General features: G+C 35.9%; 2 protein-coding genes and 1 long non-coding RNA gene across 3 annotated transcripts; 1 reads left to right on the forward strand and 2 right to left on the reverse strand.

Annotated features, from left to right (window-relative positions):
- Nucleotides 1–14951: 14951 nt before the first annotated feature.
- On the reverse strand, nt 14952–15611 carry LOC103931059. Its single transcript, XM_048583732.1, has 2 exons — nt 15438–15611; nt 14952–15332 (listed from the first exon to the last, which is right to left on the reverse strand). The coding sequence occupies exons 1-2, from the start codon at nt 15609–15611 to the stop codon at nt 14952–14954; spliced, it is 555 nt and encodes a 184-aa protein (XP_048439689.1).
- Nucleotides 15612–17505: 1894 nt separating this feature from the next.
- Nucleotides 17506–23029, reverse strand: LOC125477026. The gene is made up of 2 exons (XR_007258265.1): nt 22821–23029; nt 17506–17891 (listed from the first exon to the last, which is right to left on the reverse strand). It is a non-coding gene; the product is annotated as an uncharacterized LOC125477026 (long non-coding RNA).
- A 14929-nt stretch (nt 23030–37958) lies between these two features.
- Nucleotides 37959–44146, forward strand: LOC103938899 (nuclear poly(A) polymerase 4). The gene is given in 12 exon segments (XM_048583804.1): nt 37959–38586; nt 38680–38757; nt 39871–39978; nt 40183–40245; nt 40346–40507; nt 41079–41192; nt 41310–41372; nt 41470–41799; nt 41920–42084; nt 42178–42816; nt 42818–42963; nt 43562–44146. Coding segments are annotated over 12 exon segments (2028 nt in total). The 5' UTR covers nt 37959–38451; the 3' UTR covers nt 43587–44146.
- The last annotated feature ends 27943 nt before the right edge of the window (nt 44147–72089 follow it).

Here is a 72089-nt window from a genome sequence, read left to right on the forward strand (position 1 = left end):
GAAAGTAGTCTAATTAGATGCATTCATCAAACTTGTTGCTATTCTATTTCTTAATGCCTCTATCTCATGTGATCCTTCAACTTGATAATTTTGATATTCATCATCATCATCATCACTACTATCGCTCTCTTCACAAAAGTTTCTGGGGTCATCAAAATGACGATCACGTTCAGAATACCTCCGTATGTAGTTATGAAGAGCCATTATAGTAATGACAATCTTCACTTACTTATTGAACGGGTTATTAGGCATATCCCTTAAAATTGCTCATCTTTTCTTCCATACTCCAAAAGTTTGTTCAATGATGCTCCTAAGAGAAGAATGCCTGTGGTTGAATACCTCTTTATGACCTGTTGGTTCGGCACCCCTACGAAAGTCTGGGAGATGATATCTTTCACCTTTATATGGTCCCAAATAACCTCTCCGATGTGGGTACCCCACATCGACCAAGTAATATTTTCCTGACAATTGAAAATTTTGTTTTGTATTGTAATAATTATACAAAGCAAGTATGTAAAATGTTATAATAAAAGTATGAAGATTTTTAAATTTGGATTCCGTAGCATGGATAGAAAAACCCTTGTATCATGTGCAGTGCCTTCCCATCTGGCACAAGCAAATGTGAATTGCATGTCAAAATTACATGCAGCCATAACATTTTGAGTCGGTATTCCTTTCCTACCAATGTATGAAACTTGATCTGGAGGTGGTATTGAAGCCTCAACATGCACTCCATCCATGGCACCAATACAATCCTAAAAATAATAGCATAGAAGAAAACCATCAACCTACACTTATAGTTTGCAAATAAGTTAGAAGCGAGTCAAACTTTACCTTAAAATAAGGCATGTATCTTGTATCTCTCCTTATTTCTTGGGGAATGCCACGAAACTCTGAATCCATCGGTTTGATAATATCTATTGCCATCTTACATATGATATCCAACATAGCACCAAAATATCTACTAACAGTCTCACCAGAATGTTGAAATCTCTCTTGAGCTAATTTATTTTTCACACCATGTCCCAACATATGCAAGAACATTCCTAATATTTCAGTTGCATTCATTTTCCTTGAACCTTTCAATTCATAAATAGTTTGCAAGTCATTGGATAATCTATAAAAGACATCTTTGTTCATCCTAAACATTGTATAGCATTGCACATCATTTCCTTGTAGTACTTCCATCAACCAAATATTACCTGTATGGGAAGAATTCATACATGGAGTTTTGTGGACATATTTTAAATAATATATTTCAACAGCTCTCGCTACAGTGCATATAATTAGACCATCCTCTAACTCCTCAACATCATCATCAGAGGTGTTCATATTGAATATACTTGTAACCTAACACATAATTCCAAATTCTATAAGTCATAATCCAACAATCACTAAAAAGTCATATTCCGACATTCGAGAACAAGTCAATCCAACGTTTAACAAGAAATCATAATCCAACATTCAATAAACACAAAATACGAACAACATTCAACACATAGTCTTAATGCAAAGTACAAACCACACAAAGTCCTAATTCATAGTTATAACTTCTTATTGTTCTTTGTTGAACATATATTTCAACCAAGTCAGCTGGACTTCAGGATCTTGCATCGTGGTAAACACCTATCGCTTCTTTGCAGAACAAAATAAACATGTAGTAAACAACCATAACTCGCTAGGTGGCTCACAACCAGGCAATTGTGCAACAACCGCTAACACTTCCGGAATACTATTACATATATGCAGCGACCTCATCAATGAGTTTGCAGAACTCCTAGTTTCATAAGCTACAACAAAATGGTCAATTTGACCACAAAGTTTTGTAGCACCTCTAATTTTTTCCCCTTTCTTATTAACCTTCTTCTTTCGCAATTCTCCTTGGTTAGCTGCTCTGTTTTTTCCCTTCCTTCTTGCTTGCCTTAGATCCTGCATAGTCTCAGTTTCTTCCTCATCATATGAATCAATTTGTCCTACAAATTTCTCTCTTGACTTTGGTGATAGTACTCCAGATGAAGGTGCCCATGCATGTTCACCGGTAGCAACTGTACTCGAGAACATCCTATCTAATTTATCCTCCATCCCAGAACTAATGCCTTTTTTTTTTTTTTTTGTTTTTTCGCAATTTTCCATATTCTTTGTTTGTCTTCAAGTAAGAAAGAATATGGTTAATACACATTGCATGATATCATAATACATATTAAAAGATAAATACACAAACCTGAATTTTATTATTCTACCACTCCTCAGAGGCATCAATGGTACCCTTACTTAAATTCCACCCTAGGCTAGTTTATTTACCAACTAGCTCTTTCCACAACTTCCACTCATTTTTAAGTGCATCCGACTTATTTTTTAGTTGATTTCTTTCATAATCATGCCCTGTCTTTGCCTTGAAGTTAGCTCTAATATTTGCATATCCATCTTTGTCAAAGTGAGTGCCCGGACAATGTCTGGCCTCAACCTCCTTGATACAAACATCACAAAATATAGATATATTGTGGGCATTCCATGTAGCTACATGATTTGACGAAGATGCCCTTTTCTTTGCCATCGATACCAACTATTGATTTGTATATATACATATATATATACATATATATTAAAACAAGAACAAATGATATTGTAATATAACCAAGAAATAACCAATAAACGATCCACATACAACTACAAAAGATTACATCACAGTTTGGGTTCAAAAAGTTTGGCCTAGCCAGCCTCAAGACGGAATTCTACTGTCCACAATAGATCAGTTTCCAACCAAAGGTCGTTATTAGTTTAAAACAAGTAGACCTATAGAGCATAAAGAGCAAGATTTTGTAGCATAATTCGTGAGAAATAGCAGGTCTGTATGAGAATGGGCAAGGACATTTTCTCCTTACTAAAAAAAAACTGGATCAAGCTAAAGGAAATACAACACATTTTCTCCTACTAAACAAACAAAGAGATGATGATGATAAATGCTATGGTACATGATGAAATCAAAAATTACTAGTTAATGCTATTGAGAAATGACTTCATTTCATTGAATAATGATAAGTTACAACTACTATTTATATTTATAATTTAAAGAAGTCAAAATACAACTAAGGAAAGGTTCCATAGTATGTGAACGGTTCCATGTTCGAAAATGCATAGTTATTCTACAATCATAGCAAAACCCTGTAAGCAAATGGTACACCACATATGGTTCTGTTTAGGCATACATGCATTGCATTGCATTGTTTGAAAAGAAACCGAATGAAAACCACAAACGAAAACACAACCATGACTCAAAGATTTAAATAAAAATTAATCCCTAAATTCTATTTGTACGTGACATACTAATTTAAGATAAAACCGTTATCTAAGCTTATGTTTACTTCTAAAGTACATATTAGTTTTCCTTGCATCTGCTGCCGAAGACATTTGGCTTGCTAAATAGTACACATCTCATTAACGTGTCAAGGAGAGACAAAAACATAAAAACAACTAAAGCCCAACCCAAAAATATAGAAACAATGTTTTAAAATACTAGCCATACCCTTAAGGCTTTAGGGCTGTTAATAAAACTCAGCCCTCACAACTTATTTCTACAGAATCAGTTTTGAAACTATATGCAGAATCAATTCGTATTCTTTATTACTAGAATCACTTCAACCCATCCTTTACCATTTTTGCAAAATCAGTTCAATTATTTATCGACCATTTTTGCAGAATCAATTCAACTTGTCCTCAACCATTTTTGTAGAATCAGTTCAACCCGTCGTCGACTATTTTTGTAGAATCAATTTAATCAGTCCTCGACCATTTTTGCAGAATTAGTTCAACCTGTCCTTGACTATTTTTGTAGAATCAGTTCAACTTGCCCTCCTGCAATTCAACCTATCCTTGATCATTTTTACAGAATCAGTTCAACCTGTCCTTAACCATTTTTGCAGAATCAGTTCAACCCATCCTCAACTATTTTTGTAGAATTGGTTCAACCCGTCCTCAATCGTTTTTGCAGAATCAGGTCAATGCAGTTCAACCCATCCTTGACCATTTTTGCTAAATTAGTTCAACCCATCCTTGACTATTTTTGCAAAATGAGTTCAACATTTTTGCATAATTAGTTCATCCTGTCATCGACCGTTTTTGCAAAATCAGTTTAACCCGTCATCGACTATTTTTGCTGAAGCAGTTCAACGTTTCTGTAGAATCAATCCAACCTGTCCTCAGTCGTTTTTATAGAATCAATTCAACCTATCATCAATTATTTTTTTAGAATCAGTAGCCATCTTCGACCATTTTTGCAGCAGTTCAACCCGTTCTTGATCATTTTTGCAGAATCAATCAAACCGGTCTTCAATAAATGACAATGTTTACAAAATTTCACTAAATCATCTTTTGGTTTATTAAGTCGTAGGTGTGTTCGATAGATTTCATTTGCAAAATCCAGTTCTTATATTATTTTTTTCATTTTACAAATTCAAATTTTTGATAGAATTTTTTTTCGTTAACAGAGGTTGAAATAAAGCAGTAGAATTTTGGGGGAAAGAAGCAAGGCAAAGGTATTCTAATTCAGAATTTGTTTGATTTGAAACTTATCTTAATTTGGTCAATGGAAGGTTATTTGTGATAAATCGTGTTTGATTTGAATATCATATACTATAAAGCAGCAAGAACATCTTTAAATCCAATTTCAAGGTACATTTAACTTGAAAAGGGAAAAAGAAGGAAATTATACCCGTCTAACAATAATTAAAACTAGATAGGAACTTTAATTGTCCAACTAGGAATGGGAATGGGATGGTAAACTGGGTAGAGGTCGTAGATCCACAAGTTCATTCATTCATTTGAATAGTTAAATGGAGGGTTTTTATCGCAAATGGTCCATGAAATTGACCCTCACCATCAACATGGTCACTAAAATTAAAAATCAATCAATGTGGTCCCTAAAAATAGGTGTTGCAAATCAATGTAATCTTTCCGTCACAATTCTGTTAAGTGCTGATGTGACACATAAATAGACCCCACAAGATTTATGGGTTTTTATCACAAATGGTCCCTGAAATTTATCCACACCATCAAGATGATCCCTGAAATTGACCCACACAATCAATATAGTCCTTGAAATTGAAAATCAATCAATGTAGTCCTTGAAAATAGGTGTCACAAATCAATATGATTCTTCCGCCACGATTTTGTAAAAAAATTTGTTATGTGCTGACGTGGGTTTAATAATTAATTAAAAAAGTTGTCTAAGTACTATTTTGCAGAATGGAATTTTTTTTTTCTCTTATATTAGTGCCTACTCCAAAGAGAGATCCCTTCCATAAATCCTCAAAGGCACAAAGCTTAAGAGGGGGTCTGGAAATAGTTTTGAACCAACAATGGACGCACCTTGGTTATAACCTCATTATCTCAAGGTAGACCTCGTTGTTCTTTGCATCACCAGACCACTAGGGAAACGCCAAACAAGCTCTCCAAGATTAAGGTTGTGAAGATATTGATTGCCTAAATGTTAATGGTGATGTCCTAGTAGTTGTTGCCAATGGGCCAAGCATTCACCAAAGGTGATCTCAATCCAGGTTCAATTCGGTGAAGAGTGTCAAAGTGTGTAAAGAAGGGTGTATTGAGATTTTTTTTTTAGAGAATAGAGAGCGAAAAAGGTAGAGAAATGTGAACACGGATCGGATGTGATTGTGAGACTAGGCTTTTGGGTTTGACAATTTTTTTATTAACTATTAAATTATTATGCCTATTTGTATTTTTTTTTAATTTAATTAGACTTGTGTGACCCATTTATGTGTCACATCAATTTTTGACAGAATTGTGACGGAATGAAGACAATGGTTTGAGACACTTACTTGCGGGACTACATTGATCAATTTTTTATTTCAGGGACCATTTTGATGTCGTGGGTCAATTTCATGGATCATTTTGATGTCGCGGGTCAATTTCATGGACCATTTTGATGTCATGGGTCAATTTCAAGGACCATTTGTGAGAAAAAAGGACTTATGGGGCCCATTTATCTGCCACATTAGAACTTAACAGAAGTTTTAACAGAATTGTCACGAAAGCACCACATTGAGTTGCGACACCTATTTCTAGGGACTACATTGATTAATTTTCAATTTCAGGGACATCTTGATGATGAGGGTCAATTTCAAGGACCATTTGTGTTAAAAACTCTTAAATGGAACCAATATTTCTTGAAGAGAGGAAGAGAGAGAAATGAGCAATGGTTGAAGAGATGTAAATGTGAAAAAGACTTTTCCACTATAAAGGGTAATTTTGTAACTTACACTCTAGAGAAAAAAACAAGGCAATGGTATCATTTTTCACATGTATTAACTTTTGTCTCTCCTTGAAATGTTTAAAAAGTATTGTCTCAATATACAATTAAGTATTAAAAGTTTACTCTATGTGTAATTTTTCCTTTCTTTGGTAATACCAACTGATAGTTATATGATGCTTCCCTTCTTCCCATACTTTTGTTAGGAAAAAAAAAAAACAATTATTCTAGTGATACTTTATTTTCTCTAGCCACAAACATTTTTTGAACAAACGATATTATTTATACTAAGACCAAACCCAACCCTGGGTTATTTGCCAAATTTCCCCACTTATTTGTCATGTACATAATATTATTTTGCAACTAATTGTTTTTATGTATTTTTTTTGCATAGGGTGACAAAGCAATGGAAATTTACAAGACAAAAGTAACACAAAAAAATCAACCTTTTAAGTTGCAGCATGCTTGGGACGTCCCTAAGGATTGTCCGAGGTGGGCAATCGATGTGGACCAACAATGGGAAAGATTATTTCAGCGTGAAGCTGCATTGATAAATGATAGAGATGAATGTGTCAATGAAGGGGTCAATGAAGGTGTTGATGAAATGACCCTAACTCCTTCTTTTGCAAGGCTTTCAGGAAGAGATAAGCAAAAGGAAGCAAAGAGAAAAGGGAAGTCCCAAGATCCGATGAGTGGACACATTGCTACTGGATTTGCAAGATTGAGTGAAACCCATAGCGCTCGCCAAGAAGAAGCATCCCGAATGCACTTGCAAATGAAGGAAGAAGGGGATAGGGAGCAAGATAGGTTCGAAATTAATTTCATGATGGAGGACATCAACAAATACACTCCAGACAAGAATAAGTTCTTACGTGGTAAGCAAAAGGAAATTTTGCGAAAGCATGCCACAAGGAGTATATTTCAAGATGATGAATCATCTCAACCCTATATCCCAAGTCCACCACCAAGTCCATCACCAAGTCAAGATGGTGGATATCATTATTAAGTTTATGAATTATCGATTGTATTAAGTTTAAGTGATTTATGTGGTTTATGAATTAATATTTGTATTAAGTTTATGTACTTTATTAATTATCGTGTGCATTAAATTTATGGCTTATTAATTACTATACTTATTATTGAACTTATTATTGCACACTTTGATGTACAATAGATGCCTTTAATAATTCAAACGACATTCAACATCTTTGACAATGTACTAGACAAAATAAGACACTTCAATAATTTTGCACAAGAAGCCACTTTAATAATTTTGCACATTCAAATGCCTTCAATAATTTTGCACAAGAAGACACTTCAATTTATTACTAGAAAATATCAACATAGTACACTTGAAATTATTACATAACACAAGAGCAAATTAACACACCAACATCATCAACGTTCACCTTCTCGGTGCCATACATGCTCAACCAAATCCTTGTGGAGTGTGTCATGACATTGAGGAGCTTGAATTCTATTTAAACGTCTCATATACTCACTCAATGTGACCCTATCCTATCGGGTCTTATTTGTAGTTGTAGCGAGATATTCAACATCTTTTGTCATACCTTTCGCATGTGTTGGTTGGTCATCATCCACATCTTCGTTTGAATCTTCTTCAATTTTGATATACTCATCTTGTGGAGCCGTTGCCAGGGATTAGCTAATTGCTAATCCCCTTTTGTTTCTATTTGTGTCTTTTAGTTTTGGTTTCTGATTTTTGTTTTGTTTTGTTTTGTTGATTTTAGGTACTAGTTTATGACTCAAATTTCTCAACCTGTTCGTGCGCATGTCTTGGAGTTTGACGACGATTTTGAGCGAACCTGGAGAAGAAAGAGGAAGGGCCCAGAACCTAATCTACCTAGTTCTTGCTCTGAATCTGAGTTTGAAGAAGAAGAAGAAGAAGAAGAGGAAGAACAACTCATGGATGTGGATAATCGAACAATCAAGGAACTTTCAGCCTCGGGATTGGACAATGCCGTACCCCTATGCATTCAATATCCTAGGGCAACTCAAGGCAAAACCGAGGAGTTCGAATTGAAGTCTAGTTTGTTGCATCATATTTCTAAATACCATGGGCTGTCCATGGAAGATCCAAACAAGCACTTAAAGGAATTCGAGGTGGTATGTTCAAGTATGACCCCAATCACCGTAGATGGGAACATTATGAAGATGAAAGCTTTTACATTCTCTCTTTTGAAAAAGGCTAAAGATTGGTTGTACGAATTGGCACCTGGAACCGTCACCTCTTGGGAAAGCATGAAGAGAGCATTCTTAGAGAAATTTTTCCCAACTTCGAGAGTTATTCTTTTGAGGAAGAAGATTAGTGGAATTCAACAAAACCAAAGAGAATCATTTCCAGCACATTATGAGCGTTTCAAGACTCTAGTTGCATCATGCCCTTAACATCAAATGAAAGAAGAGCTTCTAATTCAATATTTTTATGAAGGATTTCTTCCAATTGAGAGACAAATGTTAGATGCTTCGGTAGGAGGTGCTTTGGTTGACAAAACACCAATTGATGCCAAGACCTTAATTGCAAATCGAGCCTTGAATGTGCCACAATATGCGAGAGTTGGACAAAGAGACACCCCACAACAACAACAAGAAATGAATGAGGTAAGTGCAATTTCAAAAATTCAATCTCAATTGGCTAATCTCACTGTTCTTGTGTCACAGGTTGTTGATGGATTCAAAGTGCAAAGAGAGAGTGTTTGTGGCGTGTGCACTATGCAAGGACACTCCAATGATCAATGTCCTCAATTGATAGAGAATGGGGGATGGGAAAGTGCCAATGTCGTGGGCTTTCAAGGCCAAAATCAACCAAGGAATGATCCATACGCCAACACTTACAATTCAGGATGGAAAGATCACCCAAACATCAAGTGGAGGGAGCCTCAACAAACTCAACAACAAGGAGGAGTTCGACAGCCACCCCATGGGATATGTCAAATGCCATTCACACCAATGTAACCTCAACCACTTCCAGTCCAACCAAATTCAGGTATGTCTTTGGATAATGACAGGGTTATTCAATTACTCACCTCTTTGACGCAGGGAGTACAAAATCAAACCAAAGAGATGCAAATTCAAGCTAAAGAGGTGGACGAATTGAAGAAGCAAATGGGGCAAGTAGCGGAGTTCATGGGACAATTTAAAGAACAAGGCAAACTGCCTAGTTCAACCATTGTGAATCCAATAGAAGGGTTTGAAACCGCCAATGCCATCACTTTGAGAAGTGGCAAGGAAGTTGGAACCGACCCACAACCATCCAAATCAAGCCAAAAGGAGGATGAAAAACTGATGGAAAAGGAGGAAAAAGGCAAGGCCACAGCAAAGGTAGAACAACCCTTGCCACATCCCCCTAAGCACCCTAAGTTGTCCAACACATGTAAACTAGGTTCAAATTCCATTGTTTCTAACCTTATTCCACCAAATGTGCCTTTTCTTAGCAGGTTTATGCAATCTAGGAACGAAGAGAATGAAAAAGATATTCTAGAGACATTTAGGAAAGTGCAAGTCAATATCCCGCTCCTAAAGCAAATTCCGAAGTATGCTAAGTTTTTGAAGAAGCTATGTACAACAAAGAAACGAATTCAGGAGAAAGAGGTGGTACATGTAAGTGAAAATGTCTCTGCAATGTTGCAAAGGAAGCTGCCACCTAAATGCAAAGATCCAAGTAGTTTCACTATCCCTTGTGTAATTGGTAATACAAGGTCTGAACATGCTATGCTAGATTTAGCTACTTCCATTAATATCATGCCTTACTCTATTTATGCATCTATGAACTTAGGAAAGCTTAACAATGATGGATTTATTATTCAATTAGCCGATTGTTCTAATGCATATCCAAAATGAGTTTTGGAAGATGTTTTGGTGCAGGTTAATCATTTAATCTTTCTTGTTAATTTCTATGTGCTTGAAATGGAAGATTCGGCCCAGTCTCCACCATTGCCGATTCTACTTGGAAGACCATTCATGAAAACAGCCGAAACCAAGATTGATGTGGCCAAATGAGCGTTAACAATGGAGTTTAGTGGTGATATTATTAAATTCAATGTTTCTGAATCTGTTAAGCATCTTAATGATGTTTGTCCTTGTTTTGCCATTGATGTGAATAAAAATATAGGGCAGGAACGACACCTATCGAAGAGGGAATTAGAGTGGAGCACAAGGAACATGCCACTGCCCTTAAAATACCTAATCTGGCTGAAAGCATCCCTAGTGATTTTGTTGACTGTGCTGCTACTTTGGAGCCTTAGTCACAGTATATTGGTGAGCCACCTATTCTAATTCCAATTCCTATTTCAACTAATAGGTTGTTACCTTCTTTGGTGCAGGTACCCCATCGAACCCAAGGTGGTGAGAACGATTTCCTTGACTTTAGAAAGCTTAATGCCACAATCAAGAAAGATCATTATCCTCTTCCATTCATTGAGCCTTATTATGAGTATTTTGATGAGCATGTTGTGGAGGATGTACCCCTCCATGCCATGGGCACTAATAGAGCTTAAAAGGAGGTATCGTTTGGCTGGAAGACGTTAAAGCAAGCGCTTCTTGGGAGGCAACCCATGCATTCAAATAAAGAAAACCTAGGAATCTCCGACTCCACAACCAGATTTGCTTTTGCTTTGCCATACATGTCATATTTCTTAGTTGTGTTGTTTGATTGTTTTTGTGTGAGTCTATGTTTGAAATATTGAGGACAATGTTTGATTTAAGGTGTGGGGGGGGGGGGGGGGGGTAAACAAATTGTATTTCATGAATTTCGTCAGATTTTATCACCTATCACTTCTAAAGTTGTTACTCACTATTTTTAAGTGTTTTTATTGTGTTTTGAAGTGTTTTAATGTGTTTTGAAAGGCAAATCTAAAAATTTTGAAGAAAAAATCGAAAAAGTTTTGAAAAAAAAAACCCAAAAAGAGTCGTTTTAGAGTTGTTTTTGATGTTTGTTTGTGCCTTAGGGTACCTTCCAACATAATGATGAGGATTTGGTTTTTAATTGCATAACTGTTAAAGAAAGTTGCAAACATGGATGGAAGTTTGATTTGCTCTTTGGTTCATGCTTAATTGTAGTTGTCGTTTACAAACTCACATGTAGTCACAAAGAAAAAAAAAAAAGTTTTTGTAGCATGCTTGAAGGAAGGAACTCAAACTAACGCTACAACCCTGAGAGACTTAAGTCTAAACTTTGTTTGGAAAGTTATTAATCTATGATTTCTTGTTTTGTAAAGTCGTTGCATCGTCTCATTATTTCTTTGCTTGGTTGCTACTTAGAATGTGTTTTCATCATTATAGATCCAAATACTAGAACTCATGCCCGTTTCATTCAAAGCATGATATTGAGTGCATAACATACAATAAGATGAAGTTGTTTAGTTAAACCAGAGCCAAAAAGCCTTACCCTTTGCATATGTATTGTAGGTTTAACCCCTTTGAGCCTTATTTAGCCTATTTTCTTTGTTAGCCTCATTATCCTTACCTAGCCTAGAATAGGACTATCCATACCCTTGTTTTTAAAGAATAGTGGAGCATGACATAGAGGGAATTCCTTTTGATCAACATTATGTAGAAAAACAAGTGTGGGGGAAGGTTTTCGTTGGGAATTTGAAATCTTAATAAAAATAAAAATAAAATAAAATAAAATAAAGGTGAAAAAGAAAGAAAAAGAAAGGAAAAGAGTTGAGAAATAAGTGAGAATGAACTCACAAGTATTGGTTGTTGAAGAAAGGGTCCAATAGTTTGAATCTGGCCCTAAGTGTTGTGTGAATCTCCCATAGGTGTTTAAAGTTGATTTCTGCATTCAAAAGTGAGTTCTAAGTGTTTATTTCATTACTTTGCTAAGTATCGCTTTAAGAACTTTTGTTTATCCCTAACCCTTCTTTGTTAGCCAATACCTTAGCCCCGTTACAACCATTAGACTTCTATCTTGATTGTTATGTGTTTCAATATGTGGAGTTTGAAATTGGTATGAGCATATGGAATCCCTGGTTCTCGCTTCTAAGTAGTGGCATTCCATTCATGAGATCATATACATGTTTATATTAATAATTCCAGAAAGTGCTTTCTTTGTTATAACATATGTGAGTGTTAGTCTACATGTTTACATCAATCTTCTCACATATACTTAGTGTAGGGAGTGTAGTAAAAAAATATGTGTGAAAATAGAGAGTATATTCGGTGAGGAATTGAGGGAATTCTCTAAGGCATGTTACTACATTCAAAATGTTGTTTTAATTGATTAAATGCGAGCTAGTGAGTGGTGACTGCGGTTAAGTGTTTACTCAAGAGTAAAGAGAGCTAAAATCTGTGGGAGTAGTGATTTTTAACATGTCATGTTGCATTGAAAAATCCCTGAGGCAAATGTTGGAAGGACTAGATTGTGTTTTGTTTGTTTTGTTTTGCTCGAGGACTAGCAAAAGCTAAGTGTGGGGGAATTTGATAGGAGCATATTTATGCGACTTTGTTAGCCTATTTCTTTGCATTTACTTAGTGAGTTTCTATTTATTATAGTGATTTAAGCTATTTTTGTGTGTTTGTAGGTTCAATTGGCTAAAGTGGCAAGAAAGTGCATTTTGGAGCAATTTTTGGCTTGGAATGATTAGCACATGCTTGGAGCAAGATGGATGGACGAATTTGAAGTTCAAGAAGGGCTAGGAATGTGCTAAAGAGTTGAGGAAATTAATTCAAGACTTGAAAGACAAGGAATCGGCTACAAAGAAAGAAACATTATCCAAGTTACCTATTTTGTCTTAGCTTTCCTAATCTTTTCCTACTTAAGTTCCAGCTGCTAGGGGGATCCCTAATTAATTTAGGACACCTAAATATATGTTTCTAGAAGGCCTAATCCTATTCCTAAAGGGGTGCCGCACCTTTCCTTCTAGAATACCCAATTCCTTGCCGCAATTCCCTTTCCCTTTCTCTTTAGGATCCTGCCGCATATCCCTTTCCCTTTTTCCTCTTGGATTATGACATTTATTTACCCTTTTTCCTCTTGGATTATGACATTTATTTACCCTTTTTCCTTAAGGATTTGGAGAGCAAATCTTTCCTAAAAGAATTAATTAATGCCATGTTTTCCTCTCCTAAAATATATACAATCTGCCGCAAAAAAAATGATATACCATTCATCCCTCTACCACCAGAATTCACACCACCCCAATTTCATACACAAAGACCCTTGTGCCACAACATTTCAAGGAAGGAGAGGATAGCTTGGAGTCGTACCTGCCATTCAAGACTTTTTGGATTGTTGGAGCGTTTCTAGGTGTATTCAATCTTTTGTTTTCAATGTTTAAATTTAATTGTTCTTGTTTAATTGCGAACATGAGGAGCTAAACTCATTTTGGCTAGAGGAGAATTCAAAGCCATGAATATATATGTGATATGAATTGATTTCATCCAATTATTGTTTTGTAAAACTGAATGTGATTTGCTTTGATAACTTATTCTTGTATGTTGATTAAGGAGGCCTACTTAGTTTGCATGCATGAATTTGATGCTAGAATATAAGGGATTTTCACCTAATCGTTATGAACTTATATTTGCAAGTAGTGGAGGTCACTTGTCACGAACGTGTTAAGTAAATTCCTGGCAAGAGTATCATGTTTTTCATAGTTACGAATGTCATGTCAATGCTTATGATTTCCATAAAACTTAATGATCTTTGATATATATCTCTATCATGCTGTTCATATAGGGAACTTGAGAAGAATAATTTGATTGCGTCGCTGAGTCCAATTCAATGAGATTAGGGAAATCTGATGGTTAATTTGTGCAGTTCACGATTGACTTGGAGCATTGTCATTCATGGTTTATTAGAATAATAATTGGAGATCGATTTGTATGCATATGTGTCATGTGTGGAGAAGAACCCTCTAGCTAGCCATTCACCCATTAAAACACCTAATTTCGTCCAAAGTTGTTTAGAGTCTTTAAATCTGTTTGCTTTTACTTTAAATTCATCAAAACCAATCCCCCCCCCTTTAATATTTTGTGTTTACTTAGTTAGAACCTGTTTTGATTTGTTTCTTTTAGTGTTTTGAGTCAAAGTTAAGTTAGAATTCATCCAAAATCACCCTTAGTTTCTGTTTTGAGTTAATTTGCTTGTTTTGTGTTGTTTTTAGTCATTCTAGTTTGTTTTGAGCGTAGATTAGCAATCCCTCCTAATCCCCGGCCTAGAACGATCCCTACTTATCCATACTACAATTGCCAAAAAGAGGGTTTAATTTGTGTGCTATTATATATCACGTCATCTTCCACAATTATGTTGTGCAAAATTATGCACGTCATCATGATTGAATGGAAGTCTTCGGTATGCCAAAGTCGTGTAGGTCTTCTAACAATTGCCCATCGAGCTTGTGGGATCTCGAACGCTCTCTCTACATCCTTCTTGTAATAATTTCTTCTTTGCACTATCAGAATGAGAAAAAGCTTTGACAAAGGTAGACCAACCAGGATAAATACCATTAGTTAGGTAGTAACCTAGCTCATACTTATTACCATTTACCTTGTACTGAAATTCTGGTGCCCATCCATTGACAACATCATCGAACAGAGGAGAAGACCAAAGAACGTTGATATCGTTGTTTGACCCAGGAGCGCTGAAGAATGCATGCCAAATCCAAGTGTCGTAAGATGCCACAACCTCGAGCACGATGGTTGGCTTGTTAAGACATCCCTTGAATTAGCCAGCCCAAGCAGTAGGACAATTCTTGCACTCCCAATGCATACAATCGAGAATTCCTATCATGCCAGGGAAACCTCTTTTGTATGCCTTATGTAGAAGCCGCTTCAAGTCTTCACGAATTGGCTTGCGGAGGTATGTGACTCTATATATGGCTTCAATTGCCTTACAAAAGCACTTCAGGTTCTCAATAACAGTAGTCTCCGCAAGTTGACAATACTCGTTAGTTGAGTCTGCAGAGCACCCATTAGCTAGCATCCAAAATGCAGATGTGAGCTTCTGATAAGGTGATAGACTTTGTCGACCTACAACATCTATCTTCCTTGCAAAGTAGTGGTCATGATTGACAACTACATTCAAGATGCTTTCAAAAAGCTCTATCTTCATTCGAAACCGCATTTGAAAATCAAGAGCAGGAAATCTCGAACGCTCGATGAAATAATCTTTCATCATTCAATCATGACACTCTTCTTTATCACGCTGTACAAATGAACGCCTCGTGACAGAACCACGATAGCTAGATTCAGCATAGTGCTCATATTGCATAAGTGAGTTTGCAAATTCAGCTTCTACGTTAATAATTTCTGCATCCTCAATCTCAAGACTTGCTTGGTATTGTGCCATTTGCATTGCCCTGCTACGCCTTCTTCTATCACCCATTGATGAGATATTGAGGATTTGTAGGAAACAAAAATACTTTGAAAGTTAAAAGATTAGTGAATATAGAGGATGATTGAAGGTTGAAAGATTGTGTGATCAACTGATATTCAACTTGTGTTTATATAGAGGATGAGTGAAGGTTATGTGATTCATGTGTGTAGGTTTATATTTCATGCATTTCATGTATTTTGTATGTGTTTCATGTGTGTCATGTGTTTCACATGTGTTCTGTGTGTGCTTCATTTCTATCATGTGTTTTGTATGTCCTTCACATATGTATGTGCTTTACATGTGTTTTGTATGTACTTCACATGCGTTATGTGTGTCTTGTGTGTTTTATGTATTTTGTGTTTATACATCTCTATCATGAATTTCATATTCTTCCATAGTATTTCATGAGTTTCATGTATCGATTTAGTGATTTTTCAATATTTATCGGAATTTAAATATTTTTAGATTAAAATGTTCATAAAATTACTTTATGATAGTCTACATAATTTTTTTTTAAAAGTAAATTTAAGAAAAAAAATTAGCCTAAATTCATTATTTAATAATTCCAGGCTAAAAATTTAGGCTAGAAGGGTTGGAGCAAAAAAGTTGTTTTTGGGCTAAAAGCTAAGGGCTTGTTTGGTATCCTATTTGAAATTTTTTATCATTTCTCAAAACATTTCTTGAAAACAATTTTCATTAAGACTCAAAAATTTGATTGGTTTGCGATTTAAAATTTTTAAATCTTATGACTTAAACTAGACAAAGAGATCTATAAAGAGAAGGGTCGCAGGAGAGGGAGAAAGAGGAGAGAGGAGGAAAGAAAATAAGAGATGATTGAATGAAAGAGAAAGAAGAGAGAGGATCAGACGAGGTAAAAAGGAAGAGGTGTGAGAGAAAGAACCGTGAGAATGAAGAGAACGGATTGGAAGAGAGACGAAAAGGTTAAAAAAAAAAACAAAAAAAAAAGAGGAGAGAGAAAGAAGAAAAAAGAGAGAGATAGATTTGGAGTGAGAGAGGGAGGAAGAGAAAATGAGTGAGTTTAAGTTTAAAAACTCTAAAAACTCAATTTTTATGTTTTTAGGGAATAAATTATATTTTTGAGTTAGTCTTGAGTTCAGTTTTTTTTAAAATAGTCCCACCAAATAAGTTTTTAAGACCTAAAACTTAAAAATTGTTTTTGAGTTTTAAAAGTTGGATTCAAGTAGAGTACCAAACAGACCCTAAATTTTCCGGGCTAAAAAATTTGGCTTTTAACCCAAGGGTTGGAGATGGTCTAAGGGGGAGGGGGTAGGCTCAGCCTCACAATGGGCTAGTAATAATATGGTTCAAATTCGCTTTTGGCAAGAATCGAGTCTAAGACCTCTCACTTACAAGTGAAAAGGAGAGAATTTATCATAAACAGCAAAAAATTAACCCTTAATTTCAAATATGTCAATTTTTATAAAAACTTTCAAATATATCCAAAATCTCACTTAAATAGACACAAATGCCTCTCAATTTATATGAATAACTAGTTAACTAAAAGACTTCTTGTGTTATAATCAAGTGCTATTAACCCATGAAATTAAGGACTATGGTGGTGATTGAGTCTCCTGGCAAATACGTCATATAGAAACAGGCCTGATCATGCTCAACTTGCACTAACAAAATTCCTGAACATGACGAAATTGTCATCATCACTATATGTGTTCAACTTGATACTAAATTCTATGTCCTTGTAACAAATTTATGAGAAGAAGATAGACCCACACAATGTTTATTATGTTGACTTGAGCAATAACGTAACAGATTTACGATTCCCAACAAAAAGGAATTTATGTACACTGTAAATATAAAAAAATCCAAGGATTGTCTTTTTGTCAAATTTATATGATTGTACATACAACTTAAATAAATAATAAGATGATCAAAAGAAAATATTTATTCACTACATCTAAATTTAATAAAAGTTCTACAAAGTAGGATGAAGTGGAATGGGATTCCTACAAGTTTGTTTATAATGGCCATTTGAACCACATTTTGAACACTTTCGAGTTGATTTTTCTTCTCCACATCACCGGTTGGCCATATAACTTATGCATACACAATGACCAGAGAATTTGTAGTATAATAATGGGAACACATAGGATAACATGAAATTTGTCGGTGTCTACATACAGCACAAGCATGTGAGCAAGGTAGTTGGTCAAGATCAAATTGCCGACAAGTGCAACTCTTTTCCTCTAAATTCACAACTTCAATACGAGATCCATAGTATACATGAAATGAGTAAGTTGCGATAGGTGATACCTGCATTTTAAATACATACATATATTACTCAAACAAATGAACCACTGATTAACAATAATTCTTTGGCAATCATTGTATCCTGATGATCAACAACTATTTTGTTCTAACAAAAAAATAGAAAATATAAGAGTTGTAAATATGTTTGTTTGCATAGGGTCCACAATTACATTACTATAATGATTAACAATAATTCTTGCTAAAATGATATGTTGATTGAAATTAAAAACCCAAGACAAGTAAGATGAAAGGTAAGATCTAGTATATGCCAGAATTACATAGGCAACTGATAGGAGCATATTTATGCGACTTCATTTGCTTGTTTTCGTACATTTATGTTATTAGTTCTTAGTTATTTTAGTTCTTTAAGCTTCTTTTGTGTGTTTTTAGGTTCATATGTGATACGAGAATTACTTGACACTCAAATTAAACCCTCGTTTGACAATTGTAGTAGAATGGATAAGTGAGGGATCGTTCTAGACCGGGGATTAGGAGGGCTTGCTAAAACCTTCTAAATTGACTTAAAAACATAAAAACACAATATAAAACACTATTTAATGCTCGAAGAAAGCAAAACTAAAAATAAGAAAGATTAAGACTAAGACTTCAACGAAATAGTGGGGAATTGGATTTGGACGAATTTAAACTAAAACGTAAAAACAATATAAAACGTTAAACTAGACTCAAAGAATGTGAAACTAAACGTTAAAACACTAAGACAAACCAAAAGAATCAAAATGCTTTAAAAACACAAACTAAATTGATTTCTAACTATATTGCACATTAAAGTAAAAGGGGGATTGAGGTTTGATGAAAATTGAAATAACGAAACAAGAATGTAATTAATGAAATAAGATGGTTGGTGAATTAGCTAGAGGTTCTTTCTCCACACATGATATTTATGCATATGAATCAATTTCCAGTTATTCCTTCATTGAATTATGAACGACAATGCCCCATATTAACCTTGACATCACTAGTTAACCCTCAGATTTACCTTATATTATTGAATTGGATGGCATCATTCGACAACCCAAAACATTCTCAAAAGTTCCCTACATGTCATCATAATAGAGATACAATCGAAGATCATTAAGAATAATGAAAACCATAAGCATTGACAAAGCACTTGCAACTATGACATCATGTTACTCATGCTAAGAATTAAACTTAACGCGATCGTGACAAGCGACCTTCACTACTTTCAAGTATAAGTTAGTAACGATTATGTGAAACCTTCTTAAACTTTAGCCACATATTCATGCATGTAATTAAGTGTCGACCCTCAATCAACAAACACAAATAAGTTAATCATCAAATAGTTAAGCCAATTGCATTCACGAATCAAGAGTTCATAACCGGAATTCATCAATTCATATTACATAAATAATCATGGTATTGAAATCACCCCTAGCTAAAAAGGGTTTAGTTCCTCATAACTTTGAAATCAAAGAAACACCTAAACATTCCAACAACTCAAACGTGAATTGTATGAACGTTTAGGCCCTCTTATCTTCCATTCCTCATATTACAAAACAAAGAGAATTGAATTTAAACTTTGAAATCAAAGAAACGCGTAAACATTCCAACAACTCAAACGTGAATTGTATGAACGTTTAGGCCCTCTTATCTTCCTCTTTATTGTGGCACAAGAACTAAGAGATGTTGTAGGTGTGTTGAATGGATTGGGGGATTATGGAAATGGAAGAAATGGAGGAAAAATGGAAGAAAAACTCACGGCTAGGGAGAAGATGGAAGTGTTTGTGGTGTGTTGTGTATGAAATGAGATGATGAATGAATGAATGAATGCAAGGGTATTTATAGGAGTAGTGGAGGGAACATATAGGGAGAGAATGGATGGGAGAGCATGTGAATGATAGCTAGGAGAATGATTAAAGGGGTGTGAATGGTTGGAAATGCATGTGGGTGAATTGGTGGTGCAATGATGAAAGAATAAGTGCATGTGTGTGTTTTGTGTTGGAATGAATGTGGATGCATGATGAAAAGTTAATAAATAATGCATGTAGGGTTAGGAAATAAAATCATAACTTAAAGGGGGGATGATTAAAGGATGTGGCTAGGTTGGAAAGGTGTGGAAGATGGATGGAATTAGGGGGAATGCATGGCAATGATGGGGAGTTCTTTGGTGATGAATGCAATGATGAAGAGTGAATAAATAATGCATGTAGGGTTAGCTAGGTTGGCTTTGTTTGGGTGCATGTGAGTTAAAGAGGGAGAATGTGGTGAAATGATGAAGTAGGAAGGTGGAAATGCAAGTGAATGCATGTGAGTGCATGTGTGTGTGAATGGGTGTTTCTTGATGGTTTTGGGGTTGTGATGCATGTGAATGCATGTGGCTAAGGCTTGTTGATTGGGCTAGAGGTTTTGCATGGCTCAAAGGATTGTTTGATTGGGCTAGGCCCTTTGTTTTATGTCCAAAGTGCATACAAGACTTTCAAATTCGTCCAACACTTTGGCTCCAAAAATATGCTATCCATTCCAAGCCCAATTTTGCTCCAAAATGCTCCAAAATGCATCTTTTTGCTTCCTTAGCCATATGAACCTAAAAACACACGAAAATGGCTTAAACTACTAAAACAACTATGAATTAACAACATAGATGCACGAAAACAAGCTAAGTAAGTCGCCTAAATATGCTCCTATCAATATGGCTAAGGAAGCAAAAAGATGCATTTTGGAGCAAAATTGGACTTGGAATGGATAGCTTATGTTTGGAGTAAAAGAAATGGATGAAATTAAAGACTCCAAGTTTCAGCAATATCAAGGGCTCCTACCTATTCTAGGTCACAAAACTTGCAACCTTAAGCAATGCCGTGTGTTTCCTTGTGTCTCCCTGGCAAGGAAGGGCTTTGTTCCCTATTTTAAACACTTAAACACCTTCCTTTCTCATACCTATTTCAGCCATAACCCACATGCACTCTTAATCATTCATCATTGCACCACATTCCAACCATTGTCGTGCACATCAACACATTCCAGCCATTCCACATGCATTCCCCTTGCAATTCCAGCCATCCCACTTCATCATTTCAGCCACCATGACATTATTCTTTCATCATTGCACCACATTCAGCCATTCACCCCTTTCTTCCATCTTAGCCATGCAAAACCCATCATTCCCATCCACACACCTTCCACCATTTCAGCCACACCTTTGTCCTAACACTAGAGCACTAATCATTCACTTTTCATTATATAATTCATGCACCATCATGCATATATTCCCCTCTAGCTGTCTCTCCCATGGATTAATCACTGAAGCCATATTCTATCCTTGAACCCGTGCATTCACCATCAATTCCAGCACCTCCACACACCTTGCCACATGCTTTCCAGCTTTCCCCCTTCATGATTGCAGTCTTTCCAGCTTTCCCCCTTCATCATTAAGCCACATTCATTCCCATTTCTCTCCCATTAATCCTTTAGCCGTGCAAAACCATTCCATTCTAGCCACATCCCTTTGCCGTGCAAAACAGCACCATTTTCCATATTTTCCCCCATCCTGGCAGCAACACATCCACTCCATTTCCAGCACACCCATTCACTCTTCATGATGGCAGCCACATTTTCTCCCTAGCTGTCATATTCCCTCTTTTAATCATCCATCCACCTATAAATAAACATCCATTGCAGCAGTAAAGGAGGATTCATTCATTTTTTACACCAAAACAACATCAAAAACTGCCCTTTGGCCGTGAGTTCCCTACCATTCCAGCATCCACACTTCCCTTGGCCGTGGCTTCCCATCCCTCCAACACACTTCACACCATCACCAATCCATTCCACATACAAACACATCCCAAAACCTATCCTTAGACCTTGTGCCACAACAAAGAGGAGGAGAAGAGTGCCTAAACGTTCATACAATTCAAGTTTGAGTTGTTGGAATTTTTAGGTGTTTCTTTTCCTCGATTTCAATGTTTAATTTCAATTCTCTTTGTCTTGTACATATGAGGAACTAAACCCCCCTTGGCTAGGGGGGATTCAAAATACATGTTTATGCTTGTGATATGATTTGATTACTTCTAATTGCATTTCATAAGTTGTGGATTCAATTTGTTTAACTGTTTGATTGATAACTTATTTATGTATGTTTATTGAGAGTGCACGCTTAATTTTCATGCATGAATATGACGCTAGAATATAAGTGAATTTCACCTAATAGTTATGAACTTATATTCACAAGTAGTGGAGGTTGCTTATAAACAATCGCGTTAAGTAAATTCTTGGCATAAGTTTCATGCAATCATAGTAACAAGCGCTTCGTCAATGCTTATGGTTTTCAAAGAACTTAATGATTCTTGCTTGTATCTCTATTATGCAATCATGTAGGGGACTTGTGGGGAATGTTTTGGGTTGTCGTATGCAATCATCCAATTCAATAACGTTAGGAAAATCTGAGGGTTAATTAGTGCAATTCACGATTAATCTGGGGCGTTGAGAATTCATGGTTTATTGAAAAGCAATTAGAAATCGTTTTGTGTGCAAGTATAACATGTGTGGAGATGAACCCCTTAGCTAGCTTCCCATCCATTCAATTCCATCAAATTCGTATTTACAATTTGTTGTCTTTACAATCTGTCCATTTTAGTTTAATTTCGTCAAAACCTCAATCCCCCCCCCCCCCCATATTTTGTTTAGTCTTAGTCTTAATCTATCTTATTTTGTGTTTTTAAGTATTTGGAGTCCTGTGGACTTATTTTGAGTTTTCGTTAAGTGAATTAAGTGTTTAAAGATTAGTTTTTTTATTTGAGTCAAGTGTTTAGCACCCCTAGTTAATCCCCAGTTAGAACGATCCCTACTTACATCATTACTACAATTGTCACAAATAGGGTTTAATTTATGTGTCACATTCGTATCACATCAGCAACTTAAAAAATAAATTGTATGTAAGTGAATGAAGTAAAATACTTGGAATGATGATCCTTGCTTGTTATTTTCTCGCACCAACTTGTCTGCCTAATCTGTTAAATGTGTATTCATTTTGGCTGCCTCGGTTTGGCACTCATAAAACCACTTCTGAAGAATATTCATTTTTAAAAACTCAAGAAAATGAGTGACAGGTAGTGTTGGGAATTCATACTAATAATATAAAGAATTTGATATAGGACATACCTTAATTGTTTTTGTTGGTGTATTTTCTCTTTCCCAAAGCCCTCTTTATATAATGGCTAGGAGGGAAGAGAGAAAGGGAAATGGTCAATGTGGGACAAATACCACATATCTATAACACATCCTATATTGGATGTATAAATCCTACATCTCCCACTTACCCATATAGGGTGTTGGTATCATCTCAAGTAGCTCATCTATTTCTCATCCATTATAGTTTACCTCCTCATACATAATATGGGACGTGCGACCTTATGAACGTACATATCCAGAAGCGCTGTCATTAAGCTGTCACCAAACTTAACAAGAGTGCATCACTCGGCAGTTCATCACTTTATACCCCAAGTATTATGTATCCATGTCTTACGTTTGACAACTAATATCAAACAGACATTGGCTAGCTAATGAATCACATGACAAAATGTAGTCTTTAAACTATCTTCCCTAAGCTCTAATGTACGTTTAATTTGGTTTAACTGCTTGCCTAGACATGCATCTTGGGACAATTACTAACTTGATCATCTTAGATAAACGTGCTAAAGTAGCGATCATCAAACCTTCTCTTTCTGACATAGACTTTAGTTCAAAGGGTATAATGGTAGGATCACATAGATCTAGTGGCTCACACAGTGAATTGAAGCAGGGATCAATTCGTCACTCCTACTGTCGGCCGCAACTAGCACATACAGTATGAAATGTATGTTATGGTGTATTCTCAATTTAATGAGTGTGTCATATGTCCATTAGATATACATCACACGGATCTTAGTCTAAGCGCTACAGAAATGCCTAACTTAAGTATCTAGCCTAGTCACCCTCTCGGTGCCCACCTAGTTACTCATATCTGGCTTGACAAACTTTAACATGGATTTTAAATGGAAAAATCTCCATGTTCGGCCTTTGCTAGGTCTCATCTTAGACACTTTTAAGGAAACTAATACATATATCTAGTGTATGTTTTGTACGTGAAATTATACACATGTCTAGTCTCGCACTTAAATGCATTTCAAACATATATGTCTCATCCTGTTCACTACCTCAGCGCCAGGGCGAATCGTTTCATGTGAGTGAAACTGATTCTCACTTGGTGATGCTCGAAAAAAAATGGGCATAATACCATTCTCTGAAATAAACGTTAATTCTAATGAGTCTCTTGTAGCCCTTATACCTAGGAGTGTGACATATCACAACTATTGCTAGGGCCACATCTTTAAGACTCCTCATTTTGTGCAATTGCAAGTAATCATGAACAAATTTGGTTTCCCTCCAACTTAGGGAGTTATTTTGCATAGATCAAAGTAGACTCACATAAAATCTCTCTTGTTAATGCAAAACAGCTCCAAAATGATTCCATAAGGAGCACCTATTTTTTCACAAGTAGGTGGATTCTTTCAATTCCATATAAGGGAAATGCAAGTATATTTTCATCACTCTATTGAGAAAATATTTCAACCATGAGTACACATGGAATTACTTGTACCTTGAACAATCATTTTTTCCACAAAGGATCTTATGTTAACCCTATGATGATACAAGAACCAAAATGATGTTTTATGGACATCTAAAATCTTTTTACTGCTCTAAGTTTAGCAATGACTTATGATTACTTCAAAATGGCTTGGTTTGGACAATCATCCACTTCTCGGATAGACTACGCATCAATGCTTTGTGAATAGCGGGTGTACAACATTTTATCACGAGGACAGATGAGTTTATATATAAACACCTCCAAAAATGGTATTTATATTATTTCTTATCCACACATGTGTGTCATACATGCCGCTACTTAATTAGCGCATAGACAAAAAGAGTCATACATGGCATCCCACGATTGAGGCACGTATTAGCTCTTTTACCATCTAGATATAAACATGTGGGTCATACATGCCGCCTTACAATTGGCGTACATATGATTTATCTTATCGTCTAGATGCACATTTTAAGACAATGGTTAACACTATTCCTTATTTCATATTTTAGGAAGCTTTGGTCTAGAATCACACGGCACTCTATCTTTTCTAAGATGTCTTGAGTTTCAGTATAGCCCAGATGGCAACTGTAGAGCTTCTATACGTTAATCTTTAGCAAATCAACCAAGAAACATCTAAGAGTATCACTGAAACTTCTCTAGCACGTCAAAAATGTGTTGTGTCTCACACACAATTATGGAGACAATCTATTTTTCAATAAAGACATCAATTGTCAACACTTATGGAAAGACAAGAACACCTTGGGCTCTAAGTCTTAAAGTACAACAATAACGACTAGAAGGACTTCCAAATGTCAACACAAATAAGGACATTTGTCCAAAAGTCAATAGTGTGTGAATCCAATTCTCTTTTCAGATTGAGAATTTTTCACTTAGGCTAGGTCATGGAAAAATGAGTCACGTCTAACCCCACCTTGGGAAGACATCTCATACTTTCCATCTCCTATTGAAAAAAATAATTTCTTTTATAAAAGAAAAATTTTCAATTTTGCTTGTTAATGAAAGATTTGTCTGTGAAGACCATCTCTTTTAGTCATTTAACAAAGTAGACTAACATTCCTTACCATTTAGGGAGAATGTCTTTAAGACCTAATAGCCTTTTTGGAATGTGCCAAGATTTTAAGTTCAACGATCCACAAATGTCAACCACTTTATTAGTTCAACTACTGAGTGGGATTATGAACCTTCTAAGACCACTCTTATTTTTTAGTAAGTTTCAATTCACATTCTTGTATGACTTCTATCATAAGTCACTCAATTGATTGACTATATCATATTCACAACCTATATTGGTTTGTGAAAACATTGTTCTTCTCACATAACTGCAATGGTACAATTCCATAAGTTGTACTACTGCTGTTTAGTACATTTTCTTTGGTTGTACTTCCCTAAGGTGGAAGATTCCTTGTAGTTTAGTGGTACACTTCCCTTAGTTACACTCCCACTAAATTTACAACCTTTTGTACTTAAGCTAGCATTCTAGCTTAGAGATTGCTTCCAAACTAGTGGTACCCTTCCATTATTAGTATTCCCACTAGGCCTAGCAACCTATTTTCAACTAAGTGAAGAACAAGTTTATAGTCAATTCTATTGCAATTTAAGTGTCACAAGAAATTAATCAACCCTTAAGTCTATATCCTAGACAACCATCTCATCATATGTGAGAACTAGTGTAAGCTAATTGAAAATTCAAAGTCGTTACTTTGCTTATTCAATTGCTTCAGGGTTTTACGGACTAATTGTTGGCAGCAAACTTTCAAGAAACGTCTCCCACTAGGTTGGAAGAGTTAAATTGCGCCTATACCACCTTAAAAAGTGTGTGACATTACCAAAATTTCCGAAAATTCCTTTCCAAGTTATTGGCATCCTACTCACAATTTCATGGTTTTCCAAGACGAGTATAATAGACTCTATTCTTTTGATGTACACATAAAGTTGTTAAACCAAGGCTATACGACAATGTACAATGAAAGAATAATTGCTTTTGAGTAGTAGGAAAAATAATAAGTTTTTTTTCTTTTTTTCAGAAAAACATGGGAAGCATCTACTTATTGCTCTCAAATAAAATTGCAATTGTAGTGAATTAGCTCACTAATTCGAGCTAGATTTGAATAGCACTCCCTTGAAGCTTTTTCAAAACTTACTAAAATGTCAAAGTACTGTTGATCACTAAGCGATTGGGTCAAGTAATGACCTATCTCTAACCATTTTGATCAACTAACTTTAAGCATTCCATATTTAGAGAAAGAAAAAAACACATTTAATGCAAGTTGAGGAATAATGTCGTCTTAAAATTATAAAGTATTTTTAACTTCTCAAATATTGGTGTATCGAAAAGGATATATTCCAAAAAACATTGCTCAATTATGAAATGTTGAAGAAATATTCTAAGCCAAACTAAGGAATGCAAACTTATCACATTCCGACCCGGACTCGACTTTGCTGTAGCATGATATTATGCACTTTGGGCCCGACCATGCCCTTACGGTTTTGTTTCTGGGAACTCACACGAGAACTTCCCAGTAGGTCACCCAACCTGGGATTGCTCTTGCGCGAACTTGCGGAGTTCCGATGGAACCCGAACCCAGTGAGCTCCCAAAATGCCTCCTGCTATATAGAGGTGGGTATGAACATATAAGGCATAGAGGATCATCTCCCCTGAGCAATGTGGGATCTAACAATCCACCCCCTTAGGGGCCCAACGTCCTCGTCGGCACACTTTCGGCCAGGGATTGGCTCTGATACCAAATTGTCACATCATGACCCGGGCTCTACCACATCCCGGGCTCGACTTCGCTGTAGCACGATATTGTTTACTTTGGGCCCCGACCACGCCCTCACGATTTTGTTTCTGGGAACTCACATGAGAACTTCCTAGTGGGTTACCCATCCTGGGAATGCTCTCGCCCGAACTCGCTTAACTTCCGAGTTCCGATAGAACTCGAAGCCAGTGAGCTCCTAAAAGGCCCCATGCTATATGCAGGTGGGTATGTACATATAAGGCATAGAAGATCCTTTCCCCTGGGCGATGTAGGATCTAACAATCCACCCCCCTTAGGGGCCTGACGTCCTCGTCGGCACACTTCTGGCTAGGGATTGGCTCTGATACCAAATTTTCACATCCCGACCCGACTCCACCACATCCTGGGCTCGACTCCGCTATAGCACGATATTGTCCTCTTTGGGCCCCGACCACGCCCTCACAGTTTTGTTTCTGGGAACTCACACAAAAACTTCCTAGTGGTCACCCATCCTGGGATTGCTTTCGCGTGAACTCGCTTAATTTCGGAGTTCCGATGGAGCCGGAAGCCAGTGAGCTCCCAAAATGCCTCGTGCTATATGGAGGTGGGCATGTACATATAAGGCATAGAGGATTCTTTCCCCTGGGCGATGTGGGATCTAACAAAACTCATTAGCAATCTCCTTACATTTCCCAGTGAATCAATCGCTTAGTACTTCAAGTAATAGAATTAGATAATAAAGTTATCTTATCTTCATTTAAGTTTTCATCACATATGCTAAAATTTCTTCGAATACAACTAGAAAAGAAGTACGAGCCAAATTTGCACCATGCGTATACTTTATTAAGTAGAGAATTAAAATTGAAGATCATAGTAATACTCACTCAACCAATCTGAGTGAGATGTCTTCTCTTCAACATTAATAGAACCAACTATGCTTGAGCGATTTTATCCCTTCTTTCTCTCGACTTCTTCAATTGGACTACTTTTAACATGCCACCTAGGGCCCTTCCGTAACTTTCGAGCTAATTCTTGATGAGAATTCTCATCAAGATCTCGGTACTCTGAAGGATCAAAGTGTATCCAATTCCTATAAGCATGAGAGATGTTCGATTATAACCAACACTACACCCTTTGGTGGAGCCTTTTGCTCTAATTACAGGAGAAGCGCTTATCTACTTAAGCATTAAAAAATATCTTTTGCAACTCTCGATAATTTAAGCCATATCATTATGCACAACAAATAATATATAAACATTCATATATATTAACCACACATTTTTCTTATTTGTTTCACAAGTCTTAATTAAGAAATATAAACCTATCCTATAAATTAAGATACAAAAAATCCGCTAAGTTGCTCGTAATTACCACCAAATATTATAGGTTGAGTTCACAGTTTTAATTATGTTGGAAACAAATATTTATTTTTGAAAAAATTTGTCCAGGCATTTTCCCAAACACATTTCCATTTTGTTTTCATGCTACATCCAATTGAGCGTAAGAAAAAAAAAATTATGGCCAAAGGCTTAAACAATCATATAGTACTCATGCATATAATAGGCCTTTCATTGGGATTAAATTTGAGTTTTAGACAATGGGCTCGACAAGTGGGCCTCCATAAGTGTGGCCAGGTCAAATCTAGGAGGGGTGGCAGCTCTAAGCTTTTAAAAACCGACGCTCTTTGACATCCAAAGTGTCTCCTTAAAGATTTTTCCTCAACACCACATCAAGTAAGAGGTGACCATTAGTGAACCCCAGTCAATGTTTAATGAACATCCTAAATATGGATCATTTTCCTATGTGCTCATAATAAGCCCAACAACAATATTCAATTATTTCATAATTAAATAATGAAGAATAAACAATCATATATAAATTAATCAGAAGATAATCATTTTGATAATCAATTTAAAATAATTAATAACGAGATAATCTCTTAGATAATCAATCGGTAGAGAATACCTAGGAGCTAGACAACTCTCTAAGGAACTCGGCAAAATAGCCTCATAACTTCAGGAGAAGGGGTGCCCCCTTTCTTACATTAATTCAAGAGATAGTGCTTAGTAGCCTCTAATCCTAGGGCCAAGGTGATACCCTAGAGGCTAAACTAAGAGAGAATAAGATTACTGAGAGTGGAGAGCATTATATTTCCCCTCTAGAGCTAAGAGAATTGTTTTGTTGGTGTATTTTCTCCTTTCCCAAAGCCCTCTTTATATAGTGGCTAGAAGGGAAGAGAGAAAGGGAAATGGTCAATGTGGGATACTTTTCATATCCATCTGAATGGAGATAATTACCCACCTCAGAATCAACTTTATATATTTCAGCCATAAGACGAATAAATTCAGGAACATGATACACCTTAGCAGTTGTAAAATACAATTTGTGTGCTTTCTCATTCTTAAAATAGTGCCTAAGGTTTTGACTTCTATGGAATATGCATGCACCATGATGGGCATTGGGAAAAATAGTTGAGAGAGCCTTTCGAATGCTTTCATGTCTATCAGAAACGAACACTAAGTCATCAAGTTCCCTAATTGCTCCCCGTAATTTTGTCAAAAACCAATTCCACGGTGCATCATTCTCTGAATCTCCAACTCTGAATGCTAGAGGGTATATTTGTTTATTGTCGCCCATTCATGTGGCAACAAACATAGTTCCAAGATATTTACCCTTTAAAAATGTCTCATCATGTGCAATTACAGGCCTAATAGCACTTTGAAATCCTCTTATGCAAGGTCCAAGTGACATGAAATTGTACAAAAAACGATTATTCTCATCAGTTTCAATATATGTTAGCGTACCTAAATTTTTGGCTTCTAGCACAAGCAAAATAAGATGGAAATAACGCGTAAGATTCTTTCAGTGATCCCCCAACCAAATCCAATGCATGTTCCCTAGATCTTCAAGCCTTCACATAACTTATACTCACACCCATGTCCTTCCGTATATCATAGATGATGTCATGTGGTATATGTACTCGTGATAAACCCTTATACTTATACTTTATGCATTGACCAATAAGAGAGCTACTTGTTTGTCGATGATGGCGATTAATAACGTCCAATGAGCATGAGTGCATAACAACGCATTTTCTAACCTTGAAATATGAAGATTGTTGTAATTTAGAAGCACGTAATTTCCACTTGCATTCGTCACCGATACAACCAACTTCAAACCTTTCTTTGTTTGATCTCTTCACTTTGGACTCATAATTGTTCTTCATAGCATCAATACCCAAACTTTTTTTAAAATCCTCCTTAGTCTTGTACAATTGACCAACAACTAAATCTTCGTTTGAATTGCACAGGTCCACCATGTCTGATTCATGTGCAATATATTTACCCTTGTGACTATCTGATCGGTTAGAGTGGGGTTCGTCAAATTGCATATTATCTTGGAACACATTATCAAACTCCATATGTGGATTATTCTCAAATTCTTGATTTACTAAGTCGTTATCTAAATCATGTTGCACATTATCTTCAAAATCACCTTGAGTAACAAAGTTGAGATCCGTTTGCAATGGGTCTTGTTCGAAGTTAGCCGGAGCTTGTTGATTGATCCCACTTTCAAAAGAAAATACCTTTTGCATTAATGTAACACGTAATGGAATCTTTCAAGACCTCAAAAGGTTTTTAAAAATAAATGCCTTGACATCATCATCATCAACTATATTTGCAGGCCATGTAGTTTCCATTGCGCTTTATATGACTTTCATAATTACCTCATATCTATTTGGGTCCACATTCACAATACCATGTACTTTCTTATGAAGTTTTGCAATTTTTGTATGTTGAATCAACCCACCTCCCACCATAGTTAACTAAAATTGTCAAATTAGACATTTTCCTAAAAAATAAGCAAAATAATTAAAAAAAAAATGACATAAACAGATAGTTGAAATAAACAAAACAATAAGAAAAAGTAAAACTATATGCAAGCAAACATGTAATTGAATAAACAGATAGTTCCAATCACAAAGTCTAACAAAAAATATAAACTAATAAAGTAGTGTTGCACAAATTGTTTTGTATAAAAGGTTCCTAATATGTGATGAACTACTCCAGACAATACTGAAATCAAACTATCATATTAAGCAAACAAAATGCAAGAAAAATATGCTTTGACCATGTAAACAAAATCTAGAATACGATACTACTGCTTTAACCATGTAAAAAAAGGCAGTAGGTCCCTTTTGTAGGTTCTTAATAATACGATTTTGTTAACTATTGTACCAAAAATCTGCTTTAAACATGTTTGCTAGATTATGTTTGCATTCAGAAGGAAGAAACTACAAGATCTAAGATACAGTGCAGACAAGGGAAAATGAAAGAAAATTAACCATCTACACTCACCATTGTTTAGGGTTGCACAAGTCTCCACCGTTTCCTACTAGCAGTCAATGCCTTCACTCTCTTATGCACAGGTCTCCACCATTTCCTATGTCTAGGGTTTTGCCGTCATGTTTTCTAATTCCTTATCTAATAGGGTTTTGGTTTTGTAAGTTCTTTTGGTTTTTAAAATTGAGTAGTATTTGTGTCTATTTAAGTGAGATTTTGGATATATTTGAAAGTTTTTATAAAAATCGACATATTTGAAATTAAGGGCTAATTTTTTGCTATTTAGGATAAATTCTCTGAAGATGAATACCACTAGACCGTAGTACTAAGTGGCATAGCCGAAACATTTTTAAAATCAATTTTCTCGTATCAACATTAAACTTTTGAGGGTAAATATCAGTTTACTACCCTCATGTTTCGTGGTTTTCAACATTTAGTACATCAAGTGTTTTTCGTCCTCCCGACCCCCTCCCTTCTTCTCTCTTCCTTCTTTTCCCTGCACCTATCCTCCCCACACACCCACGCATTCCCTTCATTTGCAATCACCCTCCCGCACACTTCTTCTAAGGAGGTGATGTCAATGGTAGATTCAGCAACTGGATGAGCTCAAAATTGATGAGAAAGAATAATAGAAGCAGATAGAGGGAGAAATTGGAAACAGGGTTTGAGACAAAACCCATTTGCTCTTTTCAATTTTTGGATCAAATCATGTCAATTCTTGGAGTTCCTGAGATGGATTTTTGAAAACTTTGAGAAAAACCTACCTGGGATTGAAGCTTTTTTGCTTGAATCTGATTCTTCTGCAAAAAAAAATAAAAAATTGAGGTTTTATTTTTATGGGGCTTGGTATTTGGGTTTCTAGGTTTTGCTTCTCCGACACAGACAACTCATATCCCCAAAACCTATCCCAAATGCCCATGCCAAATTCCGACCCAACACCTATCATTCTCCCTCCCGCAGCAGCCAAATCATTCTCTTCCTTCACTAGCTCCGAGAGATTTCCCACCGATTCAGGAACATTTCTGGAAAAATAATTGTAACCCAGATCAAGAACCTTCAGCTTCGAGAAGCTCAGGGAGATTTCGTAGAAGAAGTCGCATATGACGCCGTGAAGGGTGGAGAGGCAGAGATCTTCGGGGAAGAGGGAGCGCCAGGGGATGTCGGGGTTGATGGAGCCCATAACTGTGTAGATGGTGTCTTGCTCGGCGGGGGTGAAAAGGGGTTGGGGTTGTGAAATGACGGTTGGGGACATGAGGGTTATGAGGAGGAGGAGGAGGAGGGTTGTGAGTGCAGATGAGAGAAGGAAGGGAGAAGGAGGGGAATGGGTGGGTGTGCAGGGAGGTTGGGTGCAGGGAAGGGTGAAGGTGAATGCCCAGATTTTTTTTTTTTTTTTTAATTTTAAATTAAACTTTTTTTTTAATTTTTTTAATATTCACGTGGACCCTTTAATGACACGTGGCGCCCAATCATTGTCCATATGGGCACCACGTCACTCCTCAGGAGACTTAACGATTTGACTAACAGATGTATGAGACTGTTCCAAATTTACACTTTAGGTATGACTCTAGGACAAAAAAAAATTGATGTACTAAATGTTGAAAAACACGAAACATAAGGGTAGTAAACTGATATTTACCCAACTTTTTAATATGCTTATAATAAAGTGCTACCAAACATTGCGTCAATGAACTCTTCCAAAAAAGGCTATAAAACATTAATTTAGTGTTACTTCTTACATGTTTACTTATAAAGAATAGAAATTGAAATCATGCCAATTCTTCATTTCCATGCGTTTACTAAAACATGAGTTTTGGAATAATTTCATTTTCTAACTTCCATGTTTTTAGTAACAGACATGACATTGAGAGTATTGGTAAACATTTCATAGTTGCATATCACTTATTTTTCCTTTCTCTATTTTGATGTTAGACTCAATCTAATGGAAAAAATTTCTTCATATTTGTAAGGAGTTTCAAATTTGAAATCCCCCTATCAAACTTTTAACATGGAAAGTAAAAAATTAAAATCTGCTTCCAACTTGTTATTAGACCATCTCCAACCCTTGGGTTAAATTTTTTAACCTAGAAAACTTAAGTTTTAACCTAGAAACTGTTTTTTTTATCTAACCCTTCTAGGTTAAATTTTTAGCCCTAGATTATTAGACAAACCTTGAAGAAAGTCTTGGGCCACAAATTTTTAGCCCCAAATTTTTAGTCCTAAAATTTACCTTCTATTCCCCCTCCATTTCCTTCCAACCCTTGGGCCAATTTGCGGTTATGGGTTAGAAGCTAAAATTGGGCCAAATACCAATCAGAAAATTGAGCTGGGTTGGTGATGCGAGAATTATACGCGCACAAATTAAACCCTCTTTTTGACAATTGTAGTATGGATGTAAGTAGGGATCGTTTTGGACCGAGGATTAGGAGGGATTGTTAACCACTTGGATTTGACTTCAAAAACGTAAAAACAAGATAAAACACTAAACTAGACTCAAAGAATGTGAAACTAAACGTTAAAACACTAAGACAAACCAAAAGACTCAAAATGCTTTAAAAACACAAACTAAATTGATTTCTAACTAAATTGAACAATAAAGTAAAGGGGGATTGGATTTGGACGACTTTAAACTAAAAATGGAAACTTGGAAACAAAACAAATTGTAAATATGGATTTGACGGAAATGAATGGATGGGAAGCTAGCTAAGGGGTTCATCTCCACATATGTTATACTTGCATACAAAACGATGTCTAATTGCTTTTCAATAAACCATGAATTCTCAACGCCCCGGGTTAATTAGGTCCGCTTAAATTAACCGTCAAGTTTTCCTTAAGTTAATGAATTGGATGATTGCATACGACAATCCAAAGCATTCCTCACAAGTTCCCTACATGAATTGCATAATAGAGATACAAGCAAGAATCATTAAGCATCATGAAAACTATAAGTGTTGACGAGGCATTCGTTACTATGATTGTATGAAACTTATGCCAAGAATATGTTTAACACGATTGTTTATAAGCAACCTCCACTACTTGTGAATATAAGTTCATAACTATTACGTGAAACTCACTTATATTCTAGCGTCAAATTCATGCATGAAAATTAAGCGTTCATTCTTAATAAACATACATAAATAGGTTATCAATCAAACAGTTAAACAAATTGAATTCACAACTTATGAAACGTAATTAAAAGGAATCAAATCATATTACAAACATAAACATAGTTTCGAATTACCCCCTAGCTAAAGGGGGTTTAGTTCCTCATAACTTTGAAATCAAAGAAACACCTAAACATTCCAACAACTCAAAACTTTGAATTGTATGAACGTTTAAGCACTCTTTTCTTCCATTTCTCATACGTACAAAACAAAGAGAATTAAAATGAAACTTTGAAATCAAAGAAACACCTAAACATTCCAACAACTCAAAACTTGAATTGTATGAACGTTTAGGCACTCTTCTCTTCCTCGTTGTTGTAGCACAAGGTTTAAGGATAGGTTGGTTGGGGGGATGGAAGTGTTGGGGAATTATGGAAATGGATGAGGATTGGTGGAAATGGAAGATGGTTTTTGGATTCTAAGGGAGAAAGGATTGTGTTTGTGGTGTGTTGTTGTGTTGTGAATGAGATGATTTTTGAATGAATGAATGCAAGGGTATTTATAGGAGGAGTGGAGATGTATATGGCTATTTGTTTAAGGTGTTTGTGGTTGCAATGATGAAGAATTGCATGTGGAAATAAAAGGGAAAATGTGGTGAAATGATGAAGTAGGAAGGTGGAAATGCATGTGAGATGTTGGAAAGGAAATGGGAATATGAGTAGGCCATGGCATGGGAGTTGTTTTGTTGGTGTAAATGTGTCATGGTTGCAATGATGAAGAATAAAGGGTGCATGTGGGGTGGAATTGAATGAATGCAAAGTGAATGAATAATGAAATGAGTTAAAGAGGGAGAATGTGGTGAAATGATGAAGTAGGAAGGTGGAAATGCATGTGACTTGTTTGTGGAATAAAGAATGAATGGTGGAAATGTGAGTGAATGATGTGCATGTGTGTGAATGCATGTGTTGATTTAAAGAATAGGTATGCATGTGAATTAGTTTGGAAAGAGGTGGGTGTGCATGTGAGATGAAATGCATATGTTTGAAATGTGTAGATGATTATGAGTATGATAAGTAATAAATGAATGATATGTGGTGAGTGATAAGTGAATGGAAATGATAAGTGATAAGTGAATGGAAGTGATAAGTGAAAGGTTTGATAAGTGATAAATGAATGATATGTGGTGATAAATGAATGATATGTGGTGAGTGATAAGTGAATGGAAGTGATAAGTGATAAATGGACTAGTTTAAAGGGCTAGGGTTTAAGTACATAGAATGGGCCTAAAATAGGTTGGTTTGCATGGCATAATATGTTTGATTGGGCTAGACCCTTTGTTTGATGTCCCCAAAGAGCATACAAGGCTTCAATTTCGTCCATCCTCTTTGCTCCATGATTAAGCTATCCAATCCATGCCCAAAAGTGCCCCAAATAGCCTCAAAATGCACTTTCTTGCTCCCTAAGCCCTTAGAACCTGAAAACACACAAAAAGAAGCATAAAGGACTAAAATAACTATGAATTACCAACATAGATGCACGAAAACAAGCTAAGTAAGTCGCCTAAATATGCTCCTATCAATTAGTGGAGGGACCCCCAAATGCACGTGGAAGAGATAGAGTTGGACGACTATCATCCAAAATCAGTCGCGCCAATTGCTGAACGCGCTGAGCTGATTTCAAGCCATCATCATGTCTGCAAATAGTAGCCCCACTCATGTGGGTCTATTTGCTGCTTGTCGGCTAAAAAATCTAAGCCTAACGGCTCTTTTATTTGATCAATGGCTCACATTTAAATGAGCCGTTGGTTATCCAACGGTCCAAATTTAATCTAACTAATGTTTTGTTTTATATTTTTAAATTTATTGAATCCAATGGTTGAGATAGTGCTATGATAAAATCTAACGATAAAAAAATAGATCTAATGGCCTAAATTTAAATTCAACAGTTAAAATAATTTATTTAAATCAAAATTCATCCAAAAACTCTATATTTTGTTTTATGGGGTCAGTTTAGTGAATTTTTAAATTTCTCGGAATCAAAATATTTTTAAATTAAAATGTTCACAAAATTAATTTAGTATGATCTACATAATTTTTCTTCAAAAAAAAGTATTTAAAAAAATTAGCCTAAATTTACTCTTTAATAATCTGGGGCTAAAAATTTAACCTAGAAGAGTTAGAGCAGAAAAACTGTTTTTGGGTTAAAATTTAAATTTTATGGGCTAAAAATTTTAGGTTTCAACCCAAGGGTTAGAGATAGTCTTAAAGAATTAATTTAGGCTCATTTTTTTCAATGTAACTTTAAAAAAAAATTATGCAAACTATTGTAATTTAATTTTATAAAGAATTTAACCTACAAATATTTAGATTCTGATAAATATTGAAAAATCACTAAACCAACATCATGAAACTCATGAAACACTACGGAACAATATGAAACACGTGATAGAGATATATAAAACTTTGAGATAAATATTTTTTTATTATTATTTTAGCTGTTAGATTTAAATTTAGACTATTAGATTTTTTTTTATATTAGATCTCAGCTATTGAATTTAATGAATTTATAAATATAAAACAAAAAAAAAATGGTGTGGACTGTTAGATCAACCAATGGTCCATTTAATCTAGCCTGTAGATGACAAAAAGAGAAGTTGGGCTCAACCACAAGGTTAATATGGGTGAAATTGTAAATAGATGAGTTTGTTAAAAAGGTTGTTATAACAACCCTTGTGATTAGCTAATGATTAGTTAGTCAATGATGTAATTAGTTGGTAGCACAAGTGTGTGTGTGTGTTATCAGTATTTATCCCCAAGGATGTAATCTTATCTGTTAAGAAATGAAATCATAACATTTCTATCAAAGGCCGACAACACCCACATGGGTGGGAACCTTGCCTCTTTAAACCTTCGCACGTTGGGGCGTAAGGCACATTAAGCGCGGAGCAGCCCTCCTTTTGCTAGTATGTCCACGCACAGACGTGGGCCAGCCCATTAACCCAAACTCAAACCTTAATCATAATTTATCCTAATTTTGAGTTTTAACCCATAATTCCATTTTGGTCCAAGAATTTGAGTGTTTTGGGGTTATAGAAGCTAAATTTTGAGACTTACTCCAAGTTGGAGCGGTTCTTACAAAATGAAAAAGGAAAAAAATCATATGGGTTTGAGCACCCTCCACGTCGCCACGTGTAATGAGTCAGAAGGATCCGTTAAAAGCTACAAAAGTTTCCTTGCAGTTGACGTTACTACTGTGCAGTGTACAAAACCGGAATGCCGATGGAAGAGCGCACCAGGTTCCGTCTTTCGTAATTAACGGCGCGCACCGCGTAACCACCGTAACGCCGTTAAAAAGTAAAAAAATATCAAAACACAAAAAAACCAACCGGCCGCCAGGCACTCACTCTCTATCTTGTCTTATTGACTCCTCCATCTATCTTCTCCGACGCGTTTTAGGGTTTGTTTTCCTTGTTCGGTTTTGTATCTGAATTTTCAGAATTTTCCCAATTCGTTTCGGTTTTGGAATTCTTATCTCTTTAGGAAAGTTCTCTTCTTTTCGATTTCCTTCCGTTATTAGGGTTTCGGCTATGTCTTTACTGTAAAAACCCTTCCTCTTGCCCTCTTTTCGTAGATTCTAGGGTTTGGGTTCAAGATCCTGCGATCTTTCCAGTGGAATTCTAGGGTTTTCTGATTTTGTGCGAAAGGAATTTTTTTTTTTTTTTTTTTTTTTTTTCAATTTCGTGTTGGGGATGCTGAGATGGTGAATTCCGAGGGATTGAGTGTTCCGCTATCGCCTCCTCAGGTGGCGGCGAGGCAGTACGGAGTGACAAAGCCAATATCGACTGCCGGGCCGACGGAAGTCGATATTCAGAGGACATTAGAGTTGGAGAAGGTTTGTGCTATCGAATTTTGATTTGGAAATATTAATTATTTTTTGGTTCTTAATGTTCTGGTTGTGAAAGTTTTTGTTTCTGGGTGTTTGAAGTTTTTGGTTGAAGCTGGGCTTTATGAAACCGAAGAAGGAGTTGCCAAGAGAGAGGAGGTTCTTCGGCGTATCGAGCAGGTCATTATTCTTTGTTTTAAATTTCATAAGAGAGAGTTTTTGGTTGTGAAAATTGTGGGCTAATGAACACTTAATACAGTTTTAGATAGAGTGATTAGGAAGTTATGGTTTAGAGTGATTAGGAAGTTATGGTTAGGACAGTAATTATTTACTATTAATTTGATAATTGTTTTGATGCCTACCCATCTTCCAAAACTTTCAGTCAGAATCTATTATGCAGAATATAAATCTCTCTCGGTTGATTGCCTTCTTTTGTTTGTGCTAATTGTAGGTGTTATTGATTTTGCTATTAACAAACTTGTGTTTGTCTTATTTATTCCATGTTGCCTAATTTTTGGGTTTAATTGCTGGGTAATGCTAGGGAGACCAACTATTTAGACCAAATTTTGTAAATATATGACTTGGTTGTTGATGATTGCATTGTTACTTAAGTGTTGATTAACATGCTTATTTCCTTTGGTGACACATCACATGGTTTTCAAATTTGGTCTAAAAAATTGTTCTTCCTATCATTACTCTTAATTGCCACTTGTAATTACAATTATGCGCTGGTAGGGTGTTTATATCTCATGGGTTTGGATGTGTAATTATACCTTGTGTCATACTGGAACATTGAATAGGTTTTCTGAGGTTTAGAATAAGAACATCTAGAAGACTGAAAAGGGTGAAAATATTCTACACTTCACTAATGGCAATGATCCTGTATTAGTGTATGATGTCAAAGACTCAGAGTAAAAAGTTGCAGACATATGGTTATAGAGGTAAAGTTAGAGTACGTGTCTTGTATAAATTATAGTATCCCCTTAAAACTATATGACTAATAAAGTAGCAAAAGCTAACTTGTGATGCATGACCAGGATGATAGCCTGTACAAGCAACTATTTTTGTTACAGAAAACATTTTGATGCTGTCAGTTGGAATAAAATTCATGGTTTTGGGTTTAATGTGTTTCTGATTAAAAGCCATGCTTTTGATATATCAGCCTTATGAGATCTGTGATTAATGTATATGTTAATCGGCATTGATATTTTGTTTTTGTTCCTTTTATAATAATCTATTTAGTTTCAGTGATTTGTCATTTTCAAGTTTCCCATCCCATCTTCTGATTGTTAGATTGTCAAAGATTGGGTGAAGCAACTTACTCGCTTGAGAGGATACACAGATCAAATGGTTGAGGACGCTAATGCTCGTATTTTTACATTTGGGTCCTATAGGCTCAGGGTAAGTGTGGTCGCTCTTGATTTTGTTTTCAGATTTCGATTTGTGGTCTGAATTGGTTTGTGAGAGAGGGAAACAAGACTTTGAAATACAAAATGTCTTTAGTCGTTGCTCCATCAACTTTTTACTAATTTGTTATTTTTCTTTGCCAATGATATTGGTTTTGCTTGTTCAGATTTTACTTGTATACTGTTACTTTTTATGTAGGTGCATGGTCCTGGGGCTGACATAGACACGTTATGTGTTGGGCCATCCTATGTCAATCGAGAGGTAAGTATTGATGTGAAGCAGTTTTTCCTTGGAGTTCTGAGTCTTGTCATTGTTCACTCTATAATTGTATGTTTATTTAGTACTGTTATGTCATATTCAGGAAGACTTCTTCTTTGTATTGCACAACATTCTTGCTGAGATGGAAGAGGTGACCGAGCTGCAACCAGTTCCAGATGCTCATGTCCCTGTAATGAAATTTAAGTTTGACGGAATATCGATCGACCTCCTTTATGCTAGTATTTCTCTCTTGGTTGTACCAGAAGTAAGTGCTGAACACTTGTTGATGAACTTACTTGAAAAAACCCAAGTATTATGGAAGTGGAAGTGCAACACTTTATTTTTTCTGAAGTTGACGTGCTATTTTGTGTATGACATGGTTTAGGGGTTCTCTCTCCGCTCTCTATGTTGTCTTCCTGTTATTTTTTTGATGTGCTATGCTGGTTGGCCACAGGCTTTGACTGCGTAGCTGTCAAGGATAGATTAATTTGTTTTCGTGCTAACCATCTATATGTTCGCTGTTTCTATTTAAGAGGACTCTGCTGTTTATAGAACAATATAATAAAACATTCTTTACGTGTAATTCAAGAGAAATGTAAGTGTTCATTAGCTATCTGAACAAATAAGCTTAGCATATAAAATTCCCTTACGGTGATCGTAGGAAAACAGGTTTTGTACATTACCAGGTTTTGCTTAGCTAATTTTCAATTTATCGAGATGTATTACATTTTAGAATGTTTTTAATTTATCATGTTAATTGCATTTTTTTGTAGCCTTGGCATTTATCCTCTTCATCATTTTGCGTAATCAATCTAGGGGTCTTTTTTATTAAACAGGACCTGGACATTTCTGATGTATCTTTGTTGTACAATATCGATGAGCCTACTGTTCGAAGTCTTAATGGCTGCAGGGTCGCTGATCAAATTTTAAAGCTTGTTCCAAATGTTGAGGTGAAATGCTTCCTATGATTGGGTTTAACTTGTTTGCCGATTGCCATTTTTTAATTTATGAAAACATATATGTACTGATTTATATTGAACCTCTCATGTCGTATTTTTTGGTTGTAGCATTTTTGCACAACACTCAGATGCTTGAAATTTTGGGCGAAAAGACGCGGTGTTTATTCCAATGTGAGTACCTCCTCACTTTAGAAGTTATTCTGTTTTTTATTTTTTATTTTTTGACATTTAAGCCAACTGCGTGCTGTATGAAAACATTTATTTTCAGGTTACTGGATTTCTTGGCGGAGTAAACTGGGCTCTTCTTGTTGCCCGGGTTTGCCAACTTTATCCCAATGCAGTTCCCAGCATGCTGGTTTCTCGATTCTTTAGGGTATATACGCAGTGGCGGTGGCCAAATCCTGTCATGTTGTGTCCCATTGAAGAGGATGAACTTGGCTTTTCTGTTTGGGACCCTCGCAGAAATCCTCGTGACCGGACTCATCATATGCCAATTATAACTCCTGCGTACCCTTGTATGAATTCTAGCTATAATGTTTCACAAAGTACTCTGCGTGTTATGGTCGAGCAGTTCCGTTATGGAAACAAGACCTGTGAGGTTTGTACTTGTTCTGTTCTCTCGCCTGCCCGTTTCATTTAGTTTTGTGGTATGTGTTATTTAGCTTGCTTTGCCTGGCTGACTATTTTATCCTTTATTCTTTTCATTTTTTAAATCCAGGAAGTGGAATTGAATAGAGCTCAATGGTGTGCATTGTTTGAGCCGTACATGTTCTTTGAAAGCTACAAAAACTATCTCCAGGTTGACATAATTGCTGCTGATGTTGATGACTTGCGTGCTTGGAAAGGCTGGGTGGAATCTCGACTGAGGCAACTAACTCTAATGGTAATAACCATATCTTCATTTTTTTCTTCTCTTAAAAATAGAAATGTTAGTATATTGTTACCTCATGTTTTGGTGTGTTTTTTATATTTGCAGATTGAACGGGATACTTTAGGGATGTTACAGTGCCATCCTTGTCCACATGAGTATGTCGATACGAATAAAGAATGTGCACATTGTGCATTTTTTATGGGTTTGCAGAGGAAACAGGGTGAAAAGGTTCAGGGTCAGCAGTTTGATATACGAGGGACTGTTGATGGGTTCAGGCATTCCATTAATATGTACATGTTTTGGAAACCAGGGATGGAAATTCATGTATCTCATGTTCATAGAAGGCAACTTCCTCCTTATGTGTATCTTGATGGTTGTAAACGACCTCGACAATCCAGAGTTATGGCCCAGCAGCAGGCTGATGATGGTGAAGTTTGTGGGAGTGGTTCTAGTGAGAGACACCTGAAGAGGAAGGATCTTGATGGGGTGGAGGTGAATCAAGATACTCCACCGCAGAAACGGCAATCTACTAGCCCTCTGCCCCATGGTTCAGTTTCTCCTGTAATTATCAATTACAAGGCAAGCAGTGCATCTCCAGAGCCTTCGGATAAAGGTTTTAGCATGGAAGTAGTAGAGTCAAATAAAAGAACACTGTCTGGTGAAATGGAGCCTGGATATGCCTCCAATTCCAGTACTATTACAAATGTTTCAAGCAAGGGCAGTTGTGATGATGCTGGATTTGGATCAGGTGGCTGGTAGCTGTGAGGGGAACACTAGGAGCGTTGAGGGAAGCAGTGTTGGGAGTAACAACCCAGGATATTTGCTGGGTGATGTGTGTGAGGCAGACTCCGAAGCTCTTTCAGATAGTGGATGCGTAAATGGAAACCTACGGTAAAATGAATCCCATGAAGCATTAGAGGTTTTGGATATAAGTTCCTTTACTTTGACTAAGTTTTCTGGTGAATCATTTTCATTATCTGGTTGCTTTCTTCTACAACATATTATTATGCTAGTTGGATGTCGTCTTAATTTTGTTCAGTCTAACTCAGAGATTCTATGACCAAATGCACCAATGGCATAAAAGTAGCAACATCTGAGGTATCTTCAAACACTAGTGCAAGTCCTGCCAGGATCTGCGTTGGTCCTCATTTATGTTGTGCATGTTTAAACATTGGACATTTGGGAATACCCTGCACCATAACTAGCTTGTTTTCATTTTGCTTAAGAGCCTCTTATCTTGGAGCTTTAGTTTGCGCTGACCAATCTATCTAATTTCTTTTCATCTTTTTTTATTTTGTTTATTTTGTTTTGCGTTTAGTAAAAAGGTGAATGCTGCATTTGGGATGGTTGGTAGTCAATTCCAACGAGGGATAACTCAGAACAAATAACAGGGTTGGGGCATGTGTATTGAACTTCTACATATAATTTTCTTGATTATTTTGAAGTATTGTTTATCTTTATGCTTTGCCTTTTGCTGTGGTGATAACAGGTTGAGCCTAACATCGATGGCCTGAGCATGTTGGATCTTTGTGGATTTTTCTGAAATTAAGGGGCTTCAATTAATGAGAGAGGACGGAAGCCAGCAGCTCGGGTAAGTGTTCTTTTTATTGCTGGCTTTCATTTCGTTCTTTTCCAGGCCTGCTCGTCTATACAACCTTGCGGACAAAGCCAAGAGATTCGAACGGGAAGTTTGTCTTTTTGTACAATTTACTTCTTTAGCATTTGTGAATTATGCTTATCTGCTCAACTTTTGAGCTTTGGAAGAGTCTTAAGAGAATTTATTCAGGTGCTCGCTGAACTTATGCAGATAGGCATTAGTTTTTAACTTTTAGTCGTCTGGGCGGGTGTGGCCAAGGGTTTTTACACTTCGTAGGTACTCTGGATCTAGGAAAAAAAAAACCAAAAAAATTGAAAAAGGAAAAAAAGTTCGCAGTGTGTTCTTTTCGCAACCGTGGTGGGGATTGCTTTGGCTATGTAAGGTGTTCAATGTGCAATGGTCGTTGAGGTTTGTCTGATCTTCAATATTTGTACATTCGATACTATGTAATGAATATTGAAAATGTCTCCGTCTCCATGGCTCGTTACTTGTTCTGTAGAGATTATGTCTGGTTTAGGATTGTGTTTATTCGTACGACTGTTTTATTAATCCTTCCAAAATGAGAAAACAGTACAGTTTACGCAGTTGTAATGCGTTGAAGTAAAGACGCCATACATATTTCACTGAGAAAATTGTCTCATTCATAGCAGTCTTACGACCTGATCAATTAAAGCTACGATTTAACCATCGTAGATTCATAACCAACGAGGAGGTCGACTAGATTTGTGGAATTTGAGTTTTTTATTGGGATTGTGCAAATGATTGGTGGAATTTCCCATTTGACATAGAGGTGTTGACAAGAAGGTTGGATTTTGGTTATTTATCTCCCAACAAATGCCGAACTTGAAGGCTGTATTGTTTGGTCATTCATCGCAATAAAATGGGTCCAACTCCGTTCAAGTAGTTCATGAGGATCCTTGAATAAGTTTAAGTTGTCACCAGTAAGTTTGGAGTGATTTTTGAAATGGACTAAAGTTGTAGCTTATCACGAAGTATTGCAATCATATCCATTGAAGTCTGATTGCCGGTTTGATCATTTTATTGATTTGATATGTTGAACGTGAGATCCTGTATAGATCAGCGAGTCATATTAATTGGGTCATTTTGACATAAAAATCTCATCAATTCAATGGGGAGTAGACGTTCAAAGAAGGAAAATATATAAATTGATATAATTTCAAAACCTAAGAGTGCAACCACTTAGTATTACAGTCTAATGATATTTCTTTTCACTTGTAAATGAGAGGTCTTAAATTCGATTCCCGTCAAAGACGAATTTGAATCACATTATTGCTAGTTCATTGTGGCTAAATCCACCTCTTCTCCTTTTAATGTAGTTTCCCTATCAAAGATCGAAGCCAATGAGCGTTTCTGAACCGTGATAACTTTCTGAAATATGTCATCTAGAAGCTTAACTACCGAGGCAACTTGAGCCATCTCGTTGGCTTCTTGGTTCAGACTCCTAGGAGTGTATTCGATGGTGATTGCCGTCGACGCCTCCTCCGTGCCAAGGTTCAGTCGCACCATCTCCGGTTATTGGTAATGCCATCTGTCCTTTTGCGCCTCATACCCCGGCTCCAATAATAGCTTGTCTAAAGACTAGATGCTGGTAATGCCGGGCACGCCTTTAAGTAAAGTGCTCCTCCTCCGTCGTCAACTATGAAAAATTCGATCATGTCCCCAACGTCATCAGAGAAAAAATGTAGTAAAGTATATAGACTTAAGGGATAAATCAACAGTTTACTAAAAAAAATAAAATAATTTAAATACGCCCCAAATTACTTTTAACGTGTATAACCCAAGTTCTATCTTTCTTCTTCACGTCTTAAAACCATACTCACCCTTCTAGAACAAAACTCTAACTAATGAAACTACAAACACGTTAATTGAAAAAAATATTATTCTTACAAATGGAACATGTTTTTATTTTATTTTATTGTTTTAGTGATTTCAATGACACCAACATGCCTATAGCTACAATATGAATGATATCCATTAAAAAAGTATGACTAATGATGAAAATCACACACGTAATAAACCTTAGTCATATCTGATCAAAGGATCCCTAGATCAGATATCATGACTGCTATATTTTTTCTGCATTATAATTTATTTAATTTTAGAAGCCGCGTAATTGCCTAATCTCTTCCTCTAATTCAATGATTTAACAACTCAATACATTCCCTTGATTCGACCATATGAAAACAAGAGGATTCATCATCATCCAATGTCACTGCTGCTACTATATATCAAGCTCTACATTCCTATGGCTGCCATATTTGTTTCCATTTTTTTGTTTTTTTAGCTTCCTCATCTTCCTCATCCACTGCTGCGAAAATCATCTTTCTCATCTACTGACGTTGAATACCCACAACCTTCCACCTATTTCCATGGAACAAATAGGATCACAAAATTGAAAGGATAGAGAAATATGAAGGGATAAACACATGCAAATAGAATCAAATAATTGTTCTCAACACATCGTTCAAATATCGATGGATGTAGGATGATAGTATTTAGAATCATATGAAGGCATAGAGAATAGAAGAGATCCGGATTCACTGCCTTTGGAAACTATCAGACTAAAAGTGTATTCGAATCACTTTAATAGAGAAATTGGAAAATTTCAAAATCACACCAGCTTCAGCATCACACCGAAGGTGTCTAGGATGACCTTATTTATTTGCACCTCAGATTTGAAGAGCATGGGGTTATGTAGAAAATGTAAGGTGTATGGTGTGAGTGTGGGGTATGAGAGCATTATGAGAAAGTATTTGGTGTGTATTAAGATAAACATTAATTAAAAAAGCAAATATGGGGTCTATGTATGTCGGGTGTATTGAATAATATGTGGGTTTTAATATAACAAACCTAGATTTTTCTTTCAATTATTTATAAAATTGGGTTTTTTAGAGTTAGACCCTTGTAACTATTGCTTCTTAAACATAAACATCTAAATAAAACCCATGATTCAAGCTTGTTGACATGTGGGAAAATAAGTAATCCATTATTATAATTATTTACAACTTATGCCACCATACGTTGATTATGTTAATGAATCTTTTATTATCTACAATAATGATGAATTTTGTTGAGTATTAATAGGTATGATTTCAAGTTTTTCTTTCTTCCCGTGAAATCCTTTTTTATTTATTTATTTATTTATTATTATTATTATTATTATTATTATTATTATTATTATTATTATTTATCTATCTAGCTTTTTTATTTGATGGTTACCTACATGTATCTATTCTATAACTACGAAATAAATTCTGTGGATAATAGTTATAGAACTCATACTTCTCTTCTTGATAAGATTCTTCTTCATTATTAATTTGTCTGCTTGGCCTATACGTGCTGAATTTTACCAATTGATTACCATCATATAACGTATAAAAATGAAATTTTGTAGGGTCTCTTATATTAGTATCTCCTAAAATATTTGATACACCTCATTCTAGTTCTTCTAATTTTAACATATCTGCTGAAATACCCTTACTTTCAAATATATCTAGATTCTTATTAAATCTAGTATTGTTTTACTATTGCTATTAACTTGTAATTTTCATACAAAGCCTACGCATAATTGTAAATTATCTTTATTGTCTATCATATCGTATCTTATCGATTTTACAGAAATATGAAGATCTTTGTAAAAGCCTTTACATGGGAGCATAAATGGCAGTTGACAATAGACTCCTTTAGCATTTTCTGACATATCAATTTCCATCATTCCGATTGTAACTGCATCGAGTTGTCGATAACCTTCACTCCTAATCGTGGTCTGGTTGAACTTTTGACTCCTACTACTATCGTTCCAAGATGTATTAAATTATATATATTTTCTATCTATTTCGTCGTAAAATTCTCTAGTTATTAAATTAATTCTACTTACATCCTTTTTGTCTACTGCTCTGATTATCATCAGTAGGTGCAATGAGTATTATATTTTGGTTCTGCACTCATAAATTTGAAGTAAATGCTTGAGTCGTTTAGTTGTAAGTCCGACTCGATGCTTCTCATTTTTTTTTTCTCAAATAAGTAATATCTTAGTAATAAGAAAATATCTTACTTGAGTTTTAATGAAAATTTATCTATAATTATTCTTTAAGTGTTCCTATTACTAATATAACCACATTTCATGAAAATTCCGGCACCTTTCATACATGTTCTATTAGCGCCTAAATAGACCTAGACAAAGCTTATTAGCAACAATGGGCATTTTAAGGCAAAAGACTCGGAGATAACCGATTGATTTTGGTAAGAACAAAAGAGTAATACAAGGTCAAGATTCATAAAGATTAATTAAGCATTCATAGCTCTCAAGTAAAAGTACTTGGTTAAAACAAGAAAACTATATGCGGAGTTTACTATATAAGGATTTTCTCTTTCGGGAAGTCCCTTGAAAAGCTAAGATTTTACAAACTTACGTTAAAAACACTCCTGAAAGGCACACGTTTTGGGTGGAATTCAGAAGGTTTCAACTTTCATATATGAAGTTACCTGCTATGAATTCTAATTATCTGCTAATGCAAAATCATCCTTTATTTATAGCGTTGAGGAGTTCACCGACCACACAGACCAAAGTAATTTTCACGCAAGGTGGGAATCAGAAAATAAAATTTTATCAACAAAGAAAATGATGAGATGCCACAGCCTGGCAAAGCAAAAGGAAAGAACAAAAATATGCCACGAAGACTCACATTTTTAACTTTTTCATTTGTATAGTCAACATTTGGTCTCAATTATCTCTGAAACATCTGTACTAGCTTTTAGTGGTGGAAGCCATGTGTAGATATTCTGAATGGTCATCGTGTTGATAAACTGGTAGTACGGAGTCTCTGTGGAAAGTCTGTAGTAATCTGCTTGACACCTGGAAGTTGTTGCTTCATATGTGAAGGCTTTGTAGAACCTCAAATCAGAATACCGTATCTTAAATGGCTGATTACCCCGAACATGCTGAAAGGAGTCTAGTAATTCTTCTGAGGGCGCCTTGATCTCCAACGTTATTACATCCTTCAATGCTGATAATTTGGAAGGTTGTAATATAACCAGTTCGAGTTCTTCTTTCTGTGACTTTGGAAGGATCTGTTTTGTCTTGTTTAAAGACTTGAATCTCTTTCTTCCCATTCTGGTAAAACTGAGTTGATTCTAACTAAGAGTTCCTCACCTCTTTTGACATGTTGTTTAATACTCATCACCAGCCTTTCTGGAAATACAGATAGGAGAAAGTCCTGATCTATGTAAGGAATGATTAAGGAATCTAAGGAATCTAAGATCCCAAAATCTAAGAGTAACCCAAAAGTGATTGGCAAGGTTATAACCGAAGAAATTCTAAATGGTCTGAATTATGATAAATTAATAGTTGCTTTCGTGATTTTGTTTGATTATATGAACATTTATTTCTGGTATTGATCTATGGTGATGGGCTAAGTAATTCAATGCGGAAGACAATATCCACATTTTCTTTCTTCAGATAAATATATTATGTTCTGAATATCTTTTGGTAAATTCTTAATCTTCTCTCTCATCTGGAAGTTTGTACTAGGAAATCTGTTTATAGGCCTTTTTAAATGTATTTTGAACTTTTTAAAACATTTTTCTGAGAATTCAGAGAAAGAACCTCTTCTTCTAGTACTGAATAATTTATCTTCAAAGTTTTAAAACATTGAGATAAGACACTGCATTCTGAACATTTGATATTATTCTGAGGATTTTGAGTTATAAACTGATTTAAAGCTAAAAAAGCATCATTATACGTATAGAATCCTTTACAAAGAGGATATCCGGAAATCTGCAGAGCAACTTCTGTCCAAGTTATATAAATTCCTTATTTATTTTCTCTGAAAACTACATAACAACTAAAGTTCTATGGGTCAGAAGAAATTTTGGGCCTTAAGAAAATATTATTCTGAAGTTAAAGATTTTGAATATGAAGGTCACCGATGACTAAATTAGTTTCTGAAAATACTACGTTAAGACAATTTAAGATATGATAAAATTGTTGAGCTTTTTGTCTATTTTCTGAAAGAAACTGCTTATGAAACTGTCATCGGTTGTATTATTACCAGTTATACTATTAACAACAATTAACCATCTTTTTTTTTTTTTTTTTTTGGCTTAAGTAGACTGGTTTAATTTGGGATAGAATCTAACTATTGCTTCGTAATCAGTTCTAATTGTAAAAGGTTTGGATAAATAAATTCTGAATTTATTTACTGCATAAATAGCTCTTAGTAAATCTTAGTATTTCATGCCAGGCAAAGTCTTTCATAATTTACTGCTGAATCCGAAGCATTTTTTGCTAATAAAATCGCTCCCCAACCTATTTCTGAGGCATCAATTTGTATTACTAAATAATCATTTTCTAATCGCAGAGATAAGTTTGGAATTCGTTTTATTTTTTCTTTTATTCTTTTAACTAATGTTATATCCTTTTTATTAAATTTGATTTTTGATATAAACTACTAATTTCTTTTGATAAATTTTGAATGAAAGGTCTAGCATAATTTAATTTTCTTAAAAAACTTTGTAGTAATTTTTTATCTTGTAACTTGTCTAGCATTTCTAGTATTCCTTTGCTTACATCGGGTTGTAGATTAATTTTTCCTTTTCCTAATTTTAAACTTAAGAACTCTATATATTCTTGAGCTAATATCGTTTTCTTCTCGCTGATGATTAAACCTTGTTCTAAGAATTTCGAAAATACTTGATGTAAATGATCATAATGTTATTCTAAATCTTTACGCAAAACAAAAGTATCATCTATATATAAACTATAAAAAATTCTGAAAAAGGTTTAAGATTAAAAATATTGTCCATTTTTCTTTGGAAAATGAACGGAGTGTTTTTAAATCCAAATGGTAAGACTATCCTATTCATAATGTCCTTCACTGAAACTGAACGTTGTCCAAGGGATACTTTCTTTGTCTAATTTTATTTGCCAAAATCTAAATTTACTGTCAAATTTACTATGGGGTAATTTTGATTCAAGTCCAAAATATTTAGCTATTTTCAAATCAAGTCCAGTTTTATTTAATTTGTTATTGTATATACCCGTTTTGCCCCTTAGAGTAAAAATAAAATAGATTTAAATTTCTTAAATTTTAGCTTTTAAATGCCTTTATCTACCCACTTTCTAATTGAAACATTTTAAAAATTCATTACAACCAATATGATAAGTTTATTAAAAATTAAAAAATTGGAGAGGTAAGAAACCTGTGATATCAATATAATTAATCTATAATATAGGTATATTATAAAGAAGAAAAACATGTGAGGTAGATTATGAATAGGTCCTACAAAAGTATTGTCTACCTCTATATATACCTATTATATAGGAAGACCTATACGTTATACCTAGAAAGTAGATGCACTCTACAAACTATGAGCAAAAACCTATGGTACAAGTTGATAAACATTTAATTTGAGATAAGTTATAAAAAATAAAAATAAAAACAAAAAAAAAAGTGATATATATAGGTAGATAAAATACTATTAATCTATAATACTATCAATATACGTACGAGATAGATTGATAAAAAAATAAAAATAAAAAAAAATAAAAAATCAAGTAGATAAACACCAACGAAACCAAATGTGGCATCCGGATGACTTTCCCACATCATACCTTGCATATGAGCCACACCGTTTGGTTCACTTTAAACATGATTAAAACGGACACGAGAATTAAATGCAAAAAGTGTTGTGCATCATTCAAAACAGCACCCAAGTAAAAGAATCATCATCCTGTTGTTGTAGAGCAACAAATACTATGATAGTATGTTTGAGTTTCTTTCAGAAAAGTCGTAGCGCAACCATCTGCAACTCATGGTGGAGCAACAATGTAGTCGTCCATGTTGCAATAGCTTTAGCATAAAGGGGGAGGATACTCCACTTGATGCCCAACAGCAGACGCAATAGACATCCTATTCTCATCCCTCATATATAATCACCCAACCTATAATTCTACGCAGAAAGTTTTAAGTTATTAACAGATTAGTTCAAATCGTAATATTAAGAAATCTGTTCAATTACTAATCGTAAAACTAAGGGGTTATGTGCATTTACATATTTATAATAATTTATAATCTTAGGGGTATATTGGTATGAAAATGTAAATAGGCTCATGTGAAATCATAGTCATCGGACCTATTTCACGTAAATGGACTATTTCCAATTGTGGCTCACAAAATTTGATTTATATCAAGTTTCCCCATTTATTAAATATCTTTTAGTCTTCAATTCTATTTATTATGATTTCTTGAGTAGGTATCTTGTATCCATGTATTATCATTTAACCTGTGGTAGTTAATTACCATTCTAGCCTTTTTTCTCAGTATTTCTACTCTAAATCTGACCACAAAAGCTACTGATCTATGTGGGCTACTACTTTTTCTCATAACTCCTAATTTTGTAAGCTCCTCAATTTGTTTTTGAAATTCTTCTTAATCTTTATTGTCATAACCTATATTTTTAGTAATTATTCTCAAATCTTGATTTATTATATCTAATTTAGCTACCTTTTTTTTAATTCCTTTCACAATATCTGATAGGATTTTCTCCTAATATTTGAGTTTCTTCTGTTATTCTAATTAATGCATCAAGTTCTGATTTTGTCCTTCTAAATTTACTTTTACCAGTAAAAACATTTTCTTCATCTTCTTCTTCTAAGGATTCATCATTGTTAAGGTTTCCTGGTCTAATTTCTAACTCTTTTTCTAGAATTTCTCCTATTTGACTAAAATCTTCAATTGTAAATTCTTCTTCATTTAGGCATAAGGTATCCTTCTTATGAATATGATCTAGGTTATTACGCTAATATTCTGATTCTATTAAAGGAATTATAACACCTCGCTTGAAGAAAATAACCTGATTGTTCAGTTAGACAAGTCCTCCTCCTAATGATTTTATAAAATTAAACCCCAATATAAATTTATGTTGATGTTTTATATTACTAATCCAAGTACGAGGTAGATGATATTCTTCTTTCATCTTTTAATTGGTATTCTAATTCTTTATCTTTGTGCTTTTATTTCTTTAATTCTAACTCTAAATGCTTTAGTGATATGTTGATAAAATGTCTATCTTCTATGAATTGTTGTTTAAAGAACTGTTCTTCTTTATAATTCGAACATTTAATGTCTTATAGTATTACAATTTTATGTATTACTTTATTATTCTTGTCTGGGAAATAATTACATTTTCGAACATCTGTCCTTCATGAACCCTGAGTTTCTTATGAAATGATGAATACAAATCATTGTAGTTTAAACTTTTCTAGTTCTTCTAAGAGGTTCATTGTTTCATTTTCCGAAGATGATTCATTTTCTGAAAAGTTTATCATAATGTCTAAATCTTCACTAGAATAAATACTATAAAATGATTGTGTTTGTATCATCTGAGATGTTTATAAACATTTGTTCTGTTTCTTCTATAATTTTACTATATTCCCTAGTTTTCTTATTTTGATTTGATTTCGAACATTTATTTGTCAAATGATCTTTTGAGTCACAAATGTAACATTTTTACATTCTTTTCTTGGTTTGTATTTATTAAATCTCTTAACATGTCTTTTTGGTTGATATTTCTTAGGGTACTTGGTAGATTTTCTATATTTATATCTTTCTTGATAACTAGGTTTTTGAAACTTATCTCTTCTATTTTTAAAATGTTTCTTTTTTGTCTCTATATAATCGATAAATCCTGGTGTGTAGATTTCTCCATATTAACCATATTCCCCTTTGATTTTCTTCATTTCTTTCTTTATTAATTCTTCTATGCAGTAGTTCTTTTGTTTATCAAAAACCCATCCTATTCTCAAAGCCAAATTGTTTAGTTGATACGTGTTTGTGACTATTAATCTTTTTGTTTCTTCTGATAATTTCTAAAGTTTTTCTTGTGTAATCTTTCTTAAATTCTTCAAAAAGTTAATTTCTAAGTCTTTGTCCTATTAATCCTATCTGGTCGTATATCATTCACAGGTTGATTTTTCTAGGGATAGTCCTGCTCTACTTGTGTTTGGGCCCAAAATAATATTATTGGGCCGAGCATAAGTTTATGTTCGGCCCAAAGCTTTTTCAAATGTACTATGGGTTGTCTGGTCGTCCTAAGCCGCTCAGTTAGGGCGGTCGAGTCTTATTGCAAGAATGAGTGATTTGGATAATAGCGGATGGGTCGAAGTCCTAGTACGATAAAGGGTCCTAATGCAATGAAGATTCTTGGCCGGAAATGAATACGGCTTGAAAAATGGGTGAGTTCAAAGTCCTAATAGGAGTAGTGATAAGGATTTTATCACCTGCCAAAGTAGGGATAAAATCACACAAAATACTTGCAAGAGAACAATGTTATTGTAGTATAAACGGCTCAAGTAAGGTCGTTTACGTTGGGATTATTTAAAACAGTTTATGAAAAAAAAAACTAATCCTAGTTAATTATTTGAAAGTAAAGATTGGAAAAGGTTATTTTTGAATTTAAAAGTATTAAAAACGAATTTAAAAAAAAAGTAATTTAGGGAAAGCAACTAATAACCAATTAAAAAGGAAACAAAACAAAGAGAAAATATTTTGAGAAACAAATTTGGAAAAGCACTAGGGTTCCGCCGTCACCCTAACAATTCTACGTAGTTCTTCTAATTTCTTATGAATTACACATGCATATTTTGAAGGTTAGGTTTTCCTAAAGTATGCCCTACTTGGAACCCCTAATATAGAGCGTATATCTAACATGCAACCCGTCTGTGGCGTCCAAATCGAATGTGAACATGCAAGACTCATTAAGTTTTGTGAAAACCTTATAAAAACCATATAACTCCTAAGACGTGTCGTCCATCCTAAGTAGTTACACATGTTAACCACAAGAAACCTTAGTCAATTTTAGGGACAACCCTCTGCCAAAATTGCATCAAATTACTTTTCTAAATATCCTAATGGTCGCTAATCACTAAGACAAATAGATAGTTTAAAGCACAGTGATTAACAATTCAAAACTTACATGCATAAATTCATAAGAAAATTAAAAAGAGACTACATATTCTTGCTAAAGATCATGACCTCACCCTAGCAAAAAGGATTAGTTACGCATATTCATAATTAAAATCAACATAATTGTTTTAAACTAGAAAAAGAATGAAAACACCTGAAAGTATAAGTCTTGAAATCTCTAAGCTCTAGCCAAAATCTTCTCCCAAAAGTTGCATACGTTCTACCCAAAAAACCCTAGGTTGCCAAAAGGCTTATTTATACAACTCTAATTAAAATTCTCCTAGTAAAAGGTCTTAGAATAAAACTAGGAAACCTAAAAACTGGAAATAAAATAGGAAACATAATCCTAAATTAACTTGGTAAATTCGCCTAGAAATCTGCACAGCCATGTTTTGGACCCAAATCAGCTCCTAAAACTGGCCCAAAATAGCTGAATCTAAAGTGTGAACTATTCTAAACACTTCTCCAGAAGGCCACGAACTCATCTGAGGTCATCTTGGGCTCCAAAAATGCAGTTTAAGCCCAGAAACGTCACTTTCCAGCAACGTGCACTACTCATTTATTTAATCGCCAGAAAATAACCGCTTAGTAGAAAATTTCCAAATTTTGATATGAACAAGCCAAGAGACACACGAACATCCTTCAATTTGAATTACTCTAAAATTCGTCCGTTTGATTATGGTTTGCTCCAGAGGAAATCGAATGTCCTATATTGAAAATATAAAGAAAAGTATCAAAATTCTACCAAAATAATTACCAAATTATACTAAGATTAGGGTAAAATATATAATATAGTATTGACTCATCAAGTAGGATTGGTCAAGATAAGGTTGAATCAGAATAAAAAGTCCTAATCCAAATATGGTTTTAACTCGATCGTCAGGAGAATTTGTTGCTATAAATAGAGAGCAAAGTGCATCATTCAAGGCCTCTCCAATTCAACACACAAATTGCCCTGTGCAAACCTCTCAAACATCTTGAGATTTTTTATTTTCTTTTTCTACCAACACACCTTCAGTTTGGATAAGCAACATTGTGAAGCAACCAGCGAACATCTTCAGTTTGGATAAACAACACTGCGTCGAGGTCGACTAGTTACCTATCCAAGTCTCGGTTGAGAAGGGTTTCTGAATCCTTATTGGCAGAGGTCATCTTGAAGTAAGGTGTTAGAAGTTACTACATTCGGCAAATTGAACGCCGAGTGATTTTATGATTGGATACTCACAAGTGAGTGTCAGAGTTCGGCATTTTGACGGCTGAACCACATTTACCATCAAGACATACATCTCTTTTGAGTACCTGTGTCCATATAGTTTGGAGCCGGTTTGACATGTTTATACTTTTACGAATATAATCACCATGATCGAACCCGGCACTGACGATTCGTGAACTTCGCAGAACTAGCAGCCTTGTCTTCGAGTTTGAGAACCCGAAGGCCGAGAAGTGTTCCTTCCTCAGTCGCAATTGCAAGATTAAGAAGTCAGCAGCGCGCTCAACGCAACATCAACAAATTTTACTCCTCGGCCGAGTTCGGCCGACGAGTTGGCACGCCTCGCATAAACCGAAGGACGTAGTTAGCTCATTAGTTACTCGGCCTGTGCGCCACGTAGGCTTGGTAGTTTTTAGGGTCAACAACTTGACAAGTAATTTATTTATTTATTTATTTATTTTTTTGTAAAGGGAACAATATTTGTTATTTTTCTAATATTTGTTTGTTTTAAATGTGCTAAAGCTATATTTTGGTCTGCTACTCCTGTTATTGGAGTTATCCTTCCAGTTGCTAATTCTCAGATGAAATTTGTGAAATTAAATATATTCATTCCTGCTTCTATTCTTAGTTTAAACTCTGTTGAATATTTTTCTTTAAAATTGTTATAGATTTTTGCTATATCTAGTCATAAGAATGTTTCTCTATGGTAGAAAAACATTTGTATCCTTTTCAAAAAAAGTGTCAGACACCATAGCATGCCTTATTAATTCACTTTTCCAAGTGTCTATTGCTTGACTCCACACTTGAGGATGTATGTGTGTTAATTCTAATATTAATCCATTAATACTTGATTTATCTAATATTTTGGACTAAATAGGTAAAGATTTATGAATCATTTTTAATATCTAAACTTAGGCACTGAGATGCCAGATGAGAGATAATGGAAAACAAGTGACTTGACTCTTTGGGGTTAGCGTGAACAAAACCTCTAAGCACACCATCCGCCTGCTAGTTGGGCGAGTTGAAGTTATCTTCTTTTGATCATGTGACCGAATCTAGTCGATCGAATTAGAATCTGAGGTCTTGAACTCAAGTTTGTGCATCTCGAAGAAGTCTCCTCCACCATTGAAGTGCCTAATTTGATCTCTTAAAGTTTCCAGTAAGCTATATCTAGTGGATCAACTGCTTTACGTTTCATATCCTATTCCTCCAAACCTATATTACTTTCTTATGTTATTCTATTTATCTATTGCGCTCGCTTCATACTCCTGGTCTTTTATTTCTATTTGGAATTAGTGGTCTATCTTAACTAGGTCTACTAAATACTAATGGTTCTAGTTTATCCTCCATTTCTTGATCCATAAAAACATCTTCTAAGTTATAGTCTTTATCAATTATATTCCTCATTTCTTCTATAGATTTAACCTATTTACATTTAAAAAATTCTGAGAAAGGTTTCTTTCCTCTACATATATCTCCCAATTATTTTCTAACCAATCAAAATATTTATTTAGTTCTTTATCAAAATCATTGTCTTCCATCTTCTGACAATGGTTATAAACCAATTCCATATACTCATCTAGTTTTACTGGATCCATTAATATAATCTTCCTTTTGAAGATTTACTCTTTTTACTAATCCTTTTATATTACCTATACTTCTTATATTTTCTAACATTTGATCTATCTTTTTGTTAGGATCTTCATAAGGTATCAATTGTTTATCTTTATTAATAACTGTTGATCCTAAAAACTACTTAACCTACATGACGTGCATGTCGAGTAATTAATAAGTTAACTATGTCATTTGGTTGAATGTGGGGCGTGCCAACTTGTCAACCGAGTTCAGCTGGGGAGTAAAATGTATGTTGATGTGACATTGGGTACGTTGATGACTTCTTAATCTTGTGACCGTGGCCAAGGAAGGAACACGTCTTGGCTTTTGAGTTTTAGAGCCTGAAGACAAGGTTGCTAGTTCTGCAAAGTTGAACAAATATTCGGCATTCAGTGTGCCGAATGTAGTAACCTGGTAACACCTTGCTTCGCCGAGAAGGCTGATGAGATGACTTCTACCAATAAGGACTTGGAACTCCATATTGACCAAGACTTGGATAAACAACCAGTCGGTCTTGAAGCATTGCTGGTTCATCCAAATTGAAGGTGCTCCTCGGTCAGTTGACTCTATGGCTTCAGTATTGTTTATCTAAACCAAAGATGTTGCCAGTTACCTCCACAGTGTTGTTTATCCAAATTGAAGATGTGTTGGCTGAAAAAAGAAAATAAAAATCTCAAGGTGTTTAAGAGGTTTGCTCGAGGTAGTTGTGTTTTGAATTGGAGAGGCTTTTGAATGATTCACCCCCTCTCTATTTATAGTAGCGATTTCCTAAATAACTGAACTAAAATTTTACTCGAACTGGAATTCTCCATCCCAATCTGATTTAGCCTCGGCCAATCCTAACTCCTATAGGATTCTGAACCAAATTCCTTAATCATTTAGATTCAACCCTTGACTTTCGGCATCTTTTATGATTCAAAAGCTTTTAGCCTCTGAAGAATCCCTATTGTATTAGGATTTGACCACTTCACCTATATCCAGGCGGAAATCACATTCTGATAGGACTCGGCTGAACCTTACTAGGCTTCGGCCCATGGCAAAAAATATTGTCGATATTCCTTATCGGACCAAAAGCAAGTCCAAACTTGGTCCAAAGTGTTATTTTGGGCCCAAACAATAAATGAAAGTTTTTCTAAAGAAGATAACCTAATTTCTAGAGATTCTAATTTATTTAGGATTTCTAAAAGAAGATAGCTTGTACAGTTTAACATTTTTCTGGTTTCTTTTGTGGTTGTTCTCGATGCTTGTAATTGACTAAAAACTATTCCTGTCTATTAAAGTATCTATTTTCTTGATTGCTTCTTGAAAATAATGACTATCGTTTAATTTATCCATCAAGATTTTCTTAAAGTTCTTCTATTTGATCTAAAATTGATGTAATTATTCTTGTTTTAAAATGAATTTCCAATTTATTTGTACGGCTGCGATCTCGAAAGTATCTGTGAATGAGTCTTTTCTTTTATATAATATATATATATATATATATATATATATTTAGTTTCCATATATGCTTAATAATGCATTTTTTACGTAATGCCATAATTAAATTAACGTTTATGAGAAATGTCGTATTGTTGGGATTTATGAAATTATTCTAAATCCTACAGGATGCACATGTACGTGTACTATTATGGGATACTTTAATTATATTTACGACCATGAATAGTATTATAGTGACTAGAACTATTGATTTACCGTGGCATGATCATATTTACATTATCTGCTCATTGTGTGCTACACTGGTGTTAGTACTCACCCGGGCCAGGGCCAGTCTTCACGTGTATGTTCACATCACACTGTATGCTCACTTTGGATCCATTGTAGGTGCCAATCCTGTCCTAGATTGCTATAGGTAATTAGGACTCATTTGTGATGCGCATAGCACCAGCCTTCACATGATTGTAGTACTAGATCGTAAATCATTATTACACCCAGTCCTGTTCATGTTAGAATATCCCGGCATGAACTTGTTTGTCAGCATATGTCAATGAGCACTCAATATGATATGTTCATTTATGCGAGATATTGTGATTACTGGATGTTATGTGTTTATTTACAAATTATGGTGAAGTATTGCACTCTTGAGATATTACCGTTTAAGGTAAGTATTTTCATACTATACGTAGTATGTTATTTTTGGCAACTATACTTGTTTTACGATGAGGGTTATTATGTTTTTGAACAGGTATTTCAAAGCTTTATTTTTTGGCCTACTCACCCTTATTTTTTGTCCCTCCAGTTTTTAGTGGTAGAACTTTCATGTCAACAAGGATTCTTGGCAAATGTTGGTATAAGAGATTACCTTTGATGGTATAATTCTTATCCTACTTTTATTATACTTTACTTATGCTCTGATATCACACGTGAATTGGGTTCAATCCTGCTCACATGCGCACTCTTGCATTTAGTCACTTTTAGGTTTAAATTTAGGGAAGTGTTATTGGCACTCCAAAAATCTCTATTTACACTCCTCACAAGTGCATTTTTCTTTCCAATATAGAAAGTTTGGAGTGTAGAATGAGAATTTTGGAGTGCCAATAACAATTCCCTAAATTTATTCATATTTTCCACATCACTACACTAAATGCTCCGTCAGCTTTTTGATGTCGTTCATCACAGCTCGATTTAGAGTTCAGGTGGACATTCCGGATCAGGGTGTGTCATTATTTATTCTATTTTTGTAAGTGATTTATTTGGTCTTCAACACTTTTTTAATAAATCTCTGGTAGTAACTTCAATTACTTTTGGTTTGTCTTCTAAAACAAGCCTCATGTACTTGTCTAAATCCTTATTTAGTGGATACAATACTAAATCTTTCTAAGCTTCTTTTCAATTTCTCATTTCCCTTCTTTAAATAATTTAGGTTTTCTACGATCTTTTGATCATGAAATAATTTCTTTATTGGTTTTATATTTTCTATCTTGTCTTTTATTTCTAATAACATCTTAACTATATTTTTATTAGCTTGATATATCAATCTATCTAAGTCTTTCGTTAAGTCTTGAGATTCCATTTCTTTGAGCTGATTTAAAATTCCAAAATTTATGCAACTAATTAGGTTTAGCTGGGCACTCAACATTTGTCTATTTAATGTAGCATCTATCGGAATATGAGATAAATGAAAATAAAATTGATTTTTTTTTTTATTATGTAAAGGATTCAACGCAAAAATTCAATTATTTCTTATCGAAATATTTAAAATATGATGAAAACTAAGGCTAGAAACTACTTCTTTAGCAAAACTATACATGTTCAAAATATATTCTGAGTATTTCTAATACCGTTACAACTAGTATGTTAAAATAAACTCGATATATTCTTAAAAATAAAATATAGTAATCTAAATCTGTCCTTTTTTTTTTTTTTCAATAAAATATTTTATCATTTTTATTCTATACTAGGCTCTGAAACCTTTTTTTGGCGGTTACCCTAGACATGTATCCATTCTATAACTAGGAAACAAATTATGTGGACAAAAGCTATAGAGCTCACACGTTTATTCTTGATCAGATTCTTCTTCATTAGTAATTTGTATGTTTGGCCTATACGTGTTGAATCTTACTAATTGATTTCCATCATACTGCGCACTGCCATTAGTATTGAGTATTACTACTAGAAAAAAAAAAAAAAATTTAATGAGGAAGGTTGTAGTACCGCATCAATCTTATTAAAATAATATAGTATGAACGGGCGATTATACAACACCATTCAACCACAAGGAAAATTAAATATGCAGTGTAGGATGGGAGATTATACTGCATCTAAAATTGTAGTAAAATTAAATATGCAGTTCAAGATGGGTAATTATACCACACCATCTAAAATTGTAGTACAAGATTAGTAACTAGGAGCTACACCAAATAAGAAATAAAAATTACAAGTAATTATTAAATTGAGGACTAGGAGAAGGCATGGTGCTACCAACTCTTCATTGTGGTGGCGAGGGATCACAAAGCAGGTGAAGGAGAGAAGGAAGATGAACACTAAGATCCTTGGGAAAAACATTTTTCGGCAAAGAAAATGAATGGTGGTTAGGGTTAGAGAGCGAGAGAGATAGCCTTTGATAGAGATCGAAGTGGAAGGTAGAAATGTATCACACTGTTTATTTTTGTAACTGTATCACACAAAAGGGTGCAGGTAAAGAAAGGGGAAGGAGATTGAAATTATTACTTTCACTTTTAATCTTGTGTGTTGTAATGAGGTTACAAACATACCTTTATAAATAAAGGTTTTGATCCGACACAACTTTACATGTATGAAGACATTTTTTACCTCCCTAAGACTTTTTCACCTAAGACTTTTGATGGTTGTCACCAAAGTTTATTTTGATTTGTTTCCTCATACAATCACATGTCTGGCGTTCACACTAAATTTCACAACATTTATCTTATTAAAACCCAAATGATTAATTGTATAACAGTCAAATTAAGCCATCTAATAGGAAATTCCAAATTCAAATCCTTCATTCAATAGCTTTCCATCTAAAATTCATCCTTTATTTTGACCGAAATTAATAGAACCTAATAGGAGTGGGAAAACGGGTCTTGGACCAGCGAGTAGAGGCAGTACTAACAGTTTAGGACAAGTTCGAGATGGGTCTATATTTTGTTATATACAAATTGGGGCGGGGCGGGTCCAAGTAAAAGGTGGGGTGGGGCGAGTCCTATCTTTTGACGACACAAGCCCCCGGTCCGAATTGTGGATATCCAATTAAATGTACATAGTTCAAATCACAAACACACACTCTAGTCTCACACATTCTCGAAGATTCTCATCTCCTTAGTCTTCCCTTTTGGATCTATCGATTCTCAATCTCCTCCTCTTGATCTCTTTCTCCCACAATCTAGACTGACTCTTCTCCCTCTCGGTTCTCAGACTCCTTTTTGAATCACAATAGCTAAGCTCCCTCCTCAACTTCTCTAAAGTCGACTTCGAGTCTCTTACGACCACCATTTGCTCCTCGCAACTTCGGCTACCACCTCATGGTCCCGAGTCTCCTGACTCTTGAGTTCCGACCAGTCCATTTTGAAGCCACAAGGTATTCAATTTTAGCCTTTAGGGAATTAAGGAATTAGGGTTTTTATAGATTTAGGGATTTTGATTTATTCTATCCTATTTTGGTTTCAATAATTGACATAACCCGACCCGGAATGTCGACTTGGACTCCAAATCGAGCTGTGCTGGCTGACATCTGGAGGGTGATGAAGCCATAAAGTGCAGTGATGTGGAAAATGTGAACAAATTTAAACCTAAAAGTGCCTAAATATAAGAGTGCTCTTGTGAGCGGGAATGAATCCATTTCACACGTGATGTCAGAGCATAAGTAAAGTATAGTAAAATTAGAATAAAACTTATACCATTGGGAGTAGTCTCCGGTATCAGCATTTGCCAGAAATCCTCGTCGACACGAACATTGTCACTAGAACCTGAAGGGAGAAAAACAAGGGTGACTGGGCCTAAAAATAAAGCTTTGTAAAAATCTTTTTGAAAACATAATAACCCCTCATTGTAAAACAAGTATAGTTTCCAAAATATACATACTACCTATAGTAAGAAAATACTTACCGTAGCCTGCAGTATCTTAAGAATTCATACAATACAATATTTTGTAAGGAAACACATGACGTCCGTAATCACATAATCTTGCATAAGCAATCATATCAATTTGAGTGCTCATCGACACATGCTGACACACGAGTTCATGAAGAGATATTCTAACATGAACATGACTGGGTGTAAAAATGATATATGCTTTAGTACTACAATCACGTGAAGACTGGTGCTATGCGCAGCACATACGAGTCATAATTGCCTATAGCAATCTAGGACAAGACTGGCACCTACAATGGATCCAAAGTGAGCTTACGGTGCGAAGTGCACATACATGTGAAAGACTAGCCCTGGACCGGGCAAGTACTAACACCAGTGTATAGCAAACGATGAGCAGATAACATAAATATAGTCGTGTCACAGTAATTCAATAATTCACATCAACATTATAGTGATAAATAAAATATTAATCATGGCTATGATTAAAGCCCGATAAAAGTATGCATACTTGTGCATCCCGTAGGATTTATGGTAATTTCGTAAATTTTTCGTTATTTGTTAATTCTTATAAGCATTAGTCTAATCTAAGCATGCGTAGGAAATTCTTTTTCAAATGTATAAATGGAAATATTTAAAAGTAAAAACCCACTCACAGATCATGTCGTCGGGTCGAACCCGCCTCCCGGACATCAAAGATCCTTACGATGCGTTTCACCTAGAAACGAAACCATTAACGTAAATATATAACGCACTAACATATAAATGCATTTTTTACACAAAGTATGGCAAATAAAGGATCTATTTTAAAGCGGTCGAATTTCGGAAAACGGACGACAGATTCAGATTCGTTTATGTCGAGAAACCTAAGGAAGGATCTCGGGTTCCTCTACGCCCCACCATAAGTGACTACACTGGCAGCCACGCGCCGACAACCAATGTGAGCCCACGCACCTGTGAATACTCATCTTCCTCGCGAAGGCCTGCGTTTTGCAAGTTTTTGGTCCAACTTCCAAAGCTCCTATCAAGCTCGATTCTCCACCAAAGTCAATGATTGAAAAGCCATTTTGAAGTTAGAAATTGATAGGAGCATATTTAGGCGACTTACTTAGCTTGTTTTCGTGCATCTATGTTGTTAATTCATAGTTGTTTTAGTAGTTTAAGCCATTTTTGTGTGTTTTTAGGTTCATATGGCTAAGGAAGCAAAAAGATGCATTTTGGAGCATTTTGGAGCAAAATTGGGATTGGAATGGATAGCATATGATTGGAGCCAAAGTGTTGGACGAATTTGAAGGCCTTGTATTCACTTTGGACATAAAACAAAGGGCCTAGCCCATTCTCTCTTAAACCAACCCCAAGGCCATGCATTTCCTTCCAATTCCAAAATCCAGAATCACTTCAAAAGCCATGCAAATCCATATTCAACACCCTAAATTACAACCATGCAGCCACACATTCTTTCTCCACACCTTGCCATGCATAATCCACCACTTTCCAACCTATTCACATGCATTCATCATTGCACCACAATTCAACACATGCATTCACACACCAACAACATCTCATGCCGTGCATTCCCTTTCATTTCAGCCAAGTCACATGCATTCCCTTCACATTCACCCACATGCACATTCAATCATTCACTCACACTTCCTTTGCCGTGCATTCCCAAACCCTTCACATGCATTTCCTTCATCATTTCCAACCCACATGCACCCTTTATTCTTCATCATTCCAGCCATGCACATTTAATCATTCATTCCCAACTCAATGCCGTGCCTTTCACTCCCAATTCCAGCATTCACATGCATTTCCAGCTCATCCAAACTCCTTGCCGTGGGCTTTCAATGCAATTCCAGCATCTTCACATGCCTTTCCAGCTTTCCCTTTTATTTCCAGCTCTCACTCTTCATCATTGCAGCCACCTACATGCATTATTTATTAAATCTTCATCATGCAGCCAGAAAATCAGCAAGAAAACTTCCCAAACCCGTGGGCTTTCAATGCAATTCCAGCATCTTCACATGCAATTCCAGCTTTCACATGCTTTCCTAGCTGTTTTTCCATCATTAACTAGCCACATGCATCATAAACAAACAACCATATACACCTCCATTCCTCCTATAAAAACCCTTGCATTCCCATTCATTTGTCATTCAATTCACACACCTCCATTCACAACACAAACACACACCATCTTCCACACCATTCAAGCTTGCCGTGGGTTCTCCTTCCATTTCGAGCATCCCCCCTTCCATTTCCACCACTCCCCATCCCTCCAAAACACTTCCCAATCATTCCTCCATACAAACACCAAACCAACAACATCCCTTAGACCTTATGCTACAACGAAGAGGAGGAGAAGAGTGTCTAAACGTTCATACAATTCAAGTTTGAGTTGTTGGAATTTTTAGGTGTTGCTTTTCCTCGATTCCAATGTTTAATTTCAATTCTCTTTGCCTTGTACGTATGAGGAACTAAACCCCCCTTGGCTAGGGGGGGATTCGAAATACATGTTTATGCTTGCAATATGATTTGATTACTTCTAATTGCGTTTCATAAGTTGTGAATTCAATTTGTTTAACTATTTGATTGATAACCTATTTATGTATGTTTATTGAGAGTGCACGCTTAATTTTCATGCATGAATATGACGCTAGAATATAAGTGAGTTTCACGTAATAGTTATGAACTTATATTCACAAGTAGTGGAGGTTGCTTATAAACAATCGCGTTAAATAAATTCTTGGCATAAGTTTCATGCAATCATAGTAACGAATGCCTCGTCAACACTTATAGTTTTCAAAGAACTTAATGATTTTTGCTTGTATCTCTATTATGCAATTCATGTAGGGAACTTGTGGGGAATGCTTTGGGTTGTCGTATGCAATCATCCAATTCATTAACTTAAGGAAAACTTGACGGTTAATTTAAGCGGACCTAATTAACCCGGGGTGTTGAGAATTCATGGTTTATTGAAAAGCAATTAGAAATCATTTTGTATGCAAGTATAACATGTGTGGAGATGAACCCCTTAGCTAGCTTCCCCTCCATTCATTTCCGTCAATTTCGTATTTACAATTTGTTTTCTTTGCAATTTATCCATTTTAGTTTAATCTCGTCCAAACCTAAATCCCCCCCCCCCCCCCATATTCTGTTTAAGTCTTAGTCTTAATCTTTCTTATTTTTAGTTTTGCATTCTTCGCATCAAATAGTGTTTTAAACTTGTTTTTACGTTTTTGAAGTCAAATCCAAGTGATTAACAATCCCTCCTAATCCCCGGTCCAGAACGATCCCTACTTACATACTTACTACAATTGACAAAAAGAGGGTTTAATTTGTGTGCGTATAATTCTCGCATCAAATTTTGGTGCCGTTGCCGGGGATTAGCAACTTTGCTAATCTCTTGGATTGTTTTATTTTCTTTTGTTTTTATTTTATTCCAGATTCTTAATCTTGTTTTGTTTCTTGTTTTAGGTACTAGTTTATGACTCGGAGTTCTCATCCGATTCGTGAACATATCTCGAGCTTTAACGCCGATTTCGAGCGAGAATTGAGACGAAAGAGAAAGAACTCAGAACCTAGCGAATCAAGTGAAAGCTCCGAGTCCGTTTCTGAATCTGAAGAAGAACCCAAGACAACAGTGGGTGAAGAAGACATGGCAGCAGACAACCGAACAATCAAGGAGCTTTCCGCTTCGGGATTGGCCAATGCCGCACCATTATGCATTCAATACCCCGCGGCTGCCCAAGGCAAGACCGATGAATTCGAGTTGAAGTCAAGCTTGTTGCACCACATTCCGAAATACCATGGGCTTTCCATGGAAGATCCCAATAAGCATCTCAAGGAGTTCGAGGTTGTTTGTTCGAGCATGACACCTATAAATGTCGACGGGAACATTCTGATGATGAAAGCTTTTCCATTCTCACTTTTGGAAAAAGCGAAGGATTGGCTTTTCGAATTAGCACCCGGAACGGTTACATCTTGGGATAGTATGAAAAGAGCTTTCTTGGAGAAGTTTTTCCCAACTTCAAGAATCATTCTCTTGAGGAAACGGATTAGTGGTATCCAACAAAATCAAGGTGAATCGTTTCCTTCTTATTATGAACATTTTAAATCACTTGTTGCTTCTTGTCCACAACATCAAATGAAGGAGGAGCTGCTCATTCAATACTTCTACGAAGGACTCCTTCCCATGGAACGCCAAATGCTTGATGCCTCAGCGGGAGGTGCGTTGGTGGATAAAACTCCGGGGGCTGCAAAAGTTCTAATTGCCAACCGAGCACATAATGCACAACAATACGAAGGTGTTGGACAAAGAGACCCCCCACAGCAACACCAAGTCAATGAGGTAAGTGCCATAACCGAACTTCAAAATCAAATGGCTAACCTTACTACGTTGCTTTCTCAGGTGGTAGAAGGTCCAAAAGTCAAAATCGTAGCTTCTTGTGGCGTATGTTCCATGCAAGGACACCCTACAGACACGTGCCCACAATTGATTGAGAATGGGGGATGGGAGAGTGCAAATGCCATTGGATTTCCAAGCCACAATCAACCAAGGAATGATCCATATTCCAACACATACAATCCGGGTTGGAGAGACCATCCAAACTTCAAGTGGAGGGAGCCCCAACAACCTCAACAACAAGGAGGCTTTAGACAACAACCCCCGGGGTTTTACACCAGAACCCACAGCCAAGACCAAAACCAACCACAATCCAGCCAAAACCATCAAGGTACGTCTTTAGATAATGCTACAATTCTTAAGTTACTTACTAGTCTGTCTCAGGGACAAGAAAATCAAAACAAGGCGACGCAAAACCAAGACCAAAGGGTGGACCAATTAGAGAAGCAAATAGGGCAGATTGCGGAGTTTGTGGGACAATTCCGAGATCAAGGCAAGCTTCCAAGCTCAACAATTGTCAATCGAAAGGGTGGCTTTGAAACCGCCAATGCAATCACCTTAAGAAGTGGCAAGGAAGTTGGAACCACCTCACAACCACCAAAATCAAGTCAAGACGAGGAGGACAAGTTGTTGCAAGAAGAAGCACAGGGAGCAAAGCCCACGGCCAACGATGACCAAACCTTGCCGAATTCATCTAGTCCTCCTAAACCATCCCAAACCACCAAGGTAAGTCCCAATTCGACTTTTTCTAGTTCTATTCCACTAAAAGTGCCCTTTCCTGGCAGGTTTAGGCAATCAAAGAAGGAAGAAGCCGAGAAGGACATTCTAGAGACCTTTCGGAAAGTTCAAGTCAATATCCCGCTCCTTGATGCGATTAAGCAAGTTCCGAGGTATGCTAAGTTTTTAAAAGAACTTTGTACAACAAGGAGAAGGATCTCGAACAAAGAGGTGGTTCAAGTAAGTGAAAATGTCTCTGCTGTGTTACAAAGGAAATTACCCCCTAAATGCAAAGATCCGGGTAGTTTTACAATTCCGTGTGTGATTGGTAATACTAAGTTTGAACAATGCATGTTAGATCTAGGTGCTTCTATTAATGTCATGCCATATTCCATTTATGCATCTATGAATCTTGGTGAGTTAAAACAAGATGGTGTAATTATTCAGTTGGCCGATAGATCTAATGCCTATCCAAAGGGCGTATTGGAAGATGTCTTGGTGCAGGTAAATAATTTGATATTTCCGGCGGATTTCTATGTTCTTGAAATGGAAGAAACTAGCCATGCTCGATCTTTGCCGATTCTTCTTGGGAGGCCCTTCATGAAGACAGCCCGAACAAAGATAGATGTGTTTAAAGGCACTTTAACGATGGAATTCGATGGGGAAGTGATTGATTTCAATATTTCTGAAACTATGAAATTTCCTAATGATAATCACTCATGTTTCTCTATTGATATTCTTGATTCTTTGGTGCAGGTACCCGATCAATTCCATGCCATGGGTTCCAATTGAGCCTAAGAAGGTCTCGTCCGGCTGCAAGACGTAAAAGAAAGCGCTACTTGGGAGGCAACCCAATACAGTGAATAAAACAAAGCTTGTTCATTGATTTCCGAGAGATTACACTTCTAAAAAAAAAAAAAAAATGGCAGAAAGATTGAGCCTTCACAAGGGTTGTGTATGTGAGGCCCCACTACGTGGCAACACTCTAGGAGCAGGAGGCATCGGAGCGAGAGGCATCGGAGCGGGAGGCACCGAAGATAGATCATTCAAGGCCCCAATCCTTGGTGGAACGCTAGATGATGCAGGAAAGAGGTGCCTCTGGAAGAAAGCCGCAAGCCTTTGACGGTCATTTTGAATCCGACCTTCAGATTCTTGCAGCTCATCAAGCTTCCTCTTCATGCCTGTCGAATAATTGTTGGCAAGCACGTGCAAACTTCGATTCTCGTACTTAAGCTGTTTGATCTCTTGCTTAAGACTTTCCACCTCCGCCATCAATGATTCAACCTGATGGGAGCGAGCAAGTAGGCGTTGGCCTATGTTGGACACAGAGCCAGCGCACTGAACACTGAGAGCCAGGGACTCTTGAACGGCCAACTCATCGGACCGTCCTGAAAGCAGCTGACTATCTTTGGGAGTGAGGAGGTTCCGAGCTACTATCGTAGCTGTTGTTGCATCCGTCATCACAGAGTCCTCACCTGTAAGAGGGCCATGAGAAGATAAGAAAGACGGGCACCATACCTTATCCTGACGCGGCACAACCAGATCACTGCTTAGACTCAAATCTAAGCAAATGTTCAATGGGTTAGATGAGCTAGCCATTTTTCAAGAAGTTAAAAGAGAAGGGTTAGATAGAGTAAAATCTCGACGGGCCGGAGACGATTTCTGGGCAATCTTCAAAGTGTGCATGCTAGAGGTGATCGATCACCTCTATTAAAGGAGAGGCGACACAATCACAAATTCAGAAATGAAGAGACACCACTCTTCAAAGCCGGAATTTCCGGCGTAAAGATCGCCAGCTCTTCAGACGTAATCCCGGCTTTTCAGATAAAGCGTGTAACTTTGTCAAAAGCTCCCGGCTTTTCAGAAGACGCGTGGAGGCCGAGAAAGCAACTACACACTTTTGCCGACAAGCGTGGGTGACAAAGCCGAAAGCTCCCGGCTTTTCAGAAAACGTGTTCAACTTTGTCGAAAGCTCTCATCTTTTCAGAAAACGCGTGCCATTTTGTCAAAAGCTCTCTGACAAAGCTGAAGACGCGTGGAGGACATTGCCGCATCCGCACTGCCACTTGCCATTACAATTCCTATATACATCAACATTCATGGCAAGGCATACACCCAAAAACGCATGACTTCCCTTCTCGGCCGAGAATGTAGCTGCAACCAACCCTCTCAAACATGTTCAGTTTTCTTCTTCTCTTGAGAACACATTTTCAACCATGGATGTATCCCCCAAAGAAGGTACCAGATGCCTGGAGCACAGATAAGCCAGGAGGAAACGGTAGATCGAAGCATATAGAGACAAGCACAACAAATACATGTGCTGATTCATTCACCGTTTCTTCAAAAGCAAAGGTATCTCATATCATCAAGGTCAAAAGCAAAAGTATCTCATATCATGCTTTTTCCCTGTCTTTTCCTTTGTCTTTGTTATTACTTGCATGGCAAAGTGAAAGAAGCAATCAGCCGGCACTTGGAGTCAGTCTTCCGATCTGGAACCAACTACCTGGAATCTATTCCCTGGTTGCTTACCTAGCGTTGCTCTCGAGTAGTCATCTTCAACGGTTGATACACTTCCAGAGAAGGGACCACTTCTGCAAAGGGGAGCAAGTAAGACAAGTGAACATGATACATTGAAGCATGTGGAGACAAGCAACAACTGCATATGCTGAGCTATCCTCTAACCATCTTCAATACGAATTGGAGAGATTGAACAAAGAAACAGATAAAAGGAGTAAGCTCAGACCTTCGGGGGAGACCAAAAGAATCCTGCTGCCCAGTTCAAGAGTAGCACAAAGGAAAATCAACGATCGGAGGAAACCAAAAGAATCTTCAGCCCAGTTCAAGAGTAAGCCTGTGGAATCACCAAGATCATGCCCATGCATTCAACAAAGGAAGGCCGAGAAAGCACTCCAATTCCAGATTTGTGTTCCTAAACTCTTCTCTTTGTTGTTGATTTTGTTTATGCCATGTTAGGTTGTTAGATGTTGTTTTGTTTGTTTGTTTGTTATTTGTGTGAGTCTATGCTTGAAACATTGAGGACAATATTTGATTTAAGTGTGGGGGGGTAACTAAGTATATTTGATGCAAATTCGTGGGATTTTATCACCCATAACTTCAAGTGTTGTTCCTTGCTGTTTTAAAATGTTTTTGAGCTGATTTGGAGTGTTTTAGTGTGTTTTGTTTTATAACTCCGAAAATCACATAAAAATTTGAAAAACATGTTTTGAAAAGCCTAAAAAGAATGTTTTGAGTCGTTTTTGTGTGTTTGTGTCGTAGGTCACCTTCCAACACAATGATAAGGATTTGGTTTTTAATTGCATGACTGTTAAAAAGAGTTATAAACATGGAGAAAAGTTTGATTTACTCTTGGTATATGCTTGGTTATGGTTATAATGTATGACTTCACATGCAATCATAAAAGAAAAATTGGTTTTTGTAACATGCTTGAAGGAAGGAACTCAAACAAACGCTACAACCTTGTGAGACTTGAGCCTAAACGTTATTTGGAGAGTTAAAAATCTGTGCATTATTGTTTTCCAAAGTCGTTGCATGATCTCATTATTCTTTGCTTGGTTATTACTTAGAAGGCGTTTCATCATATAGTTCCAAATGCTAGAACTCATGCCCATTTCATTCAAAGCATGTTATTGATTTGCATAACACATATTCAAGAAGAAGTTGTGTAGTGACCACCACCAAAGCCAAATCGCCATATTTCCTTATTTCATTTGTTTTGTAGGATTGAACCCCGTTGAGCCTTGTGTAGCCTACTTTCTTTGTTAACCCACAATTATCCTCACCTAGCCTAGAGTAGGACCACCCATACCTTTGTTCTTGAAGCATGGTAAAAGCTTAACTCAAGATGAATTCCTTTTGATCATTGCATTGCAAAAAACAAGTGTGGGGGAAAAAGTGTTTATATGAGTTGATGTGCCATAGGCA

This window comes from the organism of the source record quoted next, unplaced genomic scaffold (genome assembly GCF_019419815.1).
Source record: "Pyrus x bretschneideri cultivar Hongxiangsu unplaced genomic scaffold, Pyrus_bretschneideri_v1 Contig20, whole genome shotgun sequence".
NCBI lineage: Eukaryota > Viridiplantae > Streptophyta > Magnoliopsida > Rosales > Rosaceae > Pyrus > Pyrus x bretschneideri.

Excerpts from the sequence above, each read along its gene's own strand:
- LOC103931059 (XM_048583732.1), bottom strand. The coding sequence starts at position 15,611 with ATGGGTGATAGAAGAAGGCGTAGCAGGGCAATGCAAATGGCACAATAC. Across the intron at positions 15,333-15,437 it reads CTGTCACGAGGCGTTCATTT|ATAGAGCTTTTTGAAAGCAT; the intron begins GTACAGCGTGAT and ends TTTCGAATGAAG.